We start from the raw sequence: 72089 nt of genomic DNA on the forward strand, positions 1-72089 counted from the left end.
ATTCATAATTTAAATCCATTTATTGATAATAAAAACCTATTGAGAGTTGGTGGTAGACTAGAGTTTTCATGTTTACTTGAATCTCAAAAACATCCAATTTTACTACCCAAATGTCATTTAACTTCATTAATCATTGCACACGCTCATCAAACCACAATGCATGGTGGTTATCAACTAATGTTGAGTTTTTTGAGGTCCAAATATTGGATTCTTGGCATGAAGCAATTGATTAAAGGACACATAAGAAAATGTGTCAGGTGTATAAGATTTGCAAAGGCCCCTCCAACACCATTAATGGGACAGTTACCAACGGTTAGAGTGACTCCAAGCAGACCGTTTGCGAACAGTGGAGTTGACTTTGCCGGACCGATCAACATGCGATCAGCTCGAGGACGTGGACATCACTCCTACAAAGGTTATATCTGTTTATTTATTTGTATGTCCACCAAGGTACATATAGAGGCTGTTAGTGACTTAACAACTAATGGTTTCTTGCAGGCATTTAAAAGGTTTGTTGCTCGTCGTGGTCCTTGTCACAATATGTACAGTGACAATGGAACTAATTTTTTAGGAGCATCCAGAGAACTCGAGCGTATGTTCCAGTCTGAAAAAAGGGATATTTCTCGAGAGGTGGCAGAGTTTTTGGCAACTAATGGAACTAGTTGGCACTTTATACCTCCTCGAGCTCCTAATTTTGGAGGCTTATGGGAGGCCGGAATAAAGTCAGTTAAAGGTCATTTAAATCGTGTAATTGGCGATACGACACTCACTTACGAAGAAATGTCTACGGTTTTGGCTCAAGTTGAAGCTTGTCTAAACTCGAGACCTTTGTCGCGTTTGGATAAGGAAAATGATATAGGCATGATATTAACTCCGGGACATTTTATTACAGGTGATACGTTGGTTACTGCGCCAGATTATAACTTTCAATCTTCTAATGTTTCTTCATTACGAAGATGGCAGCATACCCAAAAAATGCTACAGGATTTTTGGCGTTGTTGGTCAAAGGAGTACCTGGCTCAGTATTATTGTAGATATCGGTGGTCAGTACACACCCCCGAACCTGGTATAGGGGAGGTAGTTTTGGTTAAAGAGGATGGCTTGCCCCCAAGCCGTTGGTTGTACGGTATTATCGTTGAAAAACATCCGGGAAGAGATGGTGTCACCCGGGTAGTTACCTTGAGAATTAAAAATTCTCATATCAAGCGGCCAGTCTCAAAATTCATTGTACTTCCCGTTACTTCATAAGAAGTTATTGTTTTGTTTTTGAATACAGTCCATTGCTTTGTTTTTTTTGTTCGTATAAGTTAATTGATAACTTTTGGTTTACCCACTAATGATAAATCAGGGATCCCCTCATGGTGGGCGGATATAAATTGAAGGACAACCCTAGGTTTGTCCTTGGTGGGCGGTTATGTTTAAGTTTATTATTTTGTATGAGAAAGACTTCTTTGGTTGCCGTAAGGCGCTAGTATCTATGTAAACAATAATTGTAAAAGGTATAACTAGATGGCGTTAAAATATTTTGAGTTTGTTTTGAAACGCGATATGGTTTGCCTTATTATTTATTATATCACACGTCGTCGTCGAAACATCACACGTCGACGGGCAAAAGCCGACAAAAGCTAATAATATGTGCAGCAGTCCTTTAATTTCTTGATTTTCTAGTAGTTATTTTCAAGCATCGTTATTTTTTTTTAATTCGTTGGGTTGTAGGTAGATTACTCATTGATATACGCCACGCCCTAATTCAAACATTTTTACAAATTGTAATTTCAAACCTACTTTTAAATTTACTTTAATTTAATTTCTCTTTAACGGGTAGAAAGTTTTCATAAAGTTTGTCTTTGTTCTGTTCTGTCTGATGAATGATGTATGTCACCACTGTCATAATTAGTAATGTCACTTATGTGACTTTTTCTCATTGGCACTGATATCTTGCTCATACAGCCATATGAAATAACTCTTTCTTTTTAATTATAATTCTTTTTTATTTTTATTTTTTTTTATATCTCGTCTTGTGTTTTAAACTTTTCATGTTAAAACCGGCAGGTCATGCAGAGTATGTAGATGGCATAATATTATTATATATTTGGGTTTAATATTGTATAGTTCGTAATTAGCAAGTATATATATTGTTCTTATTCTTATTATTATTATATAATTATTTATTTGAATATATATATATATATTTTTTTTTATATTTTTTTTTTATGCAGCAACTTAACGACTTAAGTTTTAATGACTCGTTTTTCTCTGCTAGTGACTCACTTCATTCTAGCTTTGCATCCTGTGACTCCTCTGATACTCTGGGTACATTCGTTTGTAACGCATTCCAGCCTTTCCCTAAAAATTTTAATATTTGTCACGTTAATGCCCAAAGCATTGCGGCGCATTATACAGACTTCCTGGAGACCTTTTCTTCGGAGCACATAAGTGCTGTCCTAGTCTCAGAAACCTGGCTTAAACCTAGCTTACCATCCATTAGTGTTTCACTACCTGGTTTCGTACTTATACGAAATGATCGTGTTGGTGCGAGATCGGGTGGCGTTGCCATATACTTACGTAGTAATATAAACTACCGCATCCTCTCCATGTCTCCATCTGAATATTCTGCATCTATGGAATACATTCTGTTGGAAGTCTCCATTAATGGTGTTAAAGCAGTACTCGGTGTTTTCTACCCTCCCTCCTCTAAAGTTAATTACTTTTCAACGTTTGAGTCTCTTCTCGAATCGGTTTGTTCGGATTACGCTCATCATCTGATCCTGGGTGATTTCAATACTTGCCTCTTAAAAGGTGATTCCAGGTCTTCTAACCTCTTAGATATAGTCAAGTCAGTCAACTTCTCGATTCTCCCGTCTGGGCCTACCCACTTCACAGAACATGGTCCCACTACACTAGACTTGATTATCACTTCCGCAGTTAATTTAGTTGCCAGCCACGGACAGACTCCAGCACCAGGATTTTCACACCACGACCTAATTTACGTTTCATATAAAATTCGAATACCAAAAATTAAGCCTACGATTCTTCATCTCCGTTGCTTCTCCAAAATGAATACGGATAACCTAAAAACTGACGCCTCTATTATTGATTGGTCTTCTGTCATAATGGCGAGTACAGTTGATGAGAAAATCTCTCTGTTTAACAATAAAATTCTATCTCTGTACGATGTACATGCTCCAGTTAGAGCCATCAAAGTAAGACGACCACCAGCTCCTTGGATTACTAACGGAGTTCGTATAGCTATGAGGCGTCGTAACTGTGCTTTTCGTAGATTTAAACGTGAGCGCACCGATGAAAATTGGTGTATGTATAAGGCTGCAAGAAATCGTTGCAATCAAATGTGTAGAAACGCTAAACGTCAATATTTCACTGTCAACATTGAAAATGTGTCTTCAGCTAACCTTTGGAAGTTTCTTAATTCACAAGGCATAGGCAAAGTGCAGAAACCTTGCTCTAATCTCAATTTCACTTTAAATGATATTAATAATCATTTTAGTTCTGTACCTTTATTAGATATTAACGTTAAAAATTCTACTATTTCTTCTATTCTTGCTCTGCCAGTCTCTGACTGCGATGTCTTCAATTTTCGGCTGTCTCCGAGGACGACGTCTATAAAACTATCCATTCCATTTCTTCTAATGCCGTTGGGCCTGATCGTATTAGCCGCGTGATGATAATCCATATACTACAAGCGGTACTCCCTATCATCACGCACATTATAAATTCCAGTCTTACGGAAAGTTGTTTTCCTTCCTCGTGGCTTGCTGCCTTTGTCCGGCCTATCCCTAAAATTCCTGACCCTACCCGCTTGAATGACATCCGTCCCATTTCTATCCTCTCCTTTCTCTCTAAAATCCTAGAAGCTTCAGCCTTCAAACAGCTTTCTAATCATTTGCTCGCTAACAGCTTGTTTGATGATTATCAATCTGGTTTTAGGCCAGGCCATAGCACTACCTCTGCAATGCTGCATGTCACTGAGGATATTAGAGTGGGAATGGAAAATAAGCAAGTTACCTTGTTAGTTTTGATCGATTTTAGTAACGCCTTTAACACGGTCGACATCGATATTCTGCTTGCCATCCTTTCCCGCTGTAACGTATCGGCCTCGGTGATCGCCTGGTTCTCTAGTTATCTTCATGGTCGTCGGCAGCAAGTTTGCAACGGGGCGGATTCATCCGACTGGTGTGATCTGAAGGCTGGCGTTCCTCAAGGCGGCATTTTATCTCCTATCTTATTCTCTATTTTCATTAATCTTCTCTCATCTCATTTGTCTTGCTCTTACCATTTTTATGCAGATGACTTGCAGCTTTATACTCAGGTGAACGTAGATAATTTATCTCAATCAATTTCTCTTTTAAACGATAACTTAAATCGTATCTTGGAGTGGTCTAATAATTTCGGAGTGCGTGTTAATCCTGTGAAATGCCAAGCGGTAATAGTAGGTAGTACATATCAGCTCAACAATATTGATACGAGTAATTTACAAGCGTTGATGTTCGATGGTATCAGGATTCCATTCAGTTCAGTTGTTAAAGATCTTGGTCTATATGTTGATAGTGAACTCAGTTGGAATCCTCATATCGTCGAAGTCAGTCGCAAAGTTTATGGTACTCTACACTACCTGCAACGTTTAAAACACTTCTTGCCGGTTAAAACCAAGGTCATGCTGGCTCAGGCATTAGTCCTTCCCCTCATTGATTACGCTGATGTGTGTTATCTGGACATAACCGAGGACCAACTTAACAAACTTGAACGACTTCTCAATAATTGCATTAGGTTCATTTTCTGTCTTCGTAAGTACGACCACGTCTCAGATTATCGTTCTCAGCTTAAATGGCTGCCGATCCGTCAACGCAGGAATTTACATATTGTCTGTTCACTTTATAATATTCTCAATAATCCCCTTGCCCCTAATTATCTCAAGTCTAATTTTAACCTTTTAAGTTCCACTCATGAAAGAATCCTGCGTTCTTCTAGTAAGTTGTCTCTTGCAACACCTTCTCACCGTACTAGTTTTCTCTCCAATTCTTTTGCCGTCACTGCGGTCAGACTTTGGAATGCGCTGCCTGAAAACATCAGAAGAGCCCCAAGCCGCGCTAGCTTTAAGTCTCTTGTGTACAAGTTCTACTTGAGTCTTAAGTAAATAATAGTTATATTTGAGTCTCGCTGCTTATATTCCTATATATATATGTACATGTATATATATATATATATTTATATATCTATTAGTACATTGTATTATATTTGTGTATTTATTATTGTATTCATATATATTTATTTATTTTTCGTTTCATGTAACATATATAATAATATGTATTATTATAAGTACCAATAGTAAATAATTTATGTTCTACTTCCCTTTATTTTGCACCCACCTAAAATTCTCTGTTTGACCCAAAGGTTGACTGTTAGATAATGCACTTAGCATTAAGTCCACCCATTGTGCTTTTACAATTGTATTTTGTACAATAAAGGTTAAATAAATAAATAAATATATGTTTGTGGTTTTCAAGTCTCGTGGCTTCACGATCAGCCCATACGGATTAGGATATTAAACACAAAGTCTTTTTTTTTAAGGATGGGAAATCATCAAATGACCTCTCCCGCTCTGGGTGGAACGGAAGGGAGTGTCAGACTTTTACTGACTAAAACCCACCTCGTTTCTTCAGTTGCCCTTTGCGTTCCGGGGCCACGGTATCTCGTTAGAACTTTCCCGCAGCCCCGGCTCAGTTTATCCCGTTTCCCCCCTTGGGGGTTGACATTTCAAAAATCCCTTCTTAGTGCTCACTTATGTTACTAAAGGAACCTCTGTTCAAAATCTCAGACTCCTATACCGAGCGGTTTCGGCTGTGCGTTAATAAATCAGTCACCCAATCGCACCCCCTAAATCACGATTGGAGGGTAGTTTGAAAAAACTTATAATGTCAAACATATTTACTTGCCTATGTACGTGTTCATGCCAAGTTTCAAGTTTATAAACCCAAGGAATAAGATTTTTCATAGAAACGTTTTTACCCCTTTTCCCCCCCTTGGGGGTTGAATTTCCAAAAATCCTTTTTTAGTGCTCCCCTACATATCCCAAGGAACCTACATTCCAAATTTCAGCTGTCTACGACCAGTAGTTTCGACTGTGCGTTGTCTGTCAGTCAGTCACTCAGTAACGGAAGAGTTTTATATATATAGATTAGGTATATTATAAGTACAGACGATGTTGAGAACAAAAGAAAAATCCTGGAAAAATCTGAAAATATTTACCGCCAGTTTATTGGAAAGGCAAACGTGCTTTCTTAGTTACGGTAAACAACTCAAAGTCCAGTCCTGTCAAAATAATTTATGAGTGACGTATGCAATAAAAATCATCTCGTTTCTAAATTTTTATGTTAAAGGCATACAAAATATGCGTAAATGTAATTGTAAATAATTTTTTCAAAATACCAATATTAAACATAACTCTGCAATGTACTTCCATTTATTTAATTTAACTAATTTGTATGAATTTAACCGGAGAGAATCATAATAGTACCTAAAATAGTTTACCCATACATAAAGTTAACCTGACAATTGAACTATAAACGATTCACATGTCCCAATTAAGTTTAAATATTAAAACTTGTGCACTAAAAGCGATTATCGACTTGTCCCGTAAGGTCATGAAAATATAAACGGGTTTCTGTGACCCCGACTGGGTGCGGGGTAGTCAAGTACAGAACTTAGGCTCAGTTGTGCAGATGGCGGCACAAGAAGCGGACGTGCGGTGTGTCAGGAGAATAAAATAATACGCGCGCGCTCCCGTAGTTGGAACTCTAAAGCCGAAGACTTCGCGAGTGCTACAGTGTATTGAATAATCTGTGATATGTGACGATTGGTTTAACATTTATGAGGATGTATGTCTTATTGCTGGTTCTCAGCTTGCTTGTAAAAGGTAATTTTTATGTTTTACATAATTTATGTGTTATGTGATTGTCGTGTGTCTTTGTCGAAAATAAATGATAAATGAATTATTATGACGTCATAAATAAGGACAGGCGGAGTTGATTATTATGGATACTGTCGCAAGAAACACATTATTAAATATATAAATAGGTTGTCCAACATTAGTATTAAAAAGTATATACAGAGTCAAGTCACATTGGGCGCCAATATTTATGATGTTTTTGATTCAATGTTAAAAAAATATCAAATTTGCATTAAGTTGCATTAACGATTGGTCCGATTCGCGATTAGTCAATTGGCGATTAGTCCCATTATACGAGTACACACTTTTTTTCAACGTATTTTTACACAGAAATTAACTATTTAATTTAAGTACTTAAGTAAATAATTAACTTAACTTAAAAACTTTGTTTTTAGACAAATATTTTACAGATCTTGCATTTATATTATTGTTTTAAAGACTACCTTTTTATTAGAATGAAACTCTTTTAGAAATATAATTTAAAAACATCTGCATATTGAACTTACACGCAGATGTTAATCAGCAAAGCGAAGTAATCCTTATTTGAAGTGATTGAAGTAGGAGAATAGGTATCTATCTATCATGTCCTGACAGTCTACTAACATACATATATATAATGATGCCTTCATCCCTTGCGGGGTAGACACAGCCAAACAGTCAGTAAAAAGACTGATAGGCCACGTTCAGCTGTTTGGCTCAATTAAAGAGTTGAGAAGTCGCCTTTTACGACATCCATAGAAAAAGGTGGAGTGGTTCTATTCTTTATTCTATTGGTTCCGGGAACCTCACGGCACAAACGACTTAGTTTGTAGGTTTCTTCGGTCCATGAGTGCACTAGGGTTTTCCAATATTTCCGTGAAAATGGAAATTAGGGGCTGAAATAAAGTAAACGATCTTAAATTCATCTCAAATGGTTAATATCAAAATGTAAAATCTGTTAGTATTTAATTTTGTTTTATTCTCACATGTACATCCATGCATAATCACTACATAGTATAAAACAAAGTCGCTATTTTAGTCTGTTTGTCTGTATGCTTAAATCTTTAAAATTACGCAACGGATTTTGATGCGGTTTTTTTTAAAAGGTAGAGTGATTCAAGAGGAAGGTTTTTATGTATAATAACATTTATAATTTTGCACCCGTACGAAGCCGGTAATTAGTCTTTCACTTTCTTTTAGGGATTCCCTCTATCATTGAAAAAAAATAACTTAATAATTAAAAAAGCCTTGAATAAAATTGTATATTTTCACTGAGTTTTCTTTGAAAAAAAAAAGAAAAGAAGGACCGCTCTACCTCTTTTCCGTGGATGTAGTAAAAAACGACTAAGGGATAGGCTTATAAACTTGGAATTCTCTTTTTGGGCGATGGGCTAGCAACTTGTTACTATTTGAATCTCAATTCTATCATAAAGCCAAACAGCTGAACGTGGCCTATCAGTCTCTTCAAGACTGTTGGCTCTGTCAACCCCGCAAGGGATAAATACGTGACTAAATATATGTATGTAACTTCATAATATTTTTAAAATCCTCTAGTTAAGCCTTTCGATTCTCTAACCATACTTTTGTTGTTCAACCAAAAAATAAATCCAAAATTTATAAACCCTCTTCTTGATTGACTTTTACATTTTGCGTGGGAAAAGAAGCAGCTAGCACATATTTTTTATATTCTCTTCAACAACAGCTCGGTAGAATGGTTTAAAAAGATACTTTAATCAAAACTAAATATAATTGAAATTAAAAGATTACTTTTCTATGGATAATAATTAACTACTAAATGAACTACAAAAGAGATTAATTAGACCTTTTAGCAATCCAACTTTAATTTTATTACGTATGTAAGTACTTACTCTCTTTGATTTGAGTTCACTTGCGTCTTTTAATAATTTCTAATTACTGAGAGTAGGTCTGCGCTAAATGTAGAACTATATTGATTTAAGGAATGTCTGAAACAATATATTAGTTTCAGAATTATGAGTTTATCATCTAAACTCTGTGTTCTCTAATATTTGGTTTTAATTAAAATATGAATTTATAATCAAATGTGTTATTAAATACATTTTTGTCTTTGTTTATTGACGTTAGATTTATTTAACGATAGGTAGATATTTAACCTGTCACTATCATTTTAATCTCAATTCTATCATTTACCGTAACAGCTGAATGAATGAATGAGATTTATAAGTAGTCTTGATTATGCCTTTCACCCATAACAGACTGCAGTTTTAAGGCCGTATTTTTTTTTTTTTTAATAATGTGACATTAAGTTAAGGAAAGCATATTTTAAAAATATATTGCGATTTTACTGCTTGATACATTTTATTTTATTATACATCTTTCAAAACATATGTTCTTAAAGTCAATAGAAGTATAAACATAATCCAGTATTTCAGTATAGGTAAGTCACTCTTCAGGGTTTTATAGAACAGACGATTCCCACATTAGAATCGCTATTTCAGGAGTGATCTCACTCTTTCTCTTGAAATTTTAATTTCATAGCTGTTTGAGCGAAGACTTATTGCTATTTTGCTTATTTTATGACGAGAAATGGTGACAGCGATAGTTTTGAGGGGCTGGAGATCATTTATATCCACTTCAACACATTCTGTAACTTAGCACATGTGGTTAGTACCAGGTTTCGCTTAGGTTGTCCTAGTAAGTCCTAGACGAAACCCACAATTTCTCACTTGCGGTGAATGTCTGTAGTTTGAATGAACGACCAAAGTTAAACCATTGGGCACTGACTTCTTCGTTTTACTCAAAGAGTAAGTTTAAACACTACATTGTACATCGTACTATTAGTGATTGAATTATTTATGTAAGTTTTATGAAACTCCTTTTAATAGGTACTTTCATGGAATAGTTCTTCACAACATTTTTTTAATCCTATTTTATTGCAATTTTGTGCAATGTTTATATTATACTCGAGAGGTTTTATTATATAGTCATCCGTTAACATAAGATAAAGTTAATCTTATCTTAAAGAATACCATTGGTGGACTGTTCTGAGAAAGACTAGCATCACAAATCAGCACTTTTTTTCTGATTCTATATAGAACACGTCCTTTAGAAAAGTTTCATAGCTACGTCTTTTTTACAAATGTAGTATCTTTTTCTATGTAGCCTCATCTACCTACATGTTTCTCTATTTCTGAGCTGAATTGGGCCAGGTTAGTTAAACGTTTTGGCCTACATTCGATAGCCAGAAGGGTTGCTGTGAATATTTTATTCTTAATACGTTTGCCACAACGGTTGATTACATCTCCACATTCTTAAAACAGTTAATTATTTTTTTTTAGTTTACTTATGATCAGAATTAGCCGCATCGTTATCAAGAAGTAAAATGATTTGTTTTTAAATTCAATAAAATATTCGGTAATGCATTGTCATTGTGAAAACCGTAATACGAAGTCATAAGCTCCATCCTTATTTAGTACGAAAAACAAATCATTTAACTTTTTAAACTCGATGTTATAACGACATATCAATATACCTAACAATACGTTCTCTAAACAAACTAACTTGCAGTAAGTGATATGAATCACTGCCATTTTGACTTCTATCAACGAGAAGATTTAGAAACAGCATCTTTGTCCGTAATAATTCACATATTTTTAATGTATAAAAATATAATCCCCTCATAATTGCAATTAGTTCTAGAATTTCCAATTTCGCCCCAAAGTTTTGATTTAGTCTGCTTGCCAGTGATACTCCAAGATATAATATACTTTAAAACAGTTACCTTAAGCTCAAAGATTAGGGAGACAAAGTTCGTTTATAGTTAACAGGGTTATTTCAGCTACAAATTATAGTTTCGAAGTCCAGTCCTCAGCCCAAGGGAAATATACTCTGATAGTAAGTTGTAGTACTACTCTGTCAGCGTCTTGGAGTGACTATAAAATATTTTTTACATTTTCCAATTTTTATGTAAGTATTATTTATTCCTATAAAGTTATGTATAAGTAAGTAGTAGCTTATTTATTTACTCTAAATCAAAGTTACGTTTTTAGATTAATACCTAATCATGATTACAATAAAAAGGATATTATCTGACTCAGGCGTGTTTACTTATTATTTACTTGTGTTGAAATCACTAATCTTATTTTTAAACACTATTATTTTAAATGTGGACAATGTGTATTCGTCCACGGATCTGTATTTGTAAATTGAGGTCCGGCGAAATTCCTGCAGTGTTGTTTGTTTCGCCGCTTTTTCAAGACCTGCGCTTTAGAAGCGGTAGAATATATATTACACATAGGTACATAAGTTATGTTGACATCAAAAAGCGATACCTTGTATGCTATTTTGCAAATAAGTCTATGTCTATTTAAAATAAATAGATTTCTATAACGCGAAATCGTTTGCCTTTTATTATTAACGAGAAAATGCATTTTTACCGAGGTATCTGTATGCATATACATAGATAAGTAGACGTAAGTGTACCAGAATGAAAATGCACGAGCATTGTAGAGTAGACAGTTGCAAAAAGAGAAAATATGACGAAATAACAAGCGCTATATAATATTTCATAGAAAACGCAATAATTTCAGACAACAGATCAGTAACAGGAAATTGAAATTTTATATAATATTCCAGGATATTATCCTTTATAGGTATATACACCGGTATGTTTTGCGATAGTCTCATATTGAGAATTACGAGTATTGTGATTTAGTTGGACTTACGGATAAAATTACTTAATACCTAGATTATATCTCACTTAGAAAATACTTAGTTTCATTTGAGTACTAATAATATATTTCTTTTTTTAAACGGTTTTATTATTGTACTACTTATTTAAAGGCAATCAGAGACAATTAAGAACTTATAACTCAAAACATTAATTAGTTCGCAATAACGAAAAACTAGGTTATTGTGTTGTTGAAAGATTTATGTATAAAATTATTATTGTTTGAAATTGTCATGTTTAGTTATCAGTATCATTGTTTCATAGATATTTAAATTATTTTTTCCATACAATTCTTTCCTAGACCCTCCTAGGAAAGAAGGTCTACCCTTCTTGTATGATAATGATTACAACTTTCGACTTGCCATGATCCCTACACACTTCCTCTGCTTCATCCACATTCATTACTTTGTTAATGCAAGTTTCGCAGTTTTGATTACCCTTGACCTTTCGCATTTTTCTTTTTTCTACAAAAATACGACATATGTAAGTTAAGTAAATAATGTAATATAAGTGACATGTATTTCTTCTATGTCATTACATTTTATTACTAATGATTAGCTAGTAAATCAATAACGCCCACATAACATAAAAAATGGTTCTAAAAAAATGTGTAAAGTGTAAGAAAAATATTACTAAAAAATCGCCTGGGTTAGAATGCAGTAGATGTGATGTAGCAGTTCATGCTAGTCCGGAATGTGCCAAGCTTACAAACAAACAGCTGAGTACCCTTCGGAACTCAGCAAGCATCGAGTGGAGTTGTGAAACTTGTCTGCTAAACATCTCTCGCAGGTCTTCTTATATTATCCCGGAAGACGATGCTGAGGACGACTCCGACATCGACCCCACCCCAAATACTCAACCTATAATAGATCAAAGGAAACTAGCTACTGATATCAACAGGGAGCTGAAAAAAACCATTAAAGACGAAGTGGGGAACCTCGAAGCATCAATCGATTTTCTTAGTGATCAAATCAATACACTACAGGGTTACATTAAAAGCCAGGAAGGAAGAATAAAAGATTTAGAACAAAAAAATACAGATTTATTCAATAAAAACAAAAATTTGGAATTACGTGTATCGGCGCTCGAAGAGGGTAAGCGACAAGTTGAACAAGATTCCCTTTCAACATGTGTAGAAGTTGCTGGATTACCTGAAGCTTCCCTTAAAGAGGTAGAGAAAGTGGTGTCATCCATTGCCACCAAACTAGAAGTGGACAAGATGGACGTTGGATCAGTCCAGCGTTTGGCTGGCAGAAAGGATAAACCGGGCCCAGTCTTAGTAGTGTTGAAGACAAAGATGGCTCAAAGTAGGTGGATTGCAGCTAGTAAGGAAAAGCGGCTGACGGTTAAATCGATTCTACCCGAAGCACCCAGGGAGAAGATAGACAGCAAAATATTTGTGAGGCAAGCTCTAACAAGGCATATGAAATCTCTTTTATACAATACTAAGCAAAAGCTAGGAAATTCACACAAGTTTATATGGTTCAAAGACGGCAAAATATGTATTCGAAAAACAAATGACAGTAAAATCATTTATATAAGATCTATGCAGGATATCGAACATAATATTAAATGAATTGTAGGTGTGTGCTAATTAGTATTAATTGTTATTTGTGTATTGTCTTATCATTAAAAATACCTATCTTAAATATATTTGTATGGAACCTATAAAACCAATAGAAATTACTAATTGTTTGTCTACCAACTATTTTTTTAAACAACTACCTAGCAATAAACACTTATCTTTTGTATGTCTACATATTAATATACGATCTATGATAAAGAACTTTTCCAAATTATTACAGCTAATTGATCAAAATATTTCCCCAATAGACATAATTGTAATTACGGAGGCTGGCATATCTGATAATATCGCCCAATTGTATCATATTCCTGGTTACAACATGCACTCACAACTACGCGTTAAGAAAAAAGGCGGAGGTATTATTACACCAAAAAATACATTAAATTTACACCATTAACATATAAAACTTATACTTTCGAAAATCTTTCTGGCACTGTAAAAATAGAAAATCAAAACATAGTTGTGTGTGCAGTTTACCGGCCGCCATCTTCTGACGCACGTAAAAGATTATTTATTAAGGAACTGGGCAATTACATCTCAAGTTTTGATGTGGAAGGTAACTCAATTTTGATAGGTGATATGAATATTGACATTAAAAAGCCATCACCTATTGCAGACTTATATTTGGAAACACTGAGCGAGCGAGGTCTGATGTGTGGAATCACCGAATATACAAGAATAGAAACAAAATTAAATATTGTCACTAAATCATGCATCGATCATGCGTTCGGTCGTTTTCCCACGTTGGACACGTACTCGGCGGCGGTCGATGTCGTACTGGCGGATCACCGCGCAATTCTGTTCGCCTGCGTAAGCGACATCGCACAAAGGCAGCATATACAGGACGTTCATAAAAAATGTGTAGATTACAAAATAATGTCGGACAGATTATCTAAAGTAAAATGGACAGATACGAATAATATGAAGTGCCCAAAGCAGATTTATGAATTTATAATAAAAGCTTTCACAAACGCTCGTGACTCTGCATCGACTGATAGAATTTATAAGAGTAAAAAATTGTATAGGGTACCATGGATGAACGACAACATTAACCAATTATGCGAAAAACGTAACAAACTATTTTATTTATGGAGAAAGAACCCACGTGATATTGCAAAACGAATAGAATATAATAAAATACGCAATAAAGTTCACAAAGTTCTCGAGCACAATAGAAATTCGTATTATATGAACAAAATTAAGGATAATTTTAGGAATATTAAAAAAGTTTATCAGATCATTAATCAGATGCTGGGCCGAATTAAAAATTCTGTTGATGAAGTAGTGCTGAATGCTTTTCATTCTCAAGGTATCTCGATATCAGATATGTCTAATAACTTTGCTAGGGAGTTCAATAAGTCATTAAAGACATCCTCAACAAATTGTCAGACAAAATTGCTAAAAATACGTATTTTATCCCTCGTGATACTAGTATTCTCTATAAGAAAGCTACAGCAGAAAATATTTGTGATATTATAAAAAATCTAAATTCCAACAAAGCTCCAGGGCTTGATAACGTTAGTGTGTCGGACATAAAAATTGTTAAGTCGGGAGCATCAGTGGCAATAGCTAACTTAGTCAATCAAAGTGTTGTAACGGGGATATATCCAGATGAACTCAAAAAAGGATGTGTAAGACCAATAAGAAAAAAAGGGAAATCAAATGATTACGGCAATTATCGGCAAATTACGCTTCTTTCAAGCATTGATAAAATTGTTGAAAAGTATATTTGTCAACAAATACACAAATACTACATCAATAATGATGTTATATATAAAAACCAATATGGTTTTCAACAAAGTAAGGGCACACAGGATATTATCTCGAAGTTCACAGATGAAGTTAACGCACGTATGAATGAAAAAAAAACATATCCTTGTTCTTTTTATAGATTTTTCACGCGCATTTGACACTCTTGAACACGACCTTCTCATTGAAAAGCTTGAATCGTGTGGTATCCGTGGGCCTTTGTTAGGCTGGAACAAAGACTATTTGAAAAACCGCTCTTTTGTAGTAAAAATTGCTGATGTAACCAGTAACACCATGTACGTCACAGAAGGTACAGCACAGGGATCGGTGGCTGGACCATTGCACTTTCTATCGTACGTCAATGATATGAATAACTGTGTCAAAAGTAGCATATGTTACCAGTTTGCAGATGACACTTGTTTGGTGGTAAGCAACGAGAACCTTCAAGAGGCATATTTGCGTCTTCAGGAAGATTTCGACGCGATTTGTAAATGGTGTCACGATGCTGGTCTCGTGCTCAACGCAGATAAAACAAAATTACTGCACATTAAGTCGCCGTATATAAGGTCTGAGATACATAATACAACTCTAACTGCTCATTGCCACTCGTGCCTACACAAACACGATGCAGATAGCTGCCAATGCCCTCAAATTGAACTAGTTGAGTCACATACATACCTCGGGTTAGTTATTGACAGTAAATTAAATTGGAAACTACATATTGATATAATTTGTAAAAAACTTAGATACTTTCTAGCAAGTATGAATATCTTAAAAAGACGTATCCCCTATCAAGTCAGACTGTTATTGTATAAGTCTCTGGCAGAATCCCATGTCATTTACGGTCTTAGTAGCTATGGAAGAACGTTTAATACACATTTGAACAACATCTACCGATTGCAATCAAAAATTTTAAAATGTATTGTTTCGAATAAAATTAAAAATCAATTCCAGGATAGTGAGCTAGGTCTCTTCAAACATTGTAAGATACTTCCTATTCAAATAAATATTAAATACAGCTTATTAAAACAAAACTATTTTAATAAAGAATTTCACAATAAAATCGAACACGATGTATATACGCGGGCCGTCGCTCAAAACCGGTTGCGAACGGAGTGTGCGAACAATGTGTACGGCCAGCGGACTACTCGCTATATGTTGCCCAGATTAATGAATGATCTTCCGCGTGATCTTAACGATAAAATTACAACAAAAAATATTAAAAGAAAGCTTAAAGAGTATTTTGTAGAAAATATGGATAAATATTTTTTGTGAAAATGTTTTAAATACCTAACTATCTTAGTAACGTTGTTTATTATTATTTTATTTTATTTTTTCTTACGTATGAAACTGTCAACAAAACTTTGAAATGTATTTAACTGCATTAGTACACAACAAACCTTTGTGGTTTTAACCTAATGCATTATGTGTACCATTGTAATTGATGTTTTTTTTTTTTGGAATGATAATAAATAAAAAAAAAAAAAAATAAAAAAACTATAGGTACTTAAGTGGCAGCAGGTGTTGGGACGACTAAATATACCTTTTCTTTGTTTTGGCTTTTAAAATCGAAGTTAATTTTGTGATACGCATTCCTATTATTCCTCCAGGCTTAAGCCTTGATTGTAGCCTCACCCCTCTGGAGAGCAGCCCGGGGTATGCCTTTGACCATGGATCCTGGATTAGGTGAGTCAGAATTTTACACAAAACGACTCCCGTTTCACCTTCGCAACCTTTACAGGTGAACCTTACCCGTATTGGATCGATAATGGTTAAATATCCAGTAACCTGAATGTGCAGGTTTCGTCAGGATGTTTTTCCCGACCGTAAAGTATACGCATTTCTGTCTTTATCGCTTAAGGGGTAGACAAAGCTTAAATTCATAAAACTCGAAGGCCACTTTAGCTGGATGCCTTATATATGAAACGAGTTGATTCTGATATAATTACAACTTAAATTTTGCTACAGAGACAATGTTATGGTAAAGAAGGTTATCTTATTTGTGTACCTATATTTTAAAAGACATTTCAGCTACAATTACACATATATAGCTGCAACAATGAGATAGGCATCGACTTAAGAAGGATTTCCAAGAATAACCACAAAATCAAGGCAAATATAGCCTTGTATCCTTTTAAGTTCCACAACCGGTATTGCCTCCAATTCTTTCGCCGTTATGGCTGTTAGGCTCTGGAATCCACTTCCCGAGTCCATCAGGACATCCCCAAGTCGTTCTAGTTTCAAATCGCGGGTATACGGGTTTTTCTTGATTCGCGAAGGTATTTAATATCGCCTTTTCACTCATTTCGGTAATCGCTGCACCTATTTATTTATGTATATTGTTTATCTATTGTAGTTTTTATGTATGTATATTATAATTATTTTATTTTATATTTTGTATAGGTATAAATATATTTATTTAGTTTAACCCCACATTAAGTTCTCTGTAAGACCCAATGGTTGACTGGTAGATAATGCTTCTAGCATTAAGTCCGCCAATTGTGCTATACATTTGTATTTTGTGCAATGAAGTTTAAATAAATAAAAAATATGTAGGTATATATCAAAGGACATGTTTATACCTAAGTACACCTGCAAATAATAATTTATTTTGCTTTCATAATATAGCAAGTTATTTATCTATGCCCTCCAACGCCATGATTTAGTCATAGACATATGGCGACATCTCTATGCTAAATCGCGCAAGCCAAGTTTCTACGGACAGGAGCATAAGAACCTCAGATTAACATCGGAGCTGCGGTTTCCCATTATTCTTATATTCAGTTCCACGTCATCCGATTCCATTTGCATCCTCACCACTCTGGAGAGGAGCCTGGGGTATGCAATTCTATGTCTCATTTACCATCCACCGTTACCGTTTACCGTCCATGTCGTAATGAAAAGCGAAACAGCGATAGCTTTTCGCGTGATAAAAACAGCGCTGCGCGTGCCACGCTACGGAGGCTGATCGAAGATCTTCTTCTCTTTCTATCTTCTTTTCTTCTTGAGCGAACCCGAAAAATCTTTTCCGCTAACTAAATATAGTTACCGTTACCTTAGTTTCGCAAAAACGTGCAACGTTGCCCCAATCAAAGCAATTTAAAGTAAATATGTCGTTGCGACCGCTCCAATAGGAAATGTTTACGTGTAGTACGTTAGGGACGAAGTTCCATAACGAAGTTTGCAGTTGAGGTGGGGCCGTGAGGTGTTTCTAAACAGTTTTTGTGCGAAGTCTGAAGTGGGTTGTGACTATATAAATTAAATATATATACTCGTAGGTAGTCTCAAAAGATTGTGCTTAATAAATTATTATGAAAATTTAAATGTTTCTCAGACTTATTCCGACGAAAAGGGGTACTCTTAAGATCTCCTTTTTTCGAGACATACGCAGTTTGATCCGTAATAGTGACGAGTAAGGTCCTGTGTCACTCTTTTAGTTTTGTCTTACATCAATTTCGTGCCTCTCAACGTGTGCTCCTTATGAATTAGGTACCTACCTTATCTTTTGTACATGAGCAAAGCTGTTCATTCATTTATATATTTTCTAAAATATTGGTTATTCGTATTTCAGCTTAAGTTTGTACTAATCAAAATATCATTTAGTAATAATTAGATGAATGTAATTAAAAAAATTTGCTACATTTAAAATAGGTAATTTCAACTAATCACCTAAAAATTATTAAAAAGTTATTTTGCAACAAAACTTGGCTATTTAAAAAGAAATTCCCTTCTCCAGCGAATCTTTCTTCAAAATAAGGAGCTCTCAACTGTCGAGAGTTACCCAGTTAGAGTGGGTCAAACGATTCCGCAAACAGCCCTCAAAATCCTCTTTACTCTCAAACTGGTTCTAAAACACAACCTTACATTGCAGTAACCGCTTACCAGCAGGATGTTCGCTTTTTAGGCTTTTTTATTTCCAAATTACATTAATAATAAATTTATTTATTCAAGTGACCATTGACTCATTTTTCATTGACACGAGTACTAGTTTTATTGTTTTACCTATTTGAGACTAAATATATGAAGTCTCAAAAATACCCAACGTCAATATACACGCCTTGTTGAAAATGAACAGACATAATTTTATGCCATATAATTGCTTCAACCAATTTTAAATTTTACATACATACGTACATACATATGGTCACGTCTATATCCCTTGCGGGGTAGGCACAGCCAACAGTCTTGAAAAGACTGAATGGCCACGTTCAGCTTTTTGGCTTAATGAGAGAATAGAATTGAGATTCAAATAGTGACAGGTTGCTAGCCCATCGCCTAAAAAAGAATCCCAAGTTATCCCTTAGTCGCTTTTTACGACATCTATGGGAAAGAGATGGAGTGGTTCTATTCTTTTTTGTATTGGTGCCAGGAACCACACGGCAAAATTTGAAATTTTACACAAACAAATAATCTTTAATCTTCCATACTCCTTCAAAATTAGTACACAAATATAATGAGATTGATTCGGCCACGGGTTGTCAGCAGGGTGATCCCCTCGGTCCAGCTATTTTCAGTTTGGCAATTAACTCAATAATTCACGGTTTAAATTCAAAATTAAACGTATGGTACCTTGATGACGGAACCCTAGGTGGAGACTTTAAAACAGTTTTGAAAGATTTAATTGATATAAAAAACAAGTTCTCTAATATTGGTCTGGAATTAAATTTTGATAAATGTGAATTATATATTTCTGAAACTTTAAATACATCTTTGGCATCTCAAATTATTCAAAATTTTAATAACATAGCCCCTAATATTAAAATTTTGACAAAAGATAGTCTCTACCTACTTGGTTCACCGATATTTGATGAGGCCATACCTTCCCTTCTTAGTAAATCAATTTCAAAATTCACTGACTATTCGGACCGCCTCACCAAAATTAGCAGTCACTCTGCGTTATTCGTTCTAAAATTCTGTTTATTCATACCAAAATTAACTTACCTGCTCCGTTGTTGCCCTATTTGGAAATACCCCACTTTGGTCCAACCTATTGATCAACTTTTAAAAAATAAAATTGAATTAATACTCAACATAAGTTTTGGCGAAGAGGCATGGACCCAAGCCTCCCTTCCAATTAGGAATGGAGGCTTAGGAATCCGAAAAATTTCTTGTGTAGCCCTGCCGGCTTTCTTGTCCTCTATCCACAGCACATCTAATCTCGTAGGTAATATTCTTAAGGTCCCTGCGACTACAAACTACGAGATTGCGTGCTTGGATGAGGCCACAAATGCCTGGCTAACCGGACCGAGTCCAAATCTTCCCTCCAAGCTACAAAGCCAAAGGGCCTGGGATTCCATTTCATCTAATTTTATTTTCAGTTCTCTTTTGGAAAATTCCTTTAGCAGAGATAGGGCTAGACTATTAGCCGTGTCCAGACCAGAGTCCGGACATTGGCTTCATGCCTATCCATCTCCTGCTTTAGGAACTTTTCTAAATCCCCTAACTCTTCGCGTGGCTGTCGGTCTCAGAGTCGGGGCTGAAGTCTGTGTGGACCACAGCTGTGCCTCTTGTGGGGTTTCTGTTGATCGCCTAGGTCACCATGGTCTTGCCTGCTCCTCGGGTGCCGGCCGCCAATCCCGCCATGCTGCTCTCAATGACATCTTGAGACGGGCGCTTGTCAGCGCCGACGTCCCCGTGGCCCTTGAGCCCCAGATCGTGCGAGACGATGGCAAGCGCCCCGACGGGATGTCATTGATACCCTGGCGCATGGGTCGCGCGCTGGTCTGGGACGCCACTTGCGCAGATACGCTGGCGGCGTCCTACCTCCCTGCGACCAGTAAACAGGCTGGTGCGGCGGCGGACGCCCGGGAGCGCTTCAAGACCAATAAATACAGTTGTCTTGGCACCCAGTACGAGTTCGTACCGTTTGGTGTCGAGACACTTGGTCCTTGGGGCAAGGGCGCGCGGGAGCTCCACAAGGCGCTCAGCAAACGCCTGAGGGAGGCAACAGGAGACCCTCGCGCGGGCAGCTTTCTTGCGCAGCGTATTGCTATTGCAATACAGCGCGGGAATGCTGCCTGCGTGATGGGAACCCTTCCTAGGGGTCCAAATTTAAACAATAATGTATTTAGCTTGTAATTTAGAATAGTTTTTTTTATTATTATTATAAAATAATCTTTAAAGTGTGTAAACTTTCTGTTTTGATAAGAATATTTACAAACTGAATTAAGATATTCTGTAAACAAAGAAAACTATCACATAAGATGAACAATAAGCCAACAATTCCTTTATTCTGAGTAAGTAAATACCACAATCATTTCACTTAGCAAAATAATTATACGGAAAGTTTGAAATTTAATCAGGATGAATCTCGAATGAATGCAGGTGGCTGCAATGCGGTACAAATTACGAAACTATTTACGAGTTGCATCTTTGGTTAAACCAAAACATAAAAAGTTATATATTTTTACAATTTTATTTTTTATTTTCTTGTACAGTCTTCTCGACATAGAAGGTTTCAGTGATATGCATCTCATACTTCTTCTTGGAAGCTTATGACTCTAATGTATCCCTAGGACTATTATTAAGATATTTTTTTTCTTTCTCACTCATAAATATTAGTTAATTATAAATATTATTTTTATTGTTGATCCTTATGACAATATGTACTGTAACATAAAGGAGTAATTAGTGATTATTTTAAAAAAATCACTAGAATATGTTTTATCACTGGTAAATAAAATCATAAATTATTAAAGTACAGTCGTTTTAGTTGTATGTTCTTATTTATTTATATAAATGTGAAGCTTATGTTTTCGATTTTCCGCAGATTTTTATTCAGACCATTTAACACTAGAAGGGTCGGGGAAATTGCATACCTTCAAAGACCGCGACCGTCAAATTGACGGTATATGATAATTACGGAGAAAATATGATTGAAATATGTACCTATGTGTGTCATAAAAACAAAATTACGAATTTTAATTGATGCTTTTAATTAAATACTTTGATTAGTTACATAAAACATTTATTACAAATAATTTTTTTAAATACTTTTTTTACACATTGACCACAAACAGCTTTCTGGCAAATAGTACATAAGTCACAAGTGCGGTTCTTTTTACATTTTGAATTAATTTGACATTGTCGTCTTTTTTGTGATGTAGAAGGCTGTTCTTCTTCAATAGTTATGTTATCCAAACGTTGAAAAGCTGATGCACTTTGTTTTTTATTCACGTACTCTGCGCGAAGTTCACTTACAAGTTGTAGAATATAATTATGACGAGAAATGTTTTCACCTGTAACTTGGCGATAAATAATCCATGAATTTATGGCGGCCAAATCTAGAATATTATAGAAGACGTGGACTGGCCATCTTCGTGTTCCAGCTCTTACAGTATATTTTCGTGCCATTTGGTCAATTATATCCACGCCTACCTTAGTTTCGTTATAAAATTGTAGTCTCCGGTAGTTTTTTTTTTGACTCAGCATCAATATGTATATTTTCGTGTAATGTACTCAATACAATGACATTTTTCCCAGGTTTACCTTGATAAATTGTTAGGGTTGTGTTTGTTGCCGATTTCAGTATAAAGGTTTCATATCTCTTTGTACGAATGTTTCTACAATTCGCTGGTACTTCTCGTCTTGCCCGTCTCATTGTTCCAACAATACTTGTACTTTCAGATCTAAGCTTTTCTGCCAATTTTAGAGATGTGAAAAAATTATCCGTTGTAACGTTCCGACCTTTTTTGAGGTAAGGTTGTAACAATTTCATAACAACATGTTCTGGTAACGACATATTACTTAGGCGCTCACTATCTTTTCCTAAATAAGGAAAACCCCCACACAGATATTTGCTCTCAACATCCACTAATAACCAAAACTTTATTCCAAATTTATCAGGCTTGTTCGCAATATATTGCAAAAAAGGGCAACGTGTTTTCGATGGAAATAACTGCTCATCAACAGTCATATTTTCACCAGGAATGTAACACATTTGGCAATTTTCTATAAAATTATTCCATATATCAGAAATCATTGCAAATTTGTCAGTAGATAAACGTGTATTACGCGTGCTTCTCAAATCAAATCGTAAATATTTTATTATTTCTTTGAATCTATTTTTACTCATAGTATTTTTGAAAACTGGCGGACCCCATTCTAAGGACCATAAAATGTCTAGGTCTAAATGGCTCATGTTGTAAGCTCCACGTGCATAAATCAGTCCAATGAAAGCATCTAATTCATCTAAAGAAATTTCCCACGATTCATCTTGACATTTGATACGTGCTTCAGTTTCAGTGCACAACTTTATGCGTCGTAATATAAATTCTTGAATAAAAAGACGCCAAGAAGTAATAACTTTTTGGATTCTACATACCGCTTTGCATATGGAGTGGGACCTGGGTTTTCTCTCAGTACATTTTGCCGACTTCGACGGCCCGTCGTTCCACCACTAAAACTAGGAATACACGTCCATTCAGTGCCATCACTAGCCACTTGTCTCATACCTATTTCGGGTAATGATGACGTTCTGACTTGCCTCCCACCACGTGTTATACTTCCCGAATGCACTGCTCTTCCGCTGGATCCAGGTCTTCTGCCACGACTTCTACGTATACCACGTTCGCTGTGTAAATTACTGTCCTGCGTTTCACTGTCGAAATGACTTTCAGTTGGAATGTCGGCTTCTGAATCCTCAGATGTAGAACTTTCTTGGTCTAGCTGAAAGTCTTCATCTTCGTTATCACAATGCGTTACTGATAATTCATTGCCACTTTCATCACCTGAGTCATCTTCTTCAATATTACAAAGTTGCGATAACTCTCGTTCTATTTCTAAACTCGAGAGCTGTTTGGAACGCCGATTGGAACTCATTATAAAATAAACACACGACAATTCTCTTCAAATAATCAGTTGAAACTGTAAGTCATGTCAATAAACACAACATATAAATATATAGGTAAGATAAGAAGGTAGAAACAAAACTTTTGTTTATAACACTTCAAAGTATTCAAGTGCCGTCAAATTGACGGCGTCCGGTCTTATTAGGTATGAGTAAGCATACCCCGCATATCAATCATTATTTATTTATTTTTATTAAGTTAAAACTTATACAATCATAAGTTATGAAAAGTCATTAAATATGAATACAAACTGAAATACAGACAAAAAGTTATTAGCCATCAAAATTATTTTGCCGTCAAATTGACGGCCATGGCCCTTCTAGTGTTAAAGAAATGTGAAATTTTGTATGACACATGCGTATCTGATCGAAAATTAATTATGCAAAAAAAAACGATAGGTAGTTTTTTTTATTATTTTATACCATTTGGGATCGCGGGAGAAATGTAATGCACACAATATTTTTCTTCGCTACCATTAAATAACTTTTGCTCATAGCAAATAATACTAGCGTCAATTTTTACTGGTTAAACGAACAAACTGTTAATTCCAACAATTAATATCAAATTTTGAAAAAAAAACTAGTTGAATCTCAATTCTATCGTTAAGCCAAATAGCTAAACGTGGCCATTCAGTCTTTTCAAGACTGTTGGCTCTGTCTACCCCGCAAGGGATATAGACGTGACCATATGTATGTATGTATGTAATATCAAATTTTCTCTTGTTCCAGAGTCCCTTCTGCTAAACATACTTCGTGTGTCTATCCCCACATATCGAGTGAGAGGTCAAACGGCCACGCTGGAGTGCGATTACGAGCTTGGCACTGACACTTTATACTCCGTGAAATGGTACCGTGATAACGAGGAGTTCTACCGGTACATGCCCCAGAATGATCCTGTGAAGCATGCATACAAACTGGAAGGGATTAAAGTCGATGTGAGTACCCTTAGCACTACACACATAGCAGTATATTTTATAGAACCGACAAGGTGAGGCGTTTCTTTTGAAGCTACTACTATGGGCGAGTCACGTCGAATGTTGTTTACTGTGATAATATTGTTGTACCGCTATTGTGTATTATTGATTTTAGGGTACCTACCTAATGGTAATAAGGAATTCATGATTCGTAACATCAAAGAATAATATTGTTATAATAATGTTACGGCAAAAGTTGAAGGTTGTGTGGGTTTCTCTAAGTTTTTTGGAATAGGATTAAAACATTACTATCCAAGAATTTCGATAGAGGCGACTGGAGGAATAAACCCTCTTACTAAGTTAAAAAACGAAACCAAAACCGTAAAATGTGTATTCTCATGACTTTGTTAACAGGTTTACTGTTAACAAAGTCACGGGAATACACAGGGAGTTACTATTATCTTATTTTATTACATAAAGGGAAGACAGAGCTAATAGTCCAAATTAAACTGATTAGCCACTTTCAATTGGATGGCCTAATGATGAAATTGAGATTTAGACAGTGACACGTTGCTAGCCCGTCACTATAAAGAAGAATCTCAAGTTCATTTAGTTAAGAAATCATTTGTCGAGATTTCCATCTATTATGACCTGACCGGATATGAAGCCCGACCATGCACCTTATGCTTACTATTGCGCTACAGAAACCGCCTGAGAGCTATTTGATAACGATGCAATAAACAGCATTCACTCTACTAAAACCGCTGACGAAAGCAAGTAATGTGAGCCTAAAGGTTCATTTTTGTCATTTGTCATTCGTATATAGCTCCCCCTTAATGGGTTATGCAAACGCACAGCTTTCCAAGTAGGCTGCGTTTATGAATATTTCAACATGGCCTTACAGCGCGCCCTGTTACAAGTTTACTTGGAACTTGGTAAAAGTCGAAGCAAACTTCACACTTCGATAAATTTGACTCATTGTGTTGTGGTGAACCCACTTCTTTTTTGAAGGTCTCAGATTCGATATTCTACTCCAAAAGATATATCTTTTATGAAGTTTTTTAATCACACCGTAGTAACCGCTCTAAAGGCGAGAGGTGCGCCTATGACTGTGATCCTGAATTAGATATTCAGTTTTTTTTTTTTCACAATGCGACTATCCGACCTCCGCAAACATTGCACAGGGACACAACTAACCTCAATACACTAAAATATATTATTACACCAATAATCTAACAAAACGTACCTAAAACTTCAATCGAGATAAAAACATATCAGTATCGTAATAGAACATTCCAGTAATAGCGAGTATTGACGATTCCTTGAGCACTGAGATTCCATTTGCGACTAGTTCCGTTATCTATCCCGAGCATACAATGGAGGATGTCGTTCGCAAAATACCGACAAAAGATTTGAGGACAGAATTGAGAGGGAAGCCAGACAATCCACATGAGAGTGGGTTCCCTTTGGATCAATGATATTTGATATCCACGATCTCTACGATGATACCAATAAAAATGATTGACATTTGATAACGGTCTCCGTTCCGTAGTGGTTATGTTAGTCTCTGAACGGGTTTGATGCCTAGTAAGATCTTAGGCCTAGGAATATTAAAATCATAAGTCCTCGAAACCAATTAGAGAAGGCCTCTTTTTATCTTCTCCATCCAATTCTTTATTGAGCAGTAAGGAGATCTAATTTACACATGTGAATGTTACTATATGAACTCAAATAAAATATCATCTTATTGACGAAATACTTATATCAACTACCGCATGCTTATTCCGTAATATGCTTCACATTTCTGTCTTTTTTATGACATCATGCAAAAAATACAAAATACTAGACGAAGTATTTTGAGAATATATTTATATTCTTTTTTTGAAGTCGTGTTATAGTTACAAGATTTTTGTGGATATGACATATGGTTTAATGAAACAAAAATCAGTTGACCTTTTGATGCCCCAAATGATTAATGACCTTCACAATTGTTATTTCACTCTGTGACGCTTGTTTTTATATTGTGAACTAGATTTTGCCCGCAGCTTTTCCCATGTGTAATTAAAATTATTATATCCCGGTTCAGTGGGAATTCCAGTAGGAAGTAATGTGATCCTTAATTGTTCCACTAGAGACTTAAATTTGTTAAATTTAACTTTAAGGAAATAGATATAATTGTTATCTTTTTAAAGATCAAACAGCACGCGTCTTTTGTTCACGGTACGCTGAGATTACACCTTTCCACTTGCCGCAATCCCTGCATACATTTTATTCACGAACATTGACAAGGTATCTCTCTTTCTATCTTAAAAGTCAAACGAAGATGTAGAAAGAGGGAAAAAATGGGACATGTTTATTTTTAACATTTAAATATACCTCTGGACCATACTCGACTTAATCAAGATACGTTGGTTCTCCTTCCATAGTTTGTATTGTTTTCGTTGAAATTGTTAACGCTTAGTAAACTTAAAAATATCCATATTAATACAAAGCCAAGAGGAACACATTACTTGTACGTACTCTGTTGAACTATTGTGTCACGCAGCGTTCATCCGAGTTATTCCAATTAGACATTTGTGTTCAATTTGCTACAATTGTTGTACCTACAGGAATAGTTCCTCGGAATTTGATGAGAACATGTTACACTTTAGTTTGTGACACAGTTGTGCACTTTTGTATTTCGTCAGTATTATGTTTATTCTCTATTTCATCGTATATATACAATATACATATGTATTCAATACATGTTATTGATTTGAATTGCAACATAATATTGGCTCTTTTTACCTCTTGTACCTCTCTTTTATACGTCTTTATCCAACACGTGGGTGATGGAAAAAGTCGTGTAAAAAAGCGTTGATGGTCAAATACGTAAAGTGCTCGGTTAAAATGCGCGATGCGCAAAAAGACACGCAATCAAATCCCACCTCGGCCAAGAACCATTGACTATTTTCGAAGTTATGAACATTAGCTTTAAAACTGACCGATGCTTTTGAATATGATGGTATCTGTCGGTGTGAGTTTTCAGCCGAGCCGCCCAGTTCATAATATTACAATTCAAGGGCGTCCATTAAATTTGTCTAACATAAAACTATTATATTTTTTTGTACTTTATGATTTAATTAACATACAGATTAAGTATATATTTTTTTCTAAACCCTATATTTATTTACAGTTACAAAAGTCGGACGCCAAAAGGGTGGTGTTACACCCGCTCATGCTGAAATCCACCGGCCTCTATAGGTGTGAGGTTTCAGCCGAGGCGCCCAGTTTCGCATCTGTAGCCGGAGAGGGAAGAATGGAGGTCATTTGTAAGTTTGCCAAAAGTTAAAAATGTTAAGAGTACAGATGGAAGTTTAATCTCGGCATATGTCGTGTGTCTATTATGTCTATTGAGTTTTTCTCAATGAATTCTCGAGATTTTGATTTTGTAGAATTTGAAGTGATTCATGTTAACTAGTTGTTCGCTGCGAACTTAGAACTTGCGAAACTTTTAAATTTATACGATTTTTGCTGCAAATTGCTACAGGGGTGAATGCAAACGCTAGTTAATAATATCTACTAAAGTAACTAAAAAAAACACATACGTCGTATCCATTCTGTACTCTCCTTGTTTTGCACCAAGTAGCTCCTTCCTAGATTATTTCTAATAGGCGATTACATGTCGGGCTGTCCCTTATTGGATGTTTTAGGCCGTTGAGATGGCATTTTGCTCGTTTCATTCTTAGATATGAGAAAATCTAGCTCAAAGTCTACAAAAATGTTGGCACAGAGTTTTACGTTATTGCTTCTTGAACGCAAGCTGGCTTAAAGGTTTTTAACACGATTGTAAAAACAGGCAGATTTATCACCTGACTGAAAGACAAAAGTCGATCGTTAAGATATTCATATAGGTATAAAGTATTTAATATCGTCTTGAGGAGAAATCTTTAACAATTACCAGGCTATTGTCATTAAAAATTGTTTTTTTTCTTAACAGATTTACCAAAAGAAGGCCCAAGAATAACGGGAAATGAACAAGAGAACAGAAGAGGAGATTCTCTATTCCTGAACTGCACGTCGAGTCGCTCCTACCCGGCTGCGGTGTTAAGCTGGGACATAGATGGAGAGAAGGTAAACATGCTCAGTCAGAGGCATAAATAAAATTTCGTGCCAGTACATTTCTTCTGTTAATATCACGTCAAAATGGCAATATGATTAAAATATTCAATACAAGTACAATATTCCTATTTTAAATCGATTTCATAAAAAATAAACTTAGTATTTTTATCGGTAAACTTCTGTTTTGTTTGGAATCTAGAATCAAAGTTTGTAGTTAAAACGTAATAATACTAATATAATAGATACGAACGTGGTTTACGATCCTGGAGTGACAAATGAGGTTTATACATAAAGCAACTCCTCCATTAACCGAACCAAAATGGAAACCAAATCCAACTTAATCACAATGGAATGCGGAATTAAATATCTGGGCATAGTCCATAGGTATCTATAACGTATCTTTAAAAATTGCGTACGTCCTTATAAAATAATTTATAGATATTATTGCGTTGCCATTATCGAAAACTAGCAATTTCCTTTGACCCTTATTTATTAATTGTGCGGAAATTGCAAACAACGTCCAAAATTCTGTTTCAATATCGTCCACATACGAACTATAATTAATCGCTGTATTTGGCAATAAAGTTTCGGCATAGTAGCATCCTTTACCTACATAAAATACAAAAAGTAGAAAAGTAAAGCCGGTAATAAAAAATTGTATTCTTTTAGAATATAACACTTTAGAGAAATCTCTTTTGTTAATGAAAAGAAATTTATTAAAAATAACATTAAACATGATAAAATAGTGATTATTTTCCTCTAAACTTATTTCGATTACGATAATTACATCACTTGAGATCGAGAGTGATTATTTGTATGCTTTGACAGGTTGTATAACCTTAAAATCTGTGTATTTTGATTCCATTAAAAGAACGTGCATCTTAAAGTGCTTTATCTCTTAACTAGTTTGTGAAATAGGCCTTTTTGGGATCCCTCAATTTACTAACAAGGCTATTTCAAATACAATGAGAAACTTCAACCTTAATTAAATGGATAGGTTCTCCATTTATACCTAAGTCCATGTATACATCGATTCGATGTAAGATAACTTGTCATTTTACAAATTTTTATACACGTACATTCAGTACTTGTTCCGCGCAATAGGACACCTCCTGCTTTAAATATATTTTTATAATAGAAATAAAAATGCGGCAAATTTTTGTCGAATTAAAATAATAATAAGAGATAGTAAATTAAATACCTAATAATTAGAATTAGTAAATTTTCATGCAATAAATTCCTCATAAGTGATACTTAAATTCATAATTTTACACAACATTCAATCCTAATAAGTAACACTTATTAGGAATTTATTGCATAAAAATTTTGAATTTTAGTTCAATAATTAATATTCAATAAATAATATGAACAAAAGTAAACAAAATATTTTTATAAACTTTGTAAGTTGTTATAAGTTCTCGCTAATACATACATAATGTAATCATGTTTATATTTTTTGCGGGATAGATAGAGCCAACAGTCTTGATAAAACAGATAGGCCACGTTAAACTGTTTGACTTAATGAAAGAATTGAGATTAAAATTTATAGCTAATATCTTTACTTATTAAGTTCGATCCGATAATTCATTTAATCTTAAGAAAAAAATATTTACAATTGTTATTATCAATACTCTATTTCCCGTGGGATTATATCGGAAACCCCTAAAATTTAAACTTAAATACAGAATTCAAATTCTCCTTAAAAATGTGAACTATAAACTACCCCATAAGTCGCATTCAACCTGAATTCAGATAAATTCTAAGAATATACTACTTCTATTCACACAAAATGTTACATTATAGACCCATTACTCTAACTTTATATTGATATCTCCAGTGAACGGCTTTGAGATACTTCCTTAGAATTTATCGGCTCTCTCGAGCCAAATCACTAGTGATTTTTCCGACCTACTGTATCAACCCATATGCGTCTTACTATTGGCGGAATTCCTTCCGTCAACAGAATGAGGTTCAGGAAAATGCTTGGGTTATTTCTATATTTATATCCCGTTATTTCGTGTTCGCTATGACTAAATATGAACATTTGTATTAGAGATATGAAAGTAGACAATATAACTGATAGCCAGTGAGTTAAACTAAAGATAAAGTTCGATTTAGATGAACAACTGATATAACCAGGATACAAGGATTGGCTAAGCTTTCAACAGTAACTAATTATTGTTAGTTTTACCATTTAAAAAGGTCATAAAAATCAGACTGCGGTCGATTTGCGTAAAAACCTAATACTCTGATGATGAATAAGATAACGATCTGAAAAATTAATAAGACGTATATTTAAAAAATTTTTATCGAATGAGCGCCGTGACCTACTTAATTGATATGTCGATCCTTAGTTTTTCAACAACGTATCATTATAGGTGACATGAGGGGAAAAACAACGTAACCCTAATTGTTATGTTGACGCTTGGTTTCCTCAACAGCGCATCATTACAGGTGACTGATCCAGAGCTGTTGGTGGAGTACCCTCCGATGCAGCATCAGCACGGGCTCATGTCGACAGCCCTGGGGCTGCGAGTTCCTGTGGGAAGGACCATGCAAGTGCGCTGCACAGCGAGGGTGGCTCCTGCGTGGCGGGAAGGAAGTGAAGCTGTGGTCGGGAACAGTCAGCTAGCGGATAGTAAAGAGGCTATGCTACTTGGTAAGCAATTTGCATACATACAAATAGTCACGTCTACATCCCTTGCGGGATAGACAGAGCCAACAATCTTGAAAAAAACGGAAAGGCCATGTTGAGCTGAATTACTTTATGATGGAATTGAGATTCGAACAGGTTGCTAGCCCATCTACAAGAGGAATCCCAAAATCAGTATATCCCTTAGTCGCCTTTAACGACATCCGTGGGAAAGATATGGATTGGTCCTTTTCTACATAAAGTGTCGGGATTTAGTAAGCGTGTTTAGAATGATTTACTAATTACCCTCAAAAGTGTAGTTATCCTTTTATCATACATTATGAATATTTTAAGAATATTTGTAAATGTATCACTAAAAATGCACTGAACTGATTTGGATGCAACTTATCACACCTAATTACAGTATTAAACTTTATATACATCAGAGAAACATATATTTTTCATTTATCATGCGATAACATGCTAGTATAATATGGAATATAACCGTGGGTTACAGTGGTAATAAATACTAAACTAAATCTGGAAACTAGTTACAATATTATTACTGTTTATAGATAGATACAATAGAGATTCAGTATCTGCGAGTTATTATAGTTATGCTTAAGTTACACAGTGTAGTTGCACCTGCAGATAAGTTTAATTTAGAATTGAACTAACCAAATTCGGAGTTCGAAACAATACCTTATGCAAGGTATTCGGTGTTCAAATCATGTATACGAATAGATTTTAATATAAGATTAGATTTCTAATAATAATGTATTTGGCGTATATGTGGCGTTACTTATTTTATTTTTCAAAATAATACTGTTAAATTTGTAAGTGGGTTGTTGAAATTATCTTCAAATTTTCAGCCTTGTTTCATTGTCACCGAAAAAATGGATATTATGGACGGACGGACGGACATGACGAAACTATAAGTGTTCCGTGTTTACTCTTTGGCTACACAACCCTGAAAACAGGCAATTACTGAAATTAGTCATCCTGTAATCAATCAAATGCCAAATTAAACATATCAGTTTAAATTCACCATAAAATAAAGCACTCAAATAATTAATTCGGCGTTGTCAATTAATTGACAATTGAACGAGTTGGAGTTATTTTGTTAATTGTAGCAACTAGGGCGCTCACGATCGATACTCCTTGAAAGTTCTATATGAAGAAAGGTTCTTATATTGTATAAATCTGTCTTAGTAGCTAATTGTTGGCCTCTTTAGTGAACTGATAGGTATTTTGTTTGTTTGTTAACTCTTTATTGCATCTAAAATAAATAAAACAAATTATAAACAGTCATTGGATTTAGAAAAATATGTAGGTACAATGGCGGACTTATCCTAATCGGGATTTCTTCCAGTCAACCAATATTATAATGACATAACATATTATGTATTATGTATAGAGCAATAGCATAATAAAGTGTCAAACCTCCGCATAAATAAATTTCTCGTACACTATTACATTTTTTATACTATGGACACATTGTATAAATCTGTGTCTGTAGTAGCCAATTTTTATGTCAATATTATATATTCATATTATCGTTTTCATCAAATTTGACGTAAACTGTTAACAAATTTAAACCTATGCTATCCTATAAATTACCTCACTGTTAACTTTACGTTACCTTTACTACTAAAAATTATACTAAATTAGTTAGTCATTCAGTCACGTTTTCTCTTTACACGTTTATATAGCAAGTCTTATTTGTTTCAGTGAGGAGTTCATCCGAAGCCTCCACGTTAAGTATAATGCTGTTAACACTTTCCCTCGCTCTATTCTTCGGTACTGTAACTAAATCAGTAACGTGATAAATTATCACGTCTATTTTCTTAACGAGACGTGATTACGCAATGCTCTTAGTTTCTTAGAGACTTTGGAGATTTCTATCAAGTATTGTTACGATTTTCTATGTCTGTTTTGTACTAAATTGCTATAGCATCGTAAAGTATTTTATTTTAATTTTTTTTTTAATTTTAAAATTTTCGTGTCTAGTGTAATTTTTGGGAAAACATTCTTTAATATTATCAATTTTTTCTTTAAGTTCTTTCAAACTCAAATACTATGTACAATTAAATTAGGTAGAAAATAAATGTTATATATTTCTTTTGATAAAAGAATGAAAGTCTTCGATACATATCTGTAACAGAATAGTTTATGCTAGTATTTGTAAGTTTATATGACATTACTCGGTTGTGGAATATACTCATATGAGGTTTTTTTTTAAAATAGAGCCAATGTTAAACACAGGTTAGAATTAGAATCATAATTAAAAGTATATTAATAAGGCTTCCATATTAACTTTGCAAGGGCCAACGTACGACATAATATGTGTTTAAAACATACCAAGATTTATGTGTATGTTTGTATTGTCAATATCCACATACACATAAACAAACATAAAATCACGTCTCTTTCCTAAAGGGGTAGGCAGAGACTACGTCTTTCCTCTTGCCACGATCACAGCATACTTCTTTCGCTTCATCCTCATTCGTAACTCTTTCATATCAAATTGTCGCCTGTGGTATCTGTAGCCTAAGAAAATTTTAAATAAAACAATAACTTTAAGCTGACTCTATAGTTTGAGTAAAAGGCAAGTTATACAATGAAGTGAAAGAAATTATGATAATTGAATCTTCTAGTGATTATAGTTCTGCAACCGAGTTCTGCTTTACGATTTTTTTAATAGTTCTTAGAAATATTTTGGCATTTACAAATGCGGCGACATGATTTTAAAATGTAAAAATTGAATCTGTACTAATTTGTAAATAAATTTAGAAACGCCTTCCTAGATAATACATTAATTAAATGTAAATAATTAAATTAAGACTAGTTTTAGTTACAATTATTTTGTAAATTATCATATAGCGTTTACCTATCGGGAAATTCTATGAGTTTAATGAATATCTTTGAAAAGTGTTTCTTTATCCGTATCTCATGAGATGAGCTACGGAAATTCATTATTTTAAAATAAACATATGAGATCATAATGTGAAAATTATTGTTAACCAGATGCTTATAATAAAAGTTTCAATAATTTTGCTGACGAAAATCATGAAATTAAAATAAAATATTTTTTATTTATCACAAATTTGTTTCACAACATTTAAGAAACTTTTTAAAACCGTGTAATAGTTCATAAAAAATATTGAGAAGGCAGAAAGTTTTCTTAGTATAATAATTTTAAAATGCTGTAAACATCTGAAACAAAATAAGTAGCTTATTATCAAACATATTTTAACGAAAATCATGCAAAGAGAAGCGAAATAATAGTTTTGTTAATATTTCTTGAATGCATATCGCTAGTATAAGTTGCTGTACCACATCCAATGTAAAATATTAAAGTTAGGACACTTCCGCTTTTGTTGTTAATGTGTACTGTAATTAGCATTAAACTGGCATTATTTTGTTGAAATATAAAGAAGATTTGTTACTGGTTGTTTTCTTTTCTTTATTGACATCTAATGTATAGGTCCTTATAACTACTACTCTTCCATACTTTATAGCAGGAATTGTCGTCTTAATATAGTTTCTCAGTTGAGCAGTATATTCATCCAACCACTCTATTCTCACCAATAATCCCCTAATAATAAGCTTCTACGTCGGTCTGAAGGCGAAATGTAGACTTGAAGCGCTTTTCCTATTCCCGAGCAGTTTTTAAAAGTCAATCGAGTCTTTTAAACTTGTTAAAAGAACGAAGTCTTTGAGCAAATGGACTAACAAATTGTCACTCTCTCAGAATTTCTAACATAATATGTAATGAGTATTTGGAGCCCGACTACATGTACCTTGATCGAAGGGGAATGTGATGTGTTTATGTGTAAAACCTCTTTTTACACATAAACACACCTCTTTTCCGTGTTCATTCTTCAATCTTCAATCTTCAGTTCACGTTAAACTTTGTGTATTTATTTTACCGTTAGTATATTCAATATTTTAACTTTGAAGCAAATAACTAACAATTAAATCTGCAATATGCTATTAACAGAGAGATATGAATAGCTAATATTACTGGACAAATGATTTTTTTCGATATTAGATCATGGTTGTACTGTACATATCCAGTTGCATAAATATGCAGGTGTTTTACGTTTTTTTTTTCACTGACTGGGGTTTCGGCTTGACGTAGACTACGTCAAGCCGACAGTTAGAACAAGTGATTTTATATAGTACTCATCTCGAACACTACTTAATAATTGTCAAATGCTAGGTTTCACAATATTGGTTGATGTCTAAAAAATAACTTAAAATTTAGTGCTGTTTCTATATCAAATCGATTTAAAACTTATTTTTACAAAATGTATCTATTTTCGTGCCGTGTTGTTCCCCACAATATAAAAAAGAATAGGAACACTCCATCTCATTTCCCGTGGATGTCGTAAGAGGCGACTAAGGGATAGGCTTTTAAACTTGGGATTCTTATTTTAGGCGATGGGCTAGCAACCTGTCTCTATTTGAATCTCAATTCTATCATAAAGCCAAACAGCTGAACGTGGCCTGTCAGTCTCTTTAGGACTGTTGGCCCTGTCTACCCCGCAAGGGATATAGACGTGACTATATGTATGTATGTAAGTATCTATTTTCGTTTCTTCTTCTTAGTCGTACACTTCTGACGTGGTCGTGGTCATGGATTATCGGTGAGTTTGGTTGCAGCTTTTGTGATACTTCTCTATTTCTCTCTGTTCATGACATATGGTCACGTCTATATTCATTGCGGGGAAGACAGAGCCAACAGTCTTGAAAAGACTGAATGGTCACGTTCAGCTATTTGGCTTAATGATAGAATTGAGATTCAAATAGTGACAAGTTGCTAGCCCATTGCCTAAGAAAGAATCCCAAGTTTGGAAGCCTATCCCTTAGTCACCTTTTACGACATCCATGGGAAAGAGATGGAGTGGTCCTATTCTTTTTTGTATTGGTGCCGGGAACCACGCAGCACTCTGTTCATGACATTACGTGTCACACAACACACGTATCATTATTTACTATTGCTTATTTTATAATGAATCGGAGTTACAGTTCAGTAAATATTTCATGACAATATTTTCACGAAACAGAGTAATGCCCTAAGGCTTTACTGGATACAATATGAGGTCACAGTATAATACAAAATGGAAGCGCATAAACATCAAAAGTGTATCGACAGCTCTTGTAGCAAATTTATTAATAAAAAAATAAACATCTTGTTTCAATTCTGGGTTTAAAGCGATTACAAAACTTGATTCATTGTCTGACGAAATATTTTATTTTAGTTTTGTCTTAGTCAAAACTAATTATACACATCTGCTCTTACTCCGGGGCTGTTTTTATAGTCATACTTATATATCTTCAATCTATAAACACATATTTGTATACATCTAATTATGAAATCCAAAGTTATATATTAAAAATTTATAAAATACCCTAAATATATAGCCAATACAATGATCAGCAAATATAAGTAAAAGTAAATATAAGTATCAAATCTCTAATCTACAATATTTTCCAATCAAATCACTACAACATCATTCAGCATAGCCTACGGCGACTCAGATTCCAATCTATCAATTTACGCAACCATATTACATTTCAATCTATCTTCAATCTAATCCATAAAATGTAGTACAAGTGTTATTACGTAGAAAGTCATCGAGTAAATCCCTCTTTGGGTAGTTTCTTTGTGGAGTTTTACAAAGCATTACCGACCCTGGCCATTTCTAACAAATCGCTGGCTCCTATCTGTTCGCTTCTTTTTGTCAGCTATCCGCTACACTTGTCTATGAGTTTCTTTGAAGCATCCATCCGTAAATTGAACTCGAACGTGTAATATGACAATGGACACGTTATTTTAAAGGTTCTTTAAACTGTAACAAGACTATTTAGTTATGTGTGAAATGTTGATTATAATTTATCAGTTGTTTTCTTTAATGCCTTGTCGGATCAAATTGTTAGTGATATTTTTTAGATAAATTTGAGATATTATTTCGGATACTAAACGTTATTGGTTGCTTTTAATAAATAATGGTGGAGATCAACAACTCAAATTTCTCTACACATAGAAGTGAAATAAAAGTTGCCCACCCTAGCATCACGATCATAGACGTACCCCTGGTTCCTCTTCAGAGAACAAAATATTTTGTTTTGTAGAACACTACAAAACAAAATATTTTGTGTTCGAAATCGTATTTGGCCGCCATAACTTTTGGAATTTGCGTTTATTAAACTAGGAGAAAGTCTGTAAATACATAATTCAGCAGTTGAAACTCAAATTTGTATGGTATGTCAATTTAATGTCACATGTACGTTACATTAGAGCGACTGGTGTGACGAGATTCATCAGAATAATTAGGAACCATTTTCGTGTGATCCCTCGTCACTAAACAAGGATTCACAACGTTGCAACTAAATGTAAAAGTGAGGGCTCTGACTATAATGGTCGAGTTACGCACGTATACATACAGACTTAATAACGAGATACACGCAAAAGGGCGTAGCGTATTACGTGTTAAATGTGCGAACACTGAGCAAATAATAAAGTTTTATTTTAGAACATTAGCGGCAGACCAGCCAGCGACAGCAAAAATTTTAATGGACTTTAATGGCATAATTTGCGGTGAATTATTTTCATTGTGACAATAATAGCTGTACCGTCCAATGCCATTTTCATCACAACACTAATTTTTTTTTATAAAACAAAAATGTAGGTAAATGAAATAATAAAGCCTAATAAAGTAGATTAGTCTAAAATCCTTTCTATTTATAAATAGAAGTTCATCTGACGTTGAGTCTTAACAAGTCTGCGAAAGTTTGGATCCCAATCCTTTCCAACCATTCAGTGTCGCCGGGAATTTATAGAATTATCAAACAATAGCTTATGATTTTCCGTCAAGTAGATTGACGATAACACTTTAATGAAAACGTCACTGTCGCGCCCGAGCCGCCGTCGGAAAGTATCTGTGACAGGAGAAATTCATTTAAACGCGAAATATATATGAAAAGAAAACGTTGAGTCGTAATTCCTTTTTCTTGTGACGATTTAGAGGATATTGGAATGAATAAAAAAACAATAGTAACTTCTTGAGGTGAGAAAATGTGGTTAAGTTTAAGCGTCAAATCATTTCTCTTATTGAAGAGACATTACGGTAAATGAAATAATTATGAAAAAAAGAATAACCGCTAAGGCAAGAGAATGTATCGTGGAGAAACCTGCTTTAGGCAAAGAACTAAAATACCAGTTACCAAATATTTTTTTTACGAAATCCGTAACAAGTCACGTTTAATTTACTCGTAACAAAAGTAGTAAAAGCCGTCACTTTTCGAGTCTGACAAACAAACATAATACCCCACTAATGAGGTTTCACTTTTTGTTAAAATACAACATACGAGTAAAATATTTTCAACAAAATTAAATAGCGTTTAAAAACATGTGTACGTGTCATTTATTGTATGATAAGTCTTCTTGCTTATCTGTGCTCTGAAGAAATTGTGGAACATTATATTTTTCACTTAGTTTAACATTCTGATTTGTCGAAAACGTAAATGGTATTTGATTTTAATAACGAAAGATTTTTAGTTATTTTTTAATGATTCATGACCGTCACTGTCATGTCGCTATTTGAATCTCAATTCTATCATTAAGCCAAATAGCTGAACGTGGCCTTTCAGTCTTTTCAAGACTGTTGGCTCTGTCTACCCCGTAAGGGATATAGACGTGATGATATGTATGTATGTATGTATTCATGACCGTATATGATCAATAACTTTTTAAATAAAAATAAGATATATTTTATCAATTACTGTAGCTTATTAAAATATTTAGTATTACTGTATGTGTATTTTTTACTATGTAGAAATTTTAACATGATCGTATCGAGAGGTTTTGGAACTGGAGAATTATCTCTCTTACTAGTTTCCCAACTTTCCCGAGACCATATAATGTGGGCAAACATACGATGTTCGTATTATGTAGAAACAAAAGACAGCACTCTCCAATTTTGTTTGCGGTGAACAATTAAATAATAGAAAATTGTGACAAAAATTACTGCCTTGTTGTAAAGTATCTTTTAAAATAAAACTGGTTTAAAGCACTAGCGCGCTATATAAGTATGGATTCACAATAACGTAACAGATTTTTTTACTTAATATTTTTCCTTACCATTTTAAAATTTTTCAACTTAAAAGTAAAATTAAAAGAGAACTTATACATAGTTGCATTGCTTGATAAAGCTTCCATTTGTAATGGAGAGTGAAAATACAGAGATTACAGTGCCTTTAAAGCTGTAAGTCACTAAAACGATCACATAATATAATTTACGCCCATACCTCCTTTTTGGACTATCGAACCGTAAAAAACGCCTACGCATTCATCGGAGAAAACTTGGATAAAATCAGGGACCGATTAGGGTGTCCTTCCTTACACTACACTTTTTATTCCTTCGTTATTCAAATAGAGGAAAACTGACAGGGCGTAAAGTCTGATAGGAGAGTGGTTTAGTGCCAGCATAGGTAAGATAGTAAGCGGCTGACGGTTTCTAAATGACCAGATAATCAGATTACTGTCCAGTTGTTTTCTGTCACGCAATAATGCCTTTAGATAAGTTTCATTGGTTGGGGACTTGAAGTTTGAGAAAGTGAAAGTTATAAAACCAATCTAATCGGTAAAAGTAGGAAATGTATTTCGTTTTATCATATTCTCAATTATTTTATGGAAAAACAGGGTTTTCTGTCATTGTCTTCCACGTTTTAAAGTAGACTCCGATCGTGTCCTCGTCGTATCTACTACGAATAAATAGGGTATGTTGTTCTTCTTTTTATTATTTGTACTAAAAAATTCTAAGACCAACTATCTTACAATGTTTGTGTCTGCTGACTTAAAAATATTGCAAAGCATGTAAATTGTAAACAAAGTGACACTATATATTTGTTTACTTTATGTTCGTGTAATCCTGAGGTTTTGAGCAAGTGGCTGAGTCCTATACAAACAGCAATATATTAAACATGAATTTTCTATAAAGTAGCCTCATTAAAAAAAAACAGATAATGACAAACTTATTTAATTACGGAGCAACAGACCCAGCTCGCACGCAGACAAACAATACAGGCATTCAAATATACCACGAAACAAAAATAATACACGACTGAATGGAAAGCAGAACAAAAGCGAACTGTAATCCTGGCGGTGTGACATGATTACTGTAAGTACCTACAGGCTAATGACGTCACATAAAACGTGTATGTATTTGCTTAAAAGACGTTTTTAATGAGAACGTGAAAGTAAATATGCGCCCTTGCAACCTGCAGTATTAATATCAAAGATGACTGAGGTACAAGGAGCATAGAGGTGGAAGAAAGATGAAATGTTTTGCTTGTGTAGGTAATATTACGTATAAGGCTTTCAGGTTAGATGCACGGTAAAAGCTGATTCAGTTGTTTATGTAGTATGTTATGTGAGTTGCAGAGTAGGTACTTTATTTTTACTTAGATTATCATACGTATACTTATGGAAACGTATACGTAAACTTCCCTTATTTTTTTGAATAAGTTTCATAATAACACTGTGTTAATAACAAAAGAGTAATCAAGCATTTTAATCGGACGCCATGCCCCGAAGTACTATAGTGAAGGGTTAACTGTCCAAACCGCCCAGCTTGCATGAAGAGAGTTATGAATGTGGATGAAGCGAAGGAAGTATGCAGAGATCGTGGCAAGTGGAAAGAGGTAGTCTCTGCCTACCTCATTCGGGAAAGAGGCGTGATTTTATGTACCTATGTATGTATGTAACTGTCCAAAATAAAATTAAAATATTACTTTTTTAGATTTTAACGCAAACTTAAAATGAATTATAAACATCTATATAGAATAATTAGATAAATTTATTATGAATTCAGAAATGTTATAAATTGAAATCACACTAATCCGAGCACTAGCTGCTAATCAAATTGAAGGGTTTATACAAACGCATGTTATTTCGACTAAATCTGACGAAGGCAATTAAAATAATATTAGATAAAACATCGTTGAAACTTTAATATTAAATCCGTTTGAAAATGTAATATTTCTATGTTCATGAGTTTGAGAGAACAAAATACTACGTTAACTATAAAATCACGGTTGAAGAATTAATTTACTATGCATTTGAAGTCACAAAATAAAGAAATAGACAATACAATGATAGTCACAAAAAATATTTTGTTAGTAAAGTGAAAATTTACTATTTTAAATTTAAGCTCCATAATCGGAACACCAATTATTTAATTATTCACATACTAAGAACTCATTTATCCCTATCTTACTTAGTTTTTTCGCAAGGCAAGAGTTAAGTACCTACTCCTGACTAAATTACAAGGCAGATAAAAATAAATACTTTTTACATTTTCAAAATTAAACGATGGTATTTAACCAAGGAGGTCGTACCGTATTTAACTTTTTAATTTTATCTATTCCCACACAGACTGCCAAAATCATTGGCCTTTAATATTAGCGGCTTTTAATATTGTTACTTGAAAAGCGTTTTGTATTTATGACACAAACTTTTCTCGTTATAATAAGGGCAACAGCTGTAATACGCAGTTAATTATGATCCGGAAATTTTAAGTAAGCTTAAAAATATTAAAACGTAATTTGAATTTATTAATGTTTAAATATTCGCACCGGTTTTCATTAATACAGGGATATTATGTCAATTAATTGTGATGTTATTACTTTGAGTGAATGTCCTTATACGATACAAGTGATTATAAAATTAATTATGATAATAACTTGTGAGATGTATGTCAGTTTTAATTGACTTCAGTGTTTTTTTTTTTTGATGGGCTTATATAATCAATTCACATAGGTATCTGCTAAAGACACGTTAAAATTCCATACAAACATACAAATAATTCTACAATAGTATCGAAGAGCAGGCTGAATTCAAAGTAGCTTAATAGCATAATCCTTCTGACGCAGCTTGCGCACGGTAGGTCAAGTCTGTATAAAGTAAATGTGCTTGTGGTGAGTCGATAGAGTATCTGTGATATAGTTTTTGTCATTCGGTGGTATTCTTCCTTCTTGAGCCCCAGTAGTATGGCAAAAGTGACGCCTTTTTTCCCGTTTCATGTCATAATAAAAAGCGAAACAGCGATATTTTTTCGCGCGATAAAAACGGCGGCGTTGCGCGTGCCACGCCACGGGGCTGGTTTCAACCCCAGTAACATCCTTTCTCTGGAAAATAGTCCGGGTTCCGTCCTGGTGATGGTGATGATGATCCTGGATTGGGGTAAATCAGGTTTTTACCCGGGCTTCCCGTCTTACCTCCACAACCTTTGCAGGGATACCTTACTCTTACTGGGTTAGGTAAAAACTGCGCTGGATAAATGTACCTACGCCATTCGGTAGTAAATACAAAATATCAAAGTAAAAATAAAGAAGTGAGTGTTTGTGTTATCATTTTTATGTACATTTAGTTCTTTTACAAACTTTACTCAAGTGAATTGTTACCTTGAGTGAAGTTTCCTAGAAATTTTAATCCGCTTACCTCATTTACAAATAAATCATATGCCGTCTATATTTCTTCGGTTTAGTGTTGTACTAAAATCAAAGAACGTCTGTTTATCGACTTTACTATCAAAACTGAAGTATTTGTTATGTTATACTATTTTTTTAATTTTGAAGGAAAAGATTTAGAAAAAAGATGTAGTACATACATGTGCTCTAGTATATAAATATATGAATCTTCTCTATATTTAATTGTACATTCGTTTTATATAATTTTAATATCTAGGATTAAGATCTTATTGATTTCCCTACGGTAAAGAGGCATGATTTAAGTATCTATGTATGTAAGATTAAATTTGTAAATTAATTTATGTATATTAAGAAAATGCTGCATTTAACTTTGTTTCGCCGCTTCTTTTATGTTTGCAAGTAGTAGGTAATAGTGCATTTATAAGTTACCTTGATGTCATTTTAAAATACCATGCATCCTATAAAAAAAATATATTTCTATTTCGGTTAATTTTGCCCAATCACGGTTCCCAACTCTATTCCAGTTAGTTTCCTCAGAGAACACACAAAAGCAATCGCCCACATAACAATGGAGATTATGCTCCCGTAGTGGATGATGCTCGTCGACTACCTCTTGGCTGATTCGACAATTATATCAAATACCTATACGCTTGAGGCTAGAACACATTAACAAATAAATCATAATAAATTTAGCGAGTAGTTTGTTCACATTTTCATATCCATTGAATTTGCGTCATATACCTATCGTGTTTTGTAACAGTATTTACAACGTGCACATATCACGTCTCTATCCCGTACGAGGTCCGTACAACAGTCACTTAACTCGACCATGTGAAGCTCTATCATGGAATTAAGATTCACAGATATTTATAACTTGCTAATTCATCGCGTAAAAGTAAAATCTCAAATTTGTTAAATCGATTTTTACAATTAACGCAGAAATTGAAGCAGTTTGCACAAACTAAATTTTTCTTCGCTAAAAGACTAGTCAGAAGTGAAAGCTAAAACAATTATTTAAATAAATAGAAAGCAACCAGAAAACAACACCTTAATTAACTTCATTGAATTAGGTTTCCATTCATAAGAGTCAAAATTAAAACCAAAATATCTGAATGCATTTGAGAACGTAAAATATTAATCAATGCTTCCATTCCATCAATCTGTGTGAACTTTAATTTCTTTCCATTACTGACGGTAATAAAACCCGACACTCTGGTCATAATTCTATAGCAACACGAATGTGCACTATGCTTTACATGGACCAATAATAGCCTTCATAACTGGGTTTAGCTCTGACCGCTCGTAGTTATATGCATGGCTCTATTAATATAGGACTGAGGTTACTGGAAACATAATATACTTGCGATGCACTGCATTCATATACATACACACATTTTACTGGTTACCAGGGTTTTCTTCTGTTGACAATTTTATGTCGGCGTAAATTGTAAAACTCAATCAAGCAAAAGGGCTAGCAAATCTCTTTTTTCAGTAATAATTCTTGATCGGCGTTGTCATCCGTTCGTAAAAGAAGATTATGTCATCAGGTGTCAGTTTCATCACTACATAGTATAAAACAAAGTCGCCCATTTTGTCTGTAGTCCCTTCGTATGCATAAAACTTTAAAACTACGCAACGGATTTTGATGCGGTTTTCACTAATAGAAAGAGTATTTTCTCCGACAGGTTTTTATATATAATTGAAATACATTGAAACTATATTAGCTGAGTTATAGCGATTTATGTCCAAGAAGTCAGAAAAAAAATCTAATTGAAGATTGCATTTGTGCGTGCGCCGCTTATACCGTTGGATACAAGTAAGAACAATGTATAGCAAAAACATTGGTCTTTATTAGTTCTACAAAAAAGTCCGCGATGACATATATCCAGCTTTTTTATTTAAGTCACAAAAACTACTTTTCTGTATTAAAAAAACATTTAATTCGTTGGGTGATGTTTAACTGGTGATATAACCAATAATACATATATCCTTATCAAAATAAGTAAGTTCATCATCACGAGCATTTAATTTAGATTATTTTTGCAGTTTACAGTGTGTTATTTAGATATATAGTTTAGGAGATATCACGATATTAGTATTGCGGCACGGTACGGGCCGGCCGCGGCGGCGGGGGCAGCGTCCCTATAAGACAAAAAAAAATCTGTACATTACTTAAATATTTTTTCCAAAAACTGATAGGGGGGGCGATCAAAGAAGAGTCACAGAAACCAAAAAACATTTTAATATTTTAAACGCGGTTAAGGGAAAGAGAAGTTATTGTGAATTGAAAATTAGTATCCAATATGTGTTGGTGCGTTGACTGTATTTGTCGAAGTAGCGGGATACACGCAAACGAAGTTGCGCGGGTCAGCTAGTTTAATATACAAATTACTCCTAAGATTTAGAGAAAGAATTACAAGTACTGCTGTACTTTAGTTATAAAAACATAATATTGACGGTTTCACCAAATTACTTCTAGTAAATGACGATGGATAATATTTGATTTCTTTTGTAAAAATGAAATAGCGACTTAAGTTGATAGTTAATTAAAAAAAGCGATAACATGCCCCTGTACGAAATATTTAAGTAAGTGTATTTTCTATTATCTATAAAATTCCTATTGCCCCTCAACAGTCCAACTGTAATTAATCACCTTTATTCCTTACTATTAAGGGATTAATTTAAGTGGTTTATTGAGATGCATAAAGATTAATTCAGTGAATGTACTTATATGTACAAAACAAGGACCAATATCTAAGATAGGCTCATATGTATATAAAATTTCTTATAAATTTTGTGTGAAATCAGCGCATTTAACTTACAACTTTATGGCATTCAAGTAGTGCGTAGTAACAAAAACAACCATAAACAAAATATATCGTTGACACAGCTATATATCAGCTGAGAGCCTCTCCTATGGGAACCCTATTTTAAACATGCGACCCGAAAACACTGTCGCGTATAACACCACACTAAATAATTTATAGCAATGAAAAGATAGTAAATCATATTCAATTTGATACTCATAACCTAATCGTTTTGTAACTAGTCACAATGGTTTAGAAATTAAACATGAAAATGACTTTAAGCCTTAAATTAACATACTGATAGAGATTTGACTGCGATGACCTTGCTTGCTAGTATCGTTTTTGTATAATTGAATTTTAATTATAATAACTTATGGTATAAAATATGGATTTTGTCATAAAATATATTATTATACAAAACTTTTTTGTTTTAAATAAAATTGAAGCTATAAATAACTCTCATCTTCCTTCCTTATGTAAATCGTCATGACACCTGCTGTGGTAATAAATTATTTAGATATCTTCCGAGATTGTACACTCGCCTTCGTTAATATACAGCGAGAAAAAGTGTGCCACTCAAGACTAGGGCACCGGCCGACAGTAATTTATTCGGTTTGGAGCCAAATTTCATTTTGCTACTTTAATTAAAAATTACCTATTTTTATATTTTTTCTATCATTAAGGCTATTATAATTTTCGATGCTTTAGCTCTAAACAGCGATTCTAGTTCTAAATATACAATAATATACGACGGCCTCTGTGGCGCAGCGGCAGTACGCTTGTCTGTGACACCGGAGGTCCCGGGTTCGAATCCCGGCCAGGGCATGATGAGAAAAGAACTTTTTCTGATTGGCCTGGGTCTTGGATGTTTATCTATATAAGTATTTATTATAAAATATAGTATCATTGAGTTAGTATCTCGTAACACAAGTTTCAAACTTTCTTCGCGGCTAACTCAATTTGTTAAAAAAAAATATATGCATAGAGGTAGGTTAGGAGTTAGAATATTGATCAATAGGTATGTTAAGTGTGTACTTTAATTATAGCAGAACAGGTCAGATATATTTCCTCACTTAGGTCTCAGAATCATGGTCAAAAGGTACAAAGCTTGCACCTGGGGCTCCTGTCCAGAGATTGAGAAATTAAAGATGCACTAGCCCGATGAAGATACCGGCATTAAATCGATATTATATATATAGATTGATAGTATAATTAAATATGTCAATTTATTTCCTTTCAATCGTAACATTTTCAAATAGCCTTTGGAGTGAATCTCTTTGAACAAAGAGCCTGAAGCGACATATGTTTCTATAGACAGCTTAAGACGGAGCCTTTCCCGGGTTTATTGCGACTCTGTTTGCTTCACAGGCAATAGCTCGCCTTTAGGCGCGCTTCCGATTGTTATTACATGTCTTGAGTACAGTAAACTGCATATCAAGCCTGCTTGAAACATATGACGCGGTAATAGAGGCAAATTTGCAATAAACTTGGAAGTGTTAATTTTACAATTAAGATTCAAACGATCTCCTTGATTGTATACACATTTTGCACGGAAAGAGAAGATACTCTTACAAACTCATTTTTATTCACTGCCATACCAAGTAGGAAACCAAATAGTGTAATTAAATATTTTAACCTATTTCTAAATTCCAATGTAACGTCTTCAAATAGCCTTTAGAGTGAATTGAACAAAGACCCTGCAGCGACATGTGTACTATAGACAGCTTAAGACGGAGCCTTTCCCGGGTTTATTGCGACTCTGTTTGCTTCACAGGCAATAGCTCGCCTTTAGGCGCGCTTCCGATTGTTATTACATGTCCTGAGTACAGTAAACTGCATATTAAGCCCCTCTGCGTGGAACTCTGTGGCGCGGTAATAGAGGCAATTTGCAGTAAAGCCATTTAGATTCAGACCATTCATTTGGTTAAATGCACAATCTGCGCGGAAAGAGAAGCTTCTCTTACAAACTTAGATTTTTCTTCACTGCCATACCAAGTAGGAAACCAAATAGTGTAATTAAACATGTTAACCAATTTCTAAATTCCAATGTAACGTCTTCAAATAGCCTTTAGAGTGAATTGAACAAAGAGCCTGCAGCGACATGTGTACTATGGACAGCTTAAGACGGAGCCTTTCCCGGGTTTATTGCGACTCTGTTTGCTTCACAGGCAATAGCTCGCCTTTAGGCGCGCTTCCGATTGTTATTACCTTGCCGCGGGTACATGGGTGTTTGATGCTTTTTGTAGAAATTTTAGTTTTATGAGTAAGCTAGTTTTCTTTTTATTAATACCTGAATATAGTTTTTTACTTTACTCTTAAAGCCAGGCGGAATAAAATGTTCATTGTACGCACATTATTACGAGGATGATAGAGCTAAGAATATAAAAAAACTGTAAGCGTTCACCAATCTTTAAGCGGTAGTGCGCTTGTCTGTGTCACCGGAGGTCCCGGGTTCGAATCCCGGCCAGGGCATGATGAGAAACGAACTTTCTCTGATTGGCCTGGGTCTTGGATGTTTATCTATATACGTATTTATTATAAAATATAGTATCGTTGAGTTAGTATCTCGTAACACAAGTTTCGCACTTACTTTGAGGCTAACTCAATCTGTGTAATTTGTCCCGTATATAAAAAAAAAAATCTTTTTATAAGTTGCCATTAATTTTGGGAAATTGAGAATTATGATAGTTTTGTTAGATTTTAGCGTTTTTTTTTATCTATTTCCTTTTGATATTCCTATTTATGTCTCGAATCTTTTACAATGTCAAGCCCAAGCGACTAGAAATATTTCTGATAAACATTATCGTTTGACTTTCATATATCATTTCCGTAAAATTTAAAGAAATTTATTCCTGTGTGAACTCCCTCGCAATTGCTACAGACATTTTCTTCTTCATTTATTCATAAGCAAAAGCGGAGTGACGCTACTTGAAAAATACGTGTCTTGCTGATGCTAAATAATATATGAGGGGCTAGGAGACTAGTTGAGTGAACGGTTGAAACTTATGAAGTCAATATGTTTTTTTTTTCTTAGCCGCTTATTTTACAGCTAGGAAAACACATTCGCTTTTCTTCCAAAATAAGACAATAGTTTATAAAATCGATGTTTATTGAGAACTCACTTTCAATGAATTTGTCGTCTTTCGCATTATAGTATTTTTACAAACAGACTATTAGTTTTATTACTTGGGTTTCTTATTAAACTATACAGTTGAACGTTACCTTTCAGTATTCTGAGACTTTGGACTCTGTCTACCCCGAAAAGTATAAAGACGTGTTTATATGAATGTATTTTTAAATAAAGTTTAAAAGCTGTATATAAATGCCTATTTGTCCATTCTCTCTTAGTACATTACTATGATTAGCCTACCCATTTTTTCGTAGCACAGTACTACGGTTATCGTAGCAATGTTGCTACAATTACTCATAGTCGTAGCATGATTGCTACGATCTTTATTCTTCTGCCGTTCTTTGGTATTTTTTGATATTACACTAGCTTTTCACTCCCGCTTCACTAAAGTAGGAATTTTCCGTCATTTATATAGAATATTCATTCGTTAGTTATGGCATTCCGATGTTGTTCAATTGTTTATATAAGTCTTTAAGCTCTTTTTTTCTTGATTTAAGTTACTAAAATTAATTGAGTAACTATGTCTGTGTAATTTAAATCATCAAAAATATATTTATACCATTCACCATTAAATGTTTTGTTCATTTATGAACATCAAAACAATGTGTGCACTACACATTGTTACATTTGAAATGAGTTATTCACAGATGAATAAAACTATTGACAAGTTCCATCGACCATTCGAGGTAACGTAATTCCTTATCATGTTACCTAAATCGCCGTCGTTGCGTGTCGCCTGGATTTGATACGGTCAACCGTTTTATGGTACCCAAGATAAATCTATTCGGGGTAGATAAGGTGGATTTTGATGTTATTTGTTTGTTTTATTAGTTGGAAAGCTCTATTATTGGACTTGAATCTCCGGGTTACATATATAAATATATAAAGTCATGGCTACTTCTTTCGCGGCATTCACATTAAACTCATTCACGCAAGCTTTTGAGCTGAGGGCACTCATGATCATTCGCTTCAATATATTCCTTATGGGGAATATGAGCTTATAGTTTAGAAAATACTTAATGATCAAATTTGAGTTAACTAATAGCCTTTACTTTATGCTTACGTAAAAGGTATACGCCTGGAAAAAAATAAGTTATAGAGAAACCTTTCACACGATAGGATAGATTCACTATAAGTGGAGAAAATTTTTGACAAATGCCACAAAGAGACAGCACTTCTTGAGCTTCTACTTCTTGATCGTGAGTTATAGCCTCTAAGCAGCAAAGCACAAATTAATCTCTAAATAGCTGCGCATCGCGGGGAAAATTAGCGAAAATCCTCTGGAAGTGTATGAAATATTAAGCCTATTAATTACGAGGATCACAAAGGACCCTCGGAGTTCGAAGTGAGCGTTGACAGGAGATCTAAATGATTACGTGATCCCATTTTATGGGATTTGCTGAGCCACGGCGTCTTAGCGTTGGAGTACAAAGAAAAATAGTTGGTATTTATATGGGATTAGGTTGACCTCTCGTTAATTATAATTATATTTTTATCTCGGTAATTTGCAAAAAAATGTAAAGAGGGATACTTTATTTAATGCAAGGAACATGCAGTTATACCTTTACAATCTCGTCTCACTTTTTGTCAATACGAATATATTGAAACTATCGATTAATTCTTAAGCCATAATACAGCTTGAAATTCTATAACTCAATAACTTATAAGAGTTCGATGTACGATCGGTTTATTTAATTTAATTTATCAATTGATAAAGTTGTTGGAAAAGGTTCTACTGACACAGTATGCTTTATCGAATTTAGTCCACCTGTGCAACTTAATGCACATTATTTTTATGTTAAAATAAATAAGTTAATAAATGAAACAACAAAAGTTATCAAGAAACTGATGAATCATCTTTGACTTTAAAGACGTATTAAAGAAGGCTCAGCCACTATTTTTATTTTTCTAATCTACGAAGCGAATTGTCAGTGTTGAAGTATAAGGTTGCGTGCTGTTTCTGCGTGACCATCGTTCATCGATCACGTCTTAAGAGATAGATAGGATGTACACGAACGACATTTTTTCACACAAAGAATGGGATAGTCGTTGGAAGTAATTTTACACCATTATTCGTCCTATTTAGGTGATGTTATCTCATCTGATGTTTTGGGAAACTATAAGCAAATACGAAAATTTTTTACTTCACATTTCAATGCGAAGAATAAATGATGAAATTTAATAAATATACCTCATAATAATTAAAGGTACAAGTACAAGAACATTCATTTATATAATCACGTCTTTATCCCTTGCGGGGTGGACAGAGCCAGCAATCTTGAAAGACTGAAGGCATAATAATATAATTGAGATTCAAATAGTGACAGGTCGCTAGCCCATCCATGGATTCGTTATGCCCGGATAAGGAGAACAAACCACACAATATCGTGATTGGGCGAGGATCCTACACATACACCAACTTGGAAGGCAAACCAGAGACCGTATTTTTGCAATGTTATTATTTTATTTATTCCTGCTGCTAAAAAAGGGCATTTCTGGAACAAGGAGAGCTGCGGGACTTCCGGGCATAACGAATCCATAACACCATCGCTTTAAAGAAAAATCCCAAGTTTATAATATATAAATATAGTCACCGCTTGTACAACATCGATGGGAAAGAGATGGAGTAGACCTATTCTATTTAACATTGGTGCCGGGAATAAAACGGCACCAATATAGAAGTTGGAACAGAACCCGGTTATTATATATTAATTTCATTTCAACTTTTGAAATTCAAAGGCAGCATGCTTTAAAAGTGCTAATTAGTAGACAATGCTCATAAGATCTTTCGAAACGTGTATAATTTTAAATACAAGAGGACAGTGTAGAAGTAAGTTTGTTGACTACTTAGTAAATTACACTATCAAAAAAAATATCTATTTCCTTTATTGTTTGCCGGTTGACTGGAAGAGATCCCTTTATGGGATAATCCGCCATTGCAAGTGATTTGTTCCTTTTATAACTATGTACTTAATATTTTCTTGTTACTGTGTAAATTTCTATGCAATAAAGATATTACAAACAAACAAACAAAATTATAACATCCATTGTTTATAGATTCATATATCGATTTCATAAGGAATAATAAAAACTAACAGAACAATGATAGTGGTAAAAGATAACGACAAAGATGAACAAGGAATAATATAGACAATCTCTGAACCCCAACGAGAGCTCTAACCAATAACGAAATTTCACGCAAAAAGAAACAGACGCGAATGAACCCATACGAAAGCTAGTGACATAATAAAAAGCTATTTTCCTCTGCATCAACAGTCGTATACGTTCCATGTTGTCTGAATACAATGCTCAATGACAATACATCAGGTAAACAATATCTTTTATTTCAGAGCTTTTTTTGTTGTTCTTCAAAATAGTGAGTGCACTGTAATTTTCTGTACAATGCGACCACTTTATCGGATTTATTAATGATCTATCGTTCTCATTGTTGTTTCACAACAGAACAAGATAGATCGCCTGGCTTCGGTGCTCTAGATTTATTTAGTACCTACCTTAGTAGGATGGGGCACTCTATATCTTCAACGTAAGCCCCAATAGGTGGTTGGTCACGCGCAAAAAGCCTTATAGCATTATGCATGCTTAACATTATTTATTTTAAACTTTATTGCACAAAACAAAAATGTACAAAAGGCGGACTTAATGCCATTTGGCATTCTCTACCAGTCAACCAGCTGACCAAACAGAAAAACTTTAAGTTGGTGGTGCGATAAAGTACACATGCAAACTGAAAAATACATATCTACACTACGAAAAAAATGCATAAATACATACAAGATAGTTACATAATACCCATCATAAATACATATACATACATAAAATATCAAATTAGGATGACCCATTATTGATCTGCCGAAGAAAGAACCCATCCCATTCACAGCATGTTTGAACGCAGAGCGACTTAATTTTTATATGTTTATTGTTTGTAACATTTTTCTTATATGCAATTAAGGTAATGACATTTATTAATTTATTCATTTATATCTTTTAGATGTTCTTAACCTGGTACGTTCGGTCAAATGTCAATACACCACAGAGGTCGACAAAACATATGCAGGATATTGTTAAAACAACGTGTAATTTTCTATGTGGGAGGAACCTTTCCGATAAAATTCAATTCTTCGTGGGCGCCATCTGCGCAGAATTACGTCCTTTGTGAGCTGCCACATTGTATCCGAAATATTCTCAAACCCATGAATCGATTTGATGATAGACACACACACACACACACACGTTCTATAAATATTTGCATTTCCTGATTTATATTTACTCAGATTTCTGTATTGAAGCAACTGGTTATTGTAATACAATACCTATGTCTAAATGTTTCAAACTTTTCGGATTTGAATGAGGGACTGACAGACAACAATTCGGCATATTATTGTATGCAAATAAACAAGGCGGTTCTTCGATGAGAAAATAGAATCATATTACTCGTACAAATGTACATAAATTAGCAAACATTTAAATATTTAAACTTAAATATAATTTGATTCTAACTTATTTTTAGGAACCCTGTGAAACTAAATCAGATGACTAATTTTGATTCCGAAACGAAAAATCGCATTCATTACTAATGAAGTGTTATTTAAAAAGATTTATTTACACCCATTACAGAAGCAGCGCATTCGGTTTAACACTGTTTGCATCTACGACTGCTTGTATAGAACAATTTATTTAGATGTAAAGTTCTCACATCTAGAAAATCATAGGTTACGTTAATACATTTACTATACTTCCACAAAATAAGAGTATTTTGCATGAAATATTTTCTTATTTCTTAAATATTATTAAAAATTATGTAAATAATTTCATTTCTTTTAAAAAAGTGTATTTTAAAACAAATATTCTGGTGCCAGGTACTTCACCCTAACTCTTGTACGAATATGAATGTTTGCTTTTGCAAAGAAAACAAAACAAGAATGACAAAATGAAATAGTACCGGATGTGATCAATTCGCGATTTACATAATCGCCGCATTACAACAGTTGGCTTACGTTCTGAATGCTAAGAATCGTTAAGGCATCTACAGACTAACGTAACATGCACCTACATACACTACACACAACAAATTGATGAAAAAAAATTAAAGTCATGTTCCTTTTAAGTTTTGAGATGTTTTGAGTTGAAAGAAAGTGAGAAGCCTCCGGGCATTTCTGCAATTTATTAATAATTAACTTTTCAAGTTATTGAATAAACGTCATAATTTTTTTTAAAACTAACTTACTTTTACTTTATTTTAAGCCGTAATACTTTTCAGTGAAGCAGCTATCATCATTCGCATTACAATTTAAAAAATCCCTTGCTTTCAGTGTAACATAACTTGCTTTTCCCGCATTATGTGATTTCAGCTTTTTAATTAAGGATTGCTGTCGTGCTTACGTTCGCTAGGGAGTCGTAACACACTTCATTTGAATCTTTCCGGTGTTTTTGTTGTTAATTTATAATGTGTCCGTGCGTGAACACGATTACGTAATCCGACATGATGACATTTGTTAAAACTTCTGTTTCGGCCACTACGCCTTGTAATGCTTAAATTATTTTTACACGTGTTTATTTAATTAATCTGTTTGTCCAGTACGCTCGTGTAAGCATGTGTACGACAAATAAATACACATTCGTAGACTCATCCTTAACCGCTCGTAAACTTAAGGAACCCCAATAAATTGAAGGCGATAGCGTGTTAAAATAATATAAAATGTAACACCTCAACGAGACATTTATTTTCGTTAGTGTACTTCTTATTAGCGGAGATAGAGGGCAGGCACGCTACGCAATAAAATGTTAATAGAGAAATACCGCCTCTTGATTAATTCATTATATTGAACAGCCTGTAGCTATGAATAATATTGATGTTGACTTTAGACATTTCGAAGAAAGTAAGCGAAAAGGAAATATCTTTGTATATCAGAAACTGCCTGATTCGTTTTTACTTACGATACAGATACAAATAATCAGATAGCAACGAAACTGACTCGAGCGCGGATTTTAGCGATGCCCGAAGTACTATTTAGCTACGCCCAATTGAAATTGTATGTAAATGTTTAAAGGGGTACTTATTTGTATTTTTAGAACGAAGTTTGATAATGTAACGTTAAATACGAAAAACAATACTAAGATTAAATATATCTATCTATGTATATTCTATAGTTTAGTAGACAGTTACGAGTATACTTATCTTAAAATGTTAACACTACTTGGCGCTCGCAGTTTTGCTCACGTGTAAATTAGCCCTAATTATTATTTTATTTGTAAAAGTTCATTCAATTCCTTACAATTACGAATTAATAAATACACATTAAGACAAATTTTCGTATTATACTTTACCTTAGTGAGATTTAACTGACATTTTATGGAACTCCATGTTAAACAATATACTTGAACATTAGTCAGCAGTACCTATTATTCCTATCTGACAGCTTTGAAATATACACCAGCAAGATTCCGAAGACATTAATGGTCATACAATAGTAGAGGTTTAGATCAGATTGCAACTACGATGGTGCAGAATCGATTTCCACTAGTTGCGAAGTCCAGATAACGATATCTCGAATATACGGATTCCGAGAACGTTCCAATTATACATTGAATCCAATGTTTAATGACGACGAGTTGGTAACGATAATTAAAAGGCGTGTACGTACATACATAAAATCATGCCTATAAAATTTTACTTAAATAGATCAGTCTCTGTCGCACCTTTTCTAGGTCATGATATATGTATACCTACCTCCATATTATTACCTAGGGACCTCTGTCTACCCCATGAATATCTGCCGATGTCGAAAGAATATAAGGTAACTATTGTATCAATCAAGAGTCCCCCCACTCTCGCCCTTTTTCTAAAGATTAATTTAGTACATGTACTATAGAACACATGTACTCAAATTTGGCCTGTATTTACATATTTTTATTTTACACCTCCCTGTAATGTCTGGTACACGTAGTACCTACGTTTAGGACAGTATTGTCACCCTCTCACAATAATAAAAATAGGTACTGAGCATTTGCGCAACAACGCAGACGCACATCATTTGTGAGCAGTTAGCAAATAAATCACAAGCACAGCAGCCAAATTTCAAAAGTTTGTGATTTATCATGATACAGATTTCCATTTGGCGAGTAGGCGCTCCATTATTCTATGTCAACGACACGAGAAGGGTGCGTGTTTCGTAAAAAAAAGTCCGGCATACATAAATATGCTATTTTTTTGCGATACACCTGGAAGTCACCCTTAAAATGATATAAATCCAACGTTTTTTAGCTATTTGCCAATCTGCTATCTATCAGTGGTTTCTTCGTAACTCATAAAATTTTACAATTTGGTCTAATGCTCAATAATTATAGTTATTTTTTTAAACTACTAACTTTTTTTTGAAAATATGATAGGTACGCATAATAAGAAAATAACAAACTATCTTAAATAACGTCAAGGAAAGATCGTTTCCGATCAGACTGACAAGTGAAATGGCATGTGATAGAAAATTGAATAAAACTTAATTATTATGCGGAGCACATGCAAAAATAAATTTAAAATTTAAACAAAGAAGGAGGAGTCTATATAAAGTCCCTATAGAAGTTGAAAAAACCTGTTAAGAATGCAGTCATTGACAATTATCCATTAACAATAGCAGAAATACTACGAAATGTTCGGCCACGTCGGGAGATGTCATAATACAAGAGCCACTTAAATTACAACGCGCATAAAATATGCGTTACCTTCGGGAAATCTTCTATACATAGGGTGTACCTCGTAAAGAATCTAGTCGGGAATTCCTTGAGTCAATGACATGATATAATAATAAATATGTTGCACCGTATATCATACAATTATTAAATTATTAGATTTTATAGGCAAGCGTTCTGTTGTTGTAGTGTTTAAAAGAAGAAAGGGAAGTACAATTATCTTTGCATTTCATTATGGAGCAGATACCCGTATACAAATATAATTATAAATTTAGTAAAAGTAACCCCTAAACTTAATTTCTAATACTCTGGCTTCAATACAGAAAATAAATTCCATTTATTATTAAACAAGCGTATTTATTATTTTGGAGATCATTGAGAAGGGATGAAACCGTAGGTATCGTTTTTATCAAGAAGATGACTGCATGAAAAGTTTTTATTGTTGTGTTCATATTTTACCATATTTTTTTTTGGGATGAAAATTTAATTTGTCTGCTTTGGTTATACCTTCATTTTTATTTCACATACATAAAACACAAGGGCGTACATACTTATTTCTTTGAGGTCACTTACGTTTACAATTCCTATATAAAATTTATAACAGCTTAATAATTTCAAAATAATTTTCGATTTAATTCTCATAATAACCAGGGTACTACTAAATAACCCTACGGTACTTATATATGAGCTAAAAAATAAATAAAACTATTATCAAATCATCTTACAATGGAACTTTCAAGAAATTTCACGCCTCTGCGAACAATAAAAGAATCCTTAATCAACTAATTATAAAAGGTCGGGGTAAACAAACTTAACAAACGTCATGAATAATATCACCATCTGTTTATTGCAGAAATTTATCGTCCAACTTTCCGCTAAAACTCTTAACTGAAAACATAAACAAGGGATTATAGCCCAAATAAAATAATTAATTTCTCTTTTGAGTTAGCCTTAAATTCGTGTCGCCAGTTTACGCGGCTTCAGAGGAAAATAACGTTATAAAAATTATAGTAAAATAATTCGCGTAAAAAGCAATGTACCTTCAATACAGTTCTGAAATTAGATCGATTTAAGTTTCTCTCTTATTTTAATCCCTAGTTACACATACGGCTGCTTCCGAATCTGCAGTCCGCTTTCCGCTATATTCAACTTTCTCATCATAATCGAAATCTATATATATAAAACTCTTCCGTTACTGAGTGACTGACTGACAGACAACGCACAGTCGAAACTACTGGTCGTAGACAGCTGAAATTTGGAATGTAGGTTCCTTGGGATATGTAGGGGAGCACTAAGAAAGGATTTTTGGAAATTCAACCCCCAAGGGGGGGAAAAGGGGTAAAAACGTTTCTATGAAAAATCTTATTCCTTGGGTTTATAAACTTGAAACTTGGCATGAACACGTACATAGGCAAGTTAATATGTTTGACATTATAAGTTTTTTCAAACTACCCTCCAATCGTGATTTAGGGGGTGCGATTGGATGACTGATTTATTAACGCACAGCCGAAACCGCTCGGTATAGGAGTCTGAGATTTTGAACAGAGGTTCCTTTAGTAACATAAGTGAGCACTAAGAAGGGATTTTTGAAATGTCAACCCCCAAGGGGGGGAAACGGGATAAACTGAGCCGGGGCTGCGGGAAAGTTCTAACGAGATACCGTGGCCCCGGACCGCAAAGGGCAACTGAAGGAACGAGGTGGGTTTTAGTCAGTAAAAGTCTGACACTCCCTTCCGTTCCACCCAGAGCGAGAGAGGTCATTTGATGATTTCCCATCCTTAAAAAAAAAGACTTTGTATGACAACTCTCAGTCGTCTCTTTAACATACATAATAACATACATAATTATGTACATACATGCATAACATTAATAACATCACGCCTTTAAATCCCTATTTTGTGTTAACACTACCCATACAAACAGCTAAAAGGAAACAAGTGAAGAGACGAAATTTGTCCGCATCCATTTTCACCTAAATTCTTAACGTTAATGAGATTTACTTTTTATTATCAGGTCAACCTAATAGCCTCACATGTACGTATAACTTCGTAAGAATTTTCTTTCAACTCCTAACCGTTGAGGAGTTGTACCTTCCATCATCAGCTCATTCACATGGGATGATGACTATCAGACGCAAATACTTAAACAGATCTATGAAATTGTCAAAAACGTAATTGCCTCTAAATTTGAGGTTTGCCCTTGATTTCCCTGGAATACCATCATCAGATCTATAAAAGCGAAAAACACTCATTTAGGAATCACGAAATCTCGAAATCTACTGAGCCAATAAAGATGAAATTTATCAGAAAGGTAGATTTTAATTAGGAGGGATGCACTAAGAAAGGATTTTTGGAAATTCTATTCCTAAGGGGGTGAAATAGGGGTTGCAAGTTTGTATGAAACTTCGTCATTTTTAGTATTGGACACCAGAAAATTGTGATTTAAATTTACGGTAAGATTAAAATAATAATTCATTAATTAGATTTTGTAAATTGCATTTCTAAGGGGGTGAAATAGAGGTGGTAAGTTTGTATGAAACTTTGTCATTTTTAATGTTGGACACATGAAATGTTAGATTTGTTTAGTAAAAAATTCGAATACAGTAATAAGATTTTAAAAATTGCATTCCTATCCCGGTGAAATAAGGGTTGTAAATTTGTATGAAATTTCGTCAGTTTTAACGCGTTAGGCACATGAAATTTTAGAATTAAATTTTGGTTAGTAAGAAATAAATCATCAAAACATTGGATTTTGAAAACTGCATCTCAAGGACGAAAAATAAGGGTTAGAAGTTTGTATAAAACTTCGTTTTTTGATGGGTGTCGAAGTGCGAGAAGTCTTAAATATTGGTAAGTAAAAAATACGTATCAGTTGCGGAAAGCAGGATGGCACTAAATAGGATGGGATGGGACAGGATAGGACTGGACGGGGCAGGACGGGACACAACAGGTTGGGAGAACGAGAGGAGACGGAACAAGACGGGAGAAGCCATATGAATTTAAATCAAATATAAACTTCACAGTCCCGCACGATACGGGATTAAAAAATGGGTGAAATTATATGGCGTATCCTTATAATCGAAAATACATTTGCGCGGGCGAAGCCGCGGGCAAAAGCTAGTAAGAATATAAACTAAGACTACTTAACCTTTAGTTCAAACTTCTACATAATTTATTACCAATTTCATTGATAGTTTACAATTTATTTTCTTAGGTTATTAGCTAGCATATTTTCCCCTAAAAGGCGACGTCGAGGCAGCTGCCCCTGGGCAATGTTTGATCATCCTGGCCCCGGTGGCATGTCCTGAAATTTGTTTCTAGATAGCTTATCGAGATTTTTCTATGTCGGTATTATCTTTCACCATACACAATTATAATAATTAATACCTCTTCATACTAACAATCATTCGCAGTTATTAACATGAAACAGACATAATTATTATAAAAATTAAACTTATATTTTAAAGACGCATTTTTTGACATTTCGTAAAAATACTCGTGTCACGAATCTTCGTGCGTAATTTAGATGTTTTTTAGGTTTTATTTGGCGCTTGCGTGTACAACCTTTCTAATGCTTTACAGACTTCATGTCACAAAGCCTTTATTTTTACCCATATAATATTTCAGCGCCTAAGCCGCTTTATAAATTAGCATATCTACAATGTCTTAGTTATAGCCAGTGGTCTACTTTTAGTTACTAAGTAAGAACTACTAGTAAACGTAAACTTGTATATACTAGCTTTTGCCCAGAACTTCGCCCCTGTGGGAATTTCCAGAAGAAATATAGCTGTTTTGACCGCCAATAATTAACTATGTTATACATACATAAAATCACGCCTTTTTCCCGGAGGGTTAGGGTGAGACGACATCTTTCCACTTGCCACGATCTCTGCATACTTCCTTCGCTTCATCCACATTCATAACTCTCTTCATGCAACTACATACGAGTATGTTAACATCACCTAAATCGCTCCAGCAGGTTTAAAGCTTAACAGACAGACATGAAAATAGACAGAATTTCACATTTTAGTTAGTATTGATTTTGAAAATGTCTACACGAAAAGTAATATTTAAAGTACAAACTGTCCTCACTCACTTTATTTAGGTACGAGAATCTCATTTCTTCCATTTTATAATACGAGTATTCTTCCGTTATTTCTCGACTATCCCATTTGACGCTAAAGAATACAGATATCGAGGTTTTAGCCCACTCGTGTTTCGAAAACTGCGCTAACGATTTCGTTAAACGCTAAACATATAGTAAAAATTACTATGAGAATTAGGTTATTAAATCTTCCAGAATTTTTTCCATTTCATCGGATTGTTCCATTTATTTTATATCTCATAAATACGAATTACGACAACCATTTTCCGATATACACAATACGTCTGCAAGTGAATAGCGCTTCCGGCTATATTCCATTCTATTTCCGTTTCCGCAATGTCCGGAAATGAATTCAAAACACCCTGTAGTTGCATCCGATCTTGGTCGGATGTAAATATAGTCATTGGTGCTATATTTCGATGGAGGGAAAACAATTTCGGCGTATCAATATTTAAATTTTATGATCATTCGGAATTTGAATTTTATTAGAAATGGGCTATGCTTTAACGTTGTGACGACATCGTCACGCATATTCAGTCAATTGCATCCAAGTATGCTACACTATCAGCCAATAGCACCGCAGTTTCTAAATCGCGCAAACAAAGTTGCTGCAAATAAGCGTATAATTACAACCTCCTCTACTCGAGACATCACTCCCGCTAAAATCATCATTACTTGTTGTGAGATCATTAATTATGACTTTCCACGTCCTTACACTTTACATTACACTTTTTAAGATAATGTCCCTGTTTAACTCTAAATAGGTAAATATACATAAATACATATTATGTACAAACGTACATATAGTCACGTCTGTATCACGGGATAGACAGAGCCAACAATCTTGAAAATACTTAAAGGCCACGTTCAGCTACATGGCTTAATGATGCAACTGAGATTCAAATAGTGACAGGTTGCTTAAATATGTAGCATGTAAAAATATAAGTGTTCCTCATGTTATTAAATCTTATCAAAAATTTTATTCATTATGAACTGAACAGATACTTACTTTGAACTCATTTCGGCTGGCTACCCTTTCTACGATAACAATGTATGTTCTTGTACCGAATTCAGAATAACAATATAAGGTAAGTAGGTACCTATTGTAATCAACTTTCCCATTTTGCAACGAAACAATTACAAACGAAATCTGAAAGGGAATTTGAAACATGAGTTTTGGGATTAACTTCCTATTCAAAACAAATCTGTCAATAATATCAGCTTAATGGGAATTTCCACTTTCTGATAAGTACGTATCTACTTGACTAAGATTCTTCTAAGATGATTATGTGGTATTATGGGTGCTTGAATATTAACGTGGGCACAATCTTCAATTTATCTTAAGTTAATTTGGCTACGAGTAGACATTCATTGACATAGTTGCAATAAAAATATCATCTCTCTCTTAAAATATAAGGCTGAGAGTGTATAAGGCATTTTTTATGCTTTGTCAACGTTCTCACTTGTCTCTTACAGTTCTTCACCACAATATCTACTTTAATTTCATTGCCTTGTATATAATTATTCTGGGACTTGCCCACACATCTGGGGACCTTAGGAGGGACTTAAGTAACAAGAGTCATGTTCATGGATCAACTCTCGTCGAGTGTCCAAGACTTTTCCGTCTCAAACAGGGTTAAAACCGGGCGAACCCCGGTTACAGGTAGCGGGTTAACCTAAGTGCGGCACTAAGTGAAAGATCATCTTATATTTATCGTCTTTTAAATACCCCGGTATTAAAGAGATTAAAATGGGTTTAATTTAATAAGCCGAAAACAAGATATATTTACGTGTCAATTTACGAAAATTCTGAAAGCAAAAATTGTTCTGCAAACTTTTAATACTTCCTTCATGGTGAATACAGCCGTGAAAAACATTCGAAATTTCTGCGAATTTCATGCGCATTCTCTCGCAATAAATTCGTAAATGCTTTGTCATGAACGTTTTTTTACTAAATTTACCTTTATCGCAATGGCATTTTCATTACTGTTCTAGAGTAAGTAAGTAATCCATGCAATTTGTTTTACTGTTATCAGGATAAGGTAGCGGGCCCTTATACGTGACGTCATTATCTTAGGCTTATGGAGGGACTGTGGTCGTCTTCATTGTGAAACTTTTTTAATTAGATCGATTAACCAACCTGTAGGTATCGGAAAATAATTTAAGTTGTATAAAAATATTTGATGGCCGGTATTTAACTAAAATTGGAATTGTATGGACAGTCACTTGCAGACTGATTAATTACTCTAATTATAAGCTTTCTATTAAATACTTTTCTGATGATCATCATCAAGCCGAGGTCCTGCCTAGGACTTTCAATCTTCTGTTATTTCTAATACAGGACAAAAGAGAAAACGAGAAGTACATCCTAAAATCTTGAAATATATGTATGTATATATATGTGCTACTTCATTTGATGTTTTTATAATATAAAACAGAAATATTCTACGAGATTGCAATACTTTTATTGATTCCCAGAGCAGATGCAGGTCCTTGAAATTGAAGGTGACAACTCGCCTCGTATTCTGTAACAAGAAACCAATATTGAACCATCTCCGAGCAATATTCCGTTTGACGGCAAATTTAATTCCGTACCGAAGACGTCATTGATGTGTAGCAATGGTGTTCCTGCTCGTTAACGATACCGTTCCGACAACGGACTCCGTAGTAATCCGATTTCCTTGGCCGTTCCGACAAATTTGCGGTCTGTTGGACCGACGCCTCTCACCATGAATACGCACAATACGAAGCTATTCCGGAAGCTATGTGGGAATACACCTTAATTGATTTAAACACCTTTGTTTCAATATCTGAAGATCTATTTTTGGTAGAACTCCTTCAGTTGGAGAGAAGTTATTATTAAGCGTTAAAAACTCGTTTTAAAATATTACACAACAAAGGTACAATAATCAAACAAATCACACCTAATTAAAAATCGAGTTATTTGTATTGTGTACTAACTAAATTATGGCATTCCATGTTAATAAGGGTAAAATAATATATAAAAAGAAGAATCAAGGTGTTTTCATCAACCTACCACCTCGCTTTTCCGGAGCAAACAAATCACCGTTACTCTATTGAGTACACAGCCGCGACATTTTCCATAGCACGTGGGAGTCAAAAACCAGGAAAGTACAAAAATGGAACAAAATATTACAGCTTGCTCCACATAAAGTTCTATGTGTAACGATATATGGCTTTCATTTTTATAACGTAAAATGCGACATTTACAAAGCGAAAAGCAGTTTAAAGGGGCGGTTTAAACTCTACCTGACCGTGTACCGAACACATGATCTTGCTATGCCAAAGCTACCACATCACCGCTACTCTACAGAGGGCACAATCCGACATTTTACATAGCACGTGGGAGTTGTTTTATTCTGTCCAATCTGGCGAAAACATACGTAATCCACTTTCGGAGTATTTGAAAAGGATTGATACCCCAAAACAGATTTACGGCTGAGTGTGATTTCGGTAATTTGAATATCCTGGCAGGCGATTTATTCACGGCAGATTTTGAAAACTGGCCTTCAGAAGACTTTAATCCTATTTAGCAGTTGAATTTTGGATAAATAGGGTGTGTTTTAAATTTTGACTTATAGTTGACCATTTCTTCTTCAAAGTCGTTTCAATTTTAGTGGTAATTGTCGTTAATAGAAACAAGTCGAGTAACAAGTTCGGTAATCCGGCGCCATAGCTAACGTAGACAGCATTTTTATATGTGTGAAAATTTCATGGATATCGGTTCAGTGATTTCGACGTGAAAGATGGACAAACAAATACACTTTCAAATAAATATAGATTTTATCTTTTCCTGCTTTTTCCAATCAAGCTTTGGATTTCTTGTTTTTTTATCGATAGCCGGAAGTCTGAAACAAAATAAGTTGAGAACTTACCATCGACAGTTTCGTTCTCTTAAACTCATAAAACAAAATCGTGAAGTCGATAGTCGTAAATGGTTTCTCTCATTTTATACAGCTTTGGGGTTCCATAATTTTCTTACTTATAAAATGTTACTACGACATAAAACTGACGTGCAAAAACAAATGATTGTCCTTGCCTATGGGTATCATGTTTACTATGACTGGTAGGCTGTCTCAGACAACTTGTTTGTAATACTAACTTTTCCGCTGGGCGTCACTCCTGATTGTTCTGTCTATCTCTGTAGAAAATGTCATTAAAAACCGGTATATTAGTGTTGAGTTAATTAAAAATAAAATACAAATTATCTTTATAATGTAAGTATTCATTTTTTACCTACCAAATATTCAATCATTTATTGATGTTACAAACCGCTCACAAGCTCCCATGTGCCACAATATTACAAATTCCATTTTGTAAACGTCTGTCGCCGGTGGGAAGTCAACAAAGTTTCGTGGCTATAATAAATCCTGGATGACTGATTAGCACATGAAATGATGTGACATTTTCCATACAGCCTTCCAATTTTTTATTCTCTTACAAAACGTGTAAGATAAAACAGATGAGCCGTGGAACAATGTTTTTTGATGTTTTGACACATAACTTTCTACTGTCTAAGATTATCAGTAGAATACCATATTTATAAAAAATACGAAAAATAGTGTGGTGGTCAGGAACCACACCACACTATTTTTCGTATTTTTTGGGAACGAAATAGAGTGGTCCTATTCTTTTTTTTTTATGGGTGGCGGGAACCACACGGCATTTACGACTTATTGGTAATAATAGTTTATGGAAATATTAGATAATTTTATGAAACCTTTACAAAACGAACTAAAGTTTTCCATATTCAGCAGTCATTTCATGCCTTGAGGCAATAAAAAAACTGAATTAATCATCTTTATTTACAGATATATCAAATGCTTTCGTGACTATGCAAAGAACCTTTTTATGCAAATATTTTACCTCTCAGTAATAACGTTAGAACTTATTTAGTCAAACTAGGCCTATAATTATTCGTATTTCCAAATCATATTTTTTTTTACTATTTTCTACTACAAAATATATAGAATAAAATAAAATATATTGTTACATATACAAAAACCATTTCAGGTTTTTAAAATTAAAACTCACATACAGTAAAACGGTAATAAAATATTTTAACTATCAACAACTTTAAAAAAGCAAATAAATTGTTAAAACAAATGAAAAAGCATAGCAAATTAAAAAATTGTACCTAAAAAAGCTAACTTTAATTGTTTCTTTGGATGTAGCAAGAAATTACTCAATATAATAATATCCATTAATATTTGTGTCATGCCTATGTGGTTAAATGTAAATTTTACACTGTAAATTTTTTGAATAATGCTGTGTTAGGCCCGACATACGAGTAAATAGAAAAAAGAAAGGCACTACTCCATCTCTTTCTTAGGGATGTCGTAAAAAGCGAGCAAGGGATAGGCTTATAAACTGTCACTATTTGAATCTCAATTCTATCATTAAGTCAATTAGCTAAACTTGACCTATTAGGGCTTTCAAAGCTGTTGGGTATGTGTACCCCGCAATTAATGAATGTATATAAGATATATTTAAGAATTATAAATGTGTGTAAAACGAAAAAAGGATTGCGGCTAGTGGAAAGATGTTCCTTCATCTTTCCACTAGCCGCCTTCTGGGAAACGGACTCGAGTTATTATTAGAGCTCATGCTAAGAATAATTTTCTTGGTATTAATATGATAGATATTAATGAAACCAATCAAATAAACGCTATTAATCTTCACTGACATATTTGTTCGAATCAATCCCGGGTACTCCCATCAGTATTCATCATTACGTTTCGTGATTAGTTCCACTAAATCCTGGATCAGACAGGCGGTAAATCGGCTTCTTGCGTGACCCACCCTAGGCGATGCAATTAACAAAATTGATAATTCTACGGACGACAAATAAATTTGTAATTATTATATTGAGTGATTAGATATTTGTTAACTAAATTTTAATTTACAGAAGAAAGAGTTGTTGTATGTGTGTACTATCCTTTTGAACACATATGTTTACAGATTTCATTATTTTCATTAATAAGATTTCCTTCTTGTAAGCGCTACTCATTATTGTTTTAATTTTTACTTAAGAATGAAGTATACGTATAGCGTCTCGCTACCTCGCCTTCTCATGTACGTTACATATAAGGTTTCCTTCTAAACATGACACAATAAATGATACTTCGATTCTAAACAGTACTTTCGTTATTACGAACCATAGTCACATCATTACAAGAAGCTCCAAATTGATATATATAACTTCGAAAATCAAGAGCGGCTTTCAACTAAATAAGATCAGATGGCAGATCGCTCGCCTCCAAAAATAAGTAATAGATATAAGACATAGCAAATAAAATACAATCACGGTAAGTGCACTTCCAAAGAAACGCAGTCTGTTATTCTTGGACGTCTTTCTGGAATTTTCTGCGCTAAATGTACAGACATTTTTCTTTTGAAAATCGTTTTTCTGAGGCTACGGTTTAGTTTGAATCCTGTGTTGGCTCTATTCATTCATTCTTCGAGACGTGAACGTTTTTCATAGTTGTACTTGCTTTCAAAGTTTTGCAAGTCACTGTTTTTGTTAACGATTAAATTGTTTTTAGTGTAATTTTTTTTTATCATATGATATGTAGGATTATTGCCTTTTAATCCCAATATAGAACAGCCTTTTAGCCTTAGCTATAAGCCTTAATATTCTTTATTTTTACATGAAGAGATATAAAATTAACACCTTAGTGATTTTATTGCCATGTATTCAAATTTCTAGTAGGTATTTCAATTTTTGTTGAAACATATGATATATTTCTGGAAGCTAAAATTGAACTAGCTGAGTTTTCCATCACATTGACAATCAAAATCCTTACTCCAACAACAAACGGAATAGAATTACGAAACTAAATCGAATACTAGAGAAAAAGTGAAATTTTGTACGTGTATCCGAAAATTCGATATGCGGGGTATGGCACTAATGCGCGTATTCCATCTCACAGCCGAACGAGCGATGCATATTTGATTTGTTTCCAATTTGCACCGGGTAGGCTCAATTGAGGCGCGTGCCGCAAAAACTTTCGGTGGGATCAAATGCATTTTGTATTCGGTATATCAGTAAAAACATTAGGCAAGGCTGCAGAATATGATAGGGTGTTGATCGAGATGCTAAAATGAGAAAAAGGCTAAGTAGCGATTCAATTATACAGCCTTATTAATTTGTGTTTGAGAAGTGGCCGAGTGCCAAAGATTGGTGTAAGGCTGTTATCATACCGCTTTGCAAAAGGTCACATCTGGTCGACAAAAATTATCAGGGTAAAATGAAAGAACGAGGTATTGTATACCATGTTTAAGTATTTATAAAAAGTAACTTGTGTGTTGTTATTCTCTCATTAATCCAAATAGCTGAACTTGGCCATTCTGTCTTTTCAAGACTGTTGGCTCTGTCTACCGTGCAAGGGATATAGACGTGACCACATGTATGTATATGTATGTAACTTGTGTGTGAAATGCTGGGAAAAGAAACAAAAATTATTAACTTATTTGAAAAAGGCATTCAGTCTTCTTAACTGAATCTATAAATGAAAATCCCTAAGTTATACGGACCCATAATATAGTCTGAAAACTTTTATGTCTGTAGTCACTGGGAAATACAAAGAAAATGTTCTATAAAAAGCGTATTTTGATAAACTTTGTTGCTTAACTGGGTTTGACAAGCTGGAAAATACAAATTTTCCACTATAGCGACCGTATACAGGGTTCATTAGACATCACTTCGGCTATGCATTTCGTGTCGTTGACATAGCTAACTCTTGTTAAAGTGTAATCTCATTTCTTTTTCTATTAACAAGCTTTCTCATTTCACATTCCATGTCTTTGTGTTTCAGTGTAAAATCCAATTGTTCTCAGTTAATCAACTGATCTAGTTAGAATAGAATCTAACTAGAATATAGGATGATGATAAGTATGTCATGGAGAATAACTAAATTATAAAATCAATTACTGGGCCTCATCGGACTTACCACCATGATAAATTTGATTGTGATATGATTTTATAACACTTAAAGTAACATAATATACTGGCACTATACGTTTAAAAGAAAAAACTGATTCGATGAGTATTCAAATTGATAAGAGAAATGATTTGCTTATGATGTATGCTCGGTCTAAGCTAGAACCGAGCCGTTTTACCATTCACACCCCTGTTGACTTGAGCCCTGCACTTGATAGCATCTAGCCGTGGTGTGGTCATCGTGACAAATGTTGCCCGTTTGACCTGCTTAGCGTACACTGCCTACTACTATTCCGTTAAATCACTGTTATGCGTAAAGATACATTTTATATTAGTTTATACAACAGGATTTCCAGAATTTGGTCATTATGAGTACGTGAGATTATCATTTATCAACCTCCTGGCCGTCAGTCCCAGTTGCGTCTTCACCTCTACGGAAACCAATTCCTGTAATCAGGATCCTGTGGTGCGCAAGTCAAAATTTTACACGATGCTACCGTGTAATCTCGGCAACTTTAGAGGGAAACTTTCTCCTTTTTAAACTTGTGGAAAAACCTGCTACTTATTCGGCGATGGGCTAATTAGGTAGTTTATCTCAGTTTCTGAACCTCAATTTCACATTGTGAGATCCTGTTAAATACATCTGTCTTGTCTTGTGACTATAATCTTTGTAACTATTAAAGGGTTATAGTTCTTTCATGAGCAGTGTACCCCACCAGGTACAGTTACGTCCGGCAAGCTATACGTGTTGACTATAAGCCGGAAATGGAGGAGACGACGACGAAATAGCCTCACGATCCGTTTCGGTAGTGAATGCAAATTAATCTCTCGCTCGGTCGGCCAGACTGTCTTGTGAATGCTGTTTGCATTTTTAGTTTGCGATTGGTAAAAGCGACAAAGTCATAGATTATGTTGATAAAGAATACGTTCATTTTGGATAAATAATGAAACACTTTTAAAATTCCATAAAACGAAATAATTTAAGAACATAAAGTAATTCTACAAAAATAAGGAAATGTTAGGTACATCTAAATCTATTTTTATTAATAACAAGGTAGTAACTACCTAGTTATTAATAAAAATAAACCATATACATAATACCTGGTAAAGCGTGCTTTTCCTAAGAAATAGATTTGATCATCGAATATTGTAGCGTGCATCCTGTTTATCCAATACAGTCCACTTTCTCTTCAGTTCCCAATTTGATACTCGATATTTTCTATACGACGTTTGAAAGGCACGTATCAGAAAACATTTTATGCAATTTGACGTGACCGAGTATACGTATAGAAACCCAACCAAATTCAAAACAAAGGATCCTAAGAAAACACTACTTCCATTTCACATGTTTCAAATGCCTACATTAAAGACATATATAAGTATATGTAAAGTATATAATACAATAAGTACATGTAAAGTATATAATCGCGTCCCTTGTGAGGTAGACAGAGCCAACAGTCTATGGCTCGATGATGGAATTAAAATTTTAATAGTGACAGGTAGCTAACCAATTACTTAAGAAAGAACTCGAGTTTTATTGCATTTCCCTTGATTGACTGTTACAGTCTGCGTATTTTTTTTTTATTTTAACAGGTTCACGATCATTGCCGTCATGATCTGGCATCGTTAAAAAAATTTGCGTAATGCAATCTTGGTCTCAAACCATCAGTTCTTAATGCGCCAACGTTCGAGACAGTTTCTTTTTAGGCAGCTAAGTACTTCGAATGTCCTACTAACTTATCTGAAAAATTTCAGTAATTTCAGATCTCCTTTTTATTACACATAAAGCTGGGAACACACGTTACAAAAATTAAGAAAATAGGAAATCCACAAAAATCAACCGTTTGATGTAAAAACTGAATCCCAAAATTTAACTTTATCACAATAAAGAGAACAAATAAGTAGTAAAGTCGAGCACTTCATTTTACGTTCCATTTTAAAAATGCTAAGGTATTTTTAAATATTGTTTTTTAAATTTAATAAAGTAACCGTACTAAATCCGATATTAAATTATGAAGGAACTTTTAAGATAACATTCAAGAATTATGATGAAAATTTTCCTGGAATTTTAATTTCGTATTATTCACGCGATTGTTACAAAGTCTTCTTCGCTACGGTAATATTCATTAGCAAATATGGGGTACACGCCTAAGTGAGTTGGGGTGAAGCGCACTTTATATGAATAAAATTTACATCTGCTTTTTCCACTTGCCCTGTGTTCGTGAGAATCTCTATGATGGGCAAACATTCTTTGTCCATGTAACTAAATAAACATTTTGTTTTATTTTCATTCTCACCAGGTGGGTAAGGAAAATTTATAGAAACTGTTACGTCACCAACCAATAAATACTTTATGCATTGATGTTCGAAAGTATCATTAAGCTCATTCGAACAAGCTGTACATTTCTTAGTTTCCAGACTTACAACCTTACTAACATTTGCTTACTCCTTTAACATACATATGCCAAGTTGATAGATACCACGTACTTATTTTGTGGGAAAAGTATACAATGTTCAGGATGTTTGGGAAAGATGCATGATTTATGTGTATGTTTGTAAGTTTTAGAATACCAACTTTAACTCCGAAATTTGCAAGAGAGTAAAAGAACAGGTGAATGCGATTTTCTAGTAATAAATCATGTTAAGTACGGGTGTTTCACATCCATATTATCTAAAATAAATCTACCTGACAAATTCAACTTGGTTTTCAATAGCCATAAAAAATACCAAATAGGCATAGAAAGAAATTTCTGGTAGCAACTTGTCTTATGTCTTGCCCTTTCAACTGAGACAAGAAACAATGTAAGTGCAGAATTAAATCTACATTCGTCCACCTGTGTCATGCTCATGCTAACTTACCTGCAGTTGTAGAATGGATTTCTAAAACGTTAAATGAATCGTGGGTTATCCAACAGCCAGGTCTGTTGAGGTATTAGGTTTCTAGCGCTAAAAAATAAAGAATATCTATGTAACTAGCTGTGACTTAAACTTTTTATATCGGAGAATAATGTCTGCAGATAATTGATTTATGAAATCAATAAGTATCTAAGGTTATTTAAATTCAGGATTATAATTTATATTATATTATATATTAAAGATATTTATTAATCAATTGATGTAGTTAATAATCGGATATCGAAGTATAGAGGAGATATAAATATATACAAATAAGCACACTACATATATTAATTATTTCTTCTCTATCACACTTTATATTACCTTTAAAATGTAGGCGCTTTTATTCGGTAGTACCTTTTTTTATGCAGTTTTATCTATATGTAGTTGCCACATCACTATACTTTTCTACTTTCGATGTTTTGTACAAGCAGTCTTGCTTTACCTTTTCAGCTAAAGTGACGAAACATGTCTCGAGGCAGGCTTGTTTGCATTGCGCTCACGTAA

General features: G+C 34.2%; 1 protein-coding gene across 1 annotated transcript; it reads left to right on the forward strand.

Moving 5' to 3' along the window:
- Positions 1 to 6819: 6819 nt before the first annotated feature.
- LOC106131385 (uncharacterized) lies at positions 6820 to 33374 on the forward strand. Its single transcript, XM_060945290.1, has 6 exons — positions 6820 to 6931; positions 24563 to 24768; positions 27923 to 28058; positions 28727 to 28860; positions 31303 to 31507; positions 33212 to 33374. The coding sequence occupies exons 1-6, from the start codon at positions 6886 to 6888 to the stop codon at positions 33304 to 33306; spliced, it is 822 nt and encodes a 273-aa protein (XP_060801273.1). The 5' UTR covers positions 6820 to 6885; the 3' UTR covers positions 33307 to 33374.
- The last annotated feature ends 38715 nt before the right edge of the window (positions 33375 to 72089 follow it).

The sequence above is a fragment of the Amyelois transitella genome, chromosome 7 (genome assembly GCF_032362555.1).
Source record: "Amyelois transitella isolate CPQ chromosome 7, ilAmyTran1.1, whole genome shotgun sequence".
Classification (NCBI taxonomy): Eukaryota; Metazoa; Arthropoda; class Insecta; order Lepidoptera; family Pyralidae; genus Amyelois; species Amyelois transitella.

Coding starts and splice junctions, on each gene's coding strand:
- LOC106131385 (XM_060945290.1), top strand. CDS start 6,886: ATGAGGATGTATGTCTTATTGCTGGTTCTCAGCTTGCTTGTAAAAG. Junction 6,932..24,562: donor TCTCAGCTTGCTTGTAAAAG/GTAATTTTTATG, acceptor CTCTTGTTCCAG/AGTCCCTTCTGCTAAACATA. Junction 28,059..28,726: donor GGGAAGAATGGAGGTCATTT/GTAAGTTTGCCA, acceptor TTTTCTTAACAG/ATTTACCAAAAGAAGGCCCA.